Source organism: Schistocerca piceifrons, chromosome 6 (assembly GCF_021461385.2).
Source record: "Schistocerca piceifrons isolate TAMUIC-IGC-003096 chromosome 6, iqSchPice1.1, whole genome shotgun sequence".
In the NCBI taxonomy this organism is placed as follows: domain Eukaryota; kingdom Metazoa; phylum Arthropoda; class Insecta; order Orthoptera; family Acrididae; genus Schistocerca; species Schistocerca piceifrons.
The window spans coordinates 576,121,422-576,193,510 of NC_060143.1; positions in this window are offsets into that span (position 1 = coordinate 576,121,422).

Here is a 72,089-nt window from a genome sequence, read left to right on the forward strand (position 1 = left end):
TCATTAAGGGTTGCTCCAGTAACTACTAGAACATGTGTGGTCCTTTCTTGGTTTGAGGAGAGGTATCAAAGTCGCCTCCCTCCACGAGTGAGGGAAGTTGTCTGCCTGCCTTATAAAATTAAAACATTCGAGGGGGATTCCCTTTGGCTCTCCTAACAAATGTCGAAGCTTGCAGTGCCGGATTCCGTCGTGACTGGGTGTAGCATCACGAGTGTCACACAGTGTCAGTTCCAGCACATGGAGAAAAGGCAGTTGTGTGGCTAAAAGTTGTGGGATCTCGTCCAACTTGCTCCTCTCTAGTCGCACAGTAGTGGCGAAACGCCAGATCGTGGCTGGCATCGGCAGTAATAGCTGCAAAATGCTGTGCCGTCGTCTAAACAATATCTCTGAGCGTTGTTTGAAGAAAATCTCTTCCAGCGCTACTGTTACTGGTAAACGAAAGTGTTTGCTGGAAATTCTCCTGATGGCTTCTCATACTTTTAGGAAGAAGTGGAACGGTTGACAGAGTCCAGGAACGCTTCTCGTGACGTTTTCTTGCTCTCCTTAATTAAGAGTCGATTCTTGGCTCTCGTTACTCGAACGGCTGTGACATTGTCTGCTGTTGGATGGCATTTAGATGTCGAAGAGCTGCGCGCCTGTCCCGGATTGCTGAACGGCACTCATCGGTCCACGAAGCTTCAGGTCACGTCCTAAGTTGAGCTGAGGACTTTGGGATGGATAACTAAGCAGCATGATGTGGTCCACCCATTTGTGGATGCTATTGCGGTGTTCGTACGCAGTCAACTAGGTGAACAGCGTCCAGTTACCCCGGCTGACCAACCATTTTGGTGGCTACTGTTTATGCAATCTTCCATCCAGTACGTTGATCCACATTGGGGAATGGTCACTGGAATGAAGATCGTCAGTTGCTTCCCACTGTGCTGAGTCTATAAGGGATGAACAGCAGAAAAAGAGGTCAGGGGCTCATAATGACCCAGTAGCAGCCGAGAAATGGGTGGTACTGCCTGTGTTGAGGATGCAAGTTCCTGAGACATCAGAAAGTTCCCTAAGACTCGACTCATGCGGCAGGCATAGTTCGATCGCCATAATACATTATGGGCACTGAAATCACACAGTAAGAGAAATGTGTGGAGAAGCTTTGCAATAAGGTCTATGAGAGCATCAGTCACCATGCAGACGGAAATACAGGAAGCATATAATAATCATCTGAGCCATATGAAAAGCAATGGCCATTGTTTGTAGATCAGTATCGAAGGAGAGAGCAGAGGAGTGTTGTGTGTTATTGACAAACACAGCAATCCCTCTCTTGGCTCTTTCTGCAGTCAGGTCATCCTTTCTGTGGAGGGTATAGTCCATAACACATGGGCATTAGCGGCTTTGAAATGTGATTCCTATAAACACAAGCACTGGGGGTGTGCCAATGCCAGTAGTTTCAGCTCCTCCACATGAGCCCTGAACCCAATTATGTTCCACTGTAGTATGGAAGCCATTTATCGCAAGGGTTGCATTTTCACCCTGTCTTTTCGCCGGGGTGGAGAGCCTTTTAACAGGTCGAGGTTCGTCCTTTGGGCAAGATGGTTGCCCTGGGCAGACTTCAATTGGCATCAGCTCTGAAGCAGAAGTAATAGAACAGTCAAGTGAAATGACATCGACATGGTCTGATGGTCTGCCACCTGTTTTCTCCTGCATTGGAAGCCTCCCATTTGCTCTTTTTGTTTGGAATAGAATTTTAGGAGCTACTGCAGCAGCGGTGGAGGTACTGCTGGATTTCTTACCAGGTTCTGCCTTTGAAAGTACTGGGAGTTTTGCAATGGTGGCGACTGTGGCTTTATCTGGGAGGCCTATGGGCTCTGAAGCAGCTGCAGCTTGATAAGTGCGCTGACAAATGCAGATACTAGTGCTGACACTAGAAACCTCCATTTGTGCAGAAGGCTGTCGAAAAAGGCTTTTTAAGGGACAAAGCAAAAGCTGTAGTCAATTTGGGCGGTTGTATGGCCTTATGAATCTTCTTGGCCTCACAACACAGGATGCATTTCGATGTTTTATTCTCCTGTATCTTCATTTCTTCAAGGAAGACACTGAAGTCCCTACTGAAGACAGTGTGATACCAGAGCAGTTTACACACTTTGGAGGAGAGGAGCAACCAACTTCTTTGTAGGCGGCCTTGCCACATTTGTCACAAGTAGCTTCGCCCTTACATCCTAATGCGGTGCCCCCAAAGTGCATTGGGGCATTGGGTTGGGGACATAGAGCCTTATGCTTATGCGAAGAAAATATGCCTTGATATGCTCTGGGATTTTCGTGCTATTGAAGGTAAGAGTGAAGGAGTCAGATTCTACGAGATCCCCATCCATGGATTTCATATATTTGGCACATCAAGGATATCTTCTTGAACGCACTCATATTTCAGTTCTTTCTTGGGAATGTGAACCAGATCTCTAAATGACACAAACCTGTTGTGGAGATCAGATTCTATGGTATATTCCCTGAAGCATTTAGTTTTCTGGAGGCTAGTTGCACGTTGGGAACTAGCACATTCAACCAACAGTGTTGTGTATATAATTTTTTGACTGTTTTCAGTGTACCAGGGATGCCATCTATACTTTTCTGAACACAAGAAAGCAAAACCTTATCAAAGTTGCCCTCTCTTGGTATCACAATCAAAACCACGTTCTGACCAGCAACATGCGTTCCATTACTGTACACTGAAGAACTCTGTATAATTCCTGAGTCAGGAGGATTGACTACACGATCCCGTTTGTTAGACTGGGTATTGGTGCCTACTAGTGGCCTACCCATTCAGCTGGGAGGGAGAAGAGGATATTTCAAGGGTTCCATCTCGGTCCCAAAAGCAGCTAGAAAAATAAAACTCCACAAGACAGAACCTCAAGTGGCTAGGGAAGCCTTACACAGCTGAGGTGTGGCAGCTTCCCCAGAGGTTGCCCGCTGACGCCTGTTACACACCAAAACTCCTCCATCTCATAGGTGCGCAGCACACCTTGAGACTGAGGGATTTTTATAGAGGTTTTTACCATCCTCTCAATCTGGATGGTCAAGTAAACATCCCCGTTCCCTGTGACACATAACATTCCACTGCCGCACTGCACAGTGGACGCTGCAGCATTCCCTTTCTCCAGCAACCGAATGTTGAGCCCCTGAGGTCGACAGGAAGGACCCACAATATCAATATGAATGTAGTCCCACAGCTGATCAGGAGTGGGCCAGGGGGCAAAAGTTCGTGAGGTGCTGTCTGATGTTCAGCATACTAAACCCACACACAAGCTTCTCAATCACTGAATGAATGCTGGGCCAGTAGACAAAATACCTCATAGCATTTTCAAGTGGGTTACGTCCCAGTGGCCATGGTGTAGAAGTGCAAGAATCCGGGACTGCACGCCTTGTAGGATGACAACATGGATTTCATTCCAATCCATCAACCACCGCCAACCAATTCCGTTGCGTTGATTTCTGGGTCAGGACAAATGGGTAAGTGCAGCGGTGCATCTGCATTGGCATGACGAACAGTGGGACAATAATGAATCTCATAGAGATACGCACTCAAAATAAAGCCCACTGCTGAAGGCTTTGTGCGGTTTTGTGAGGAAGCTGAGAACAGAGACCGAAAAGAGTCACAATTGGTTCATGGTCGGTGATGAGATGGAATTTCTTTCCATAAAGGAAAATATGTACCTTGTGTACTGCATAGACAATTGCCAATGCTTCCTTTTCTATTTGAGAATAACTGCATTCAGCAGCTGTAAACGTCTTTGAGATATATGCCAGACGTTGTTCTGATCCATCAGCTCCTCATTGAGACAAAACTGCCCCAAGTGTGTACTCGGAAACGTATACGGCAAGAACCAGCTGTTTCCCCTGAGTAAAGATACCAATTAACAGGGAGCACATTATTAACGACTTGATGTGGGCAAATGCCTTGTCGCAGTCCACCGACCAAGCAAAGAGGGCACCCTTCTTCCTCAAGTTTTTTTAAGAGGTGAATCACATCCGGCGCTTTGGGAATAAATTTTCAATAGTATCGGACTTTTCCCAAATATTCTTGAATCTTTTTTTAAGGTTTCGCGGCTTAGGAAGTTTGGTAACAGCCATTAGATGATGCTGCATAGGACAGAAGCCATCCTTTGAAAGAAAAAGTATCACTCTTCTTAGACCTGAAAAAACTATGACTTCCCAGGTTGCAATTGAGGCCTAGCTCTCGTAATTTAGTGAAAAGAGTCTGAAGGTTGTGGAGATGAGAAAACAGCGGGGGCACTCGTGATACCAAAAGCCAAGTGCGTGTAACGATATAACCCAAACAGGAAGAGGAATCCAGATGAAACTTCAGATACACTTCCGCCAAATCAATTTCTGACAAACATTCGCCACCCGGCAGTTTCGAAAGGATTTTGTCGGTCTGCAGAATCGGATAAGAATCCACAACCAACTGAGTGTTGATGGTGGATCTGAAAGCCCCTGAAGGTAGTCCAATGGCTAGGGGTGACCAGTTCAGTGATACCAAGACATTATAACCTATCAAGTTTCTCCTTCACTGCCTCTCTCAGGGCGAAGGGGTGAGGCCGAGCGTGATAAAATTTAGGTAATTCCATAAATTCGAGGGTGAAAACAGGATACCAAACTCACAGCAGAGGTCGCCCAGTTCCTGGAATGGAATAGATTTGGAAACAAGAAGTCTGCTTCTTGAATTTGAAATCGGAAGACCAAAAAAGTTCACCGACGTTACGCTATCTTGTGCTAATACAGCGCTCGTCCTCGAGACGAGCTGATAATAGACGTCGATTGTGAACTTGAATGAAACGATTTGTGGAGGAGACAGCAGGTCGACATAGATGATTATGTGTTTCCAGGTTCCTAAGGGACACAGAGGACCTGATGTCGACCTGGTAATGGAGTGGTTGTCGCTGAATCAACAGCACAATGTAAATCTGGCTGAGGACATCGACCTCTTAGCTATGGACTCTAATAATATTATGCACTTCCATGAACTACGCAACTGTGTACAAAGCCCGGCTGCATGAGAAGCTACAAAAACCCGCAGTCACATGACCTTGTTTGCGGCAAGTAACATACACAGCGTGCACGCAGAGGCCGTGCAAACGAAACAGTCAGGACGCGACGGGAAACTAGTGGAAGACAGCGTCTGATTGCGGTTGCAATGAATTAGAAGGACATATCTAGTGCGTCAGGGAATGCCGCCGATGTTGTGCCAACGAGCCCACTGATGCAATGTCCATGACATCCTCAAACTATTTAGATGCAGCTTGTGACACTTTGGAAACTTTAAAGACAACTGAAACCTCCATAACAGTTGGATCTTCTAAACGAAAACCTCCAGGTGGACCTTTCTGTGAAGGGCAGAATAAAAAACGATGTCGTGAATCGTAGAATAGGCATAAGGATGTTGGTTGGTTGGTTGGCTTATTGATTAAAGTGACCAAAACAATGAGGTCATCAGTCCCTGCTACCAAGAACCGGGAAGTCAACTAAACTACACACCAAAGAGGTGCCTAGTGTGTGAAACCCAAGGAAAGAAAATCCCAACATCTACCAAAAGTAAACAAAGCCTAGAGAATGGAATAAGAGAGAAGAAAAGGGGGAAAGGAAGAGAAGTGGACGATGTGCCCAATCCAGGGAGCAGTTGAAGGTCCCCAAAGGCAGAAGTTGCTATGTGGGACATACCTCTCACCAGGCACCAGAGGCACCTCACCCAACAATACTCAGAAAGACTAGCAATGCAGACACGACATGAGAATGAAATTTTCACTCTACAGCATAGTGTGCGCTGATATGAAACTTCCTGGCAGATTAAAACTGTGTGCCGGACCGAGACTCGAACTCGGGGCCTTTGCCTTTCGCGGGCAAGTGCTCTACCGACTGAGCTACCCAAGCACGACTCACGCCCCGTCCTCACAGCTTTACTTCTGCCAGTGCCTCGTCTCCTACCTTCCAAACTTTACAGAAGCTCTCCTGCGAACCTTGCAGAACTAGCACTCCTGAAAGAAAGGATATTGCGGAGACATGGCTTAGCCACAGCCTGGGGGATGTTTCTAGAATGAGATTTTCACTCTACAGCGGAGTGTGCGCTGATATGAAACTTCCTGGCAGATTAAAACTGTGTGCCCGACCGAGACTCGAGACGAGTCTGATCATAGCCTCAAACCTAGGCCACCACTGTGGGAAGTGGATTTCTCTAAGTGGAAAGAGGAGAGGGCGGTTCCAGTGCTCTTGGGAGCAACAGATGTGTAACATATAAATGACCAACTTCATTGATGCAGAACCCAAAGTGGTGAAATCTCAGCCTCCACTAGGAGGCCGATCATGGGACTAGCTGAAAGGCAGCTGCTGCCAGTCATATCACGGAATGACATATCGAGTCTAGCATTTGCAACATTGAAGGTGATGCTGAGCTATATGCAAGACTCCCACAATCTAGACGGGACTGGCCAATACTGAGTAGAGATGTATCAGAGCAGAGCAATCTGCACCCCAGTTTGTGTTGTGAGGCTTCAAATAGTACTGAGGTGCGACCAACATATTTGCTTTAGTTACAAAGATGGGGAAGTCACATCAACCTGGCGTCAAGGACCAGTCCCAAAAAATGATGAGACTTCACTGCATTGAGAGATTTTCCATCAAGTTTCATATCCAGATGTGGATGAACTGTATGGTGATGACAGAAATGCATAACGCAGGTCTTAACAGACGAAAAATGGAAGCTGTGAGTGAGAGACCAAGATTGCGGTCTGTGTACTGCTCCCTACAGTGTGCATTCAGCAATGCCCATCGCAGGCAAACAAAAACAAACGCAAAAATCATCATCAGTCACCAGATCATTAACAGCCACTAAAAAGAGAGGAACACTCAAAACAGAATCCTGCATAACCTCATTCTCTTGCAGATGACCGAGCGAGGTGGCGCAGTGGTTAGCACACTGGACTCGCATTCGGGAGGACGACGGTTCAATCCCGTCTCCGGCCATCATGATTTAGGTTTTCCGTGATTTCCCTAAATCGCTTCAGGCAAATGCCGGGATGGTTCCTTTGAAAGGGCACGGCCGACTTCCTTCCCCATCCTTCCCTCATCCGAGCTTGCGCTCCGTCTCTAATGACCTCGTTGTCGACGGGACGTTAAACACTAATCTCCTCCTCCTCTTGCAGATGGGAGGTGCTACAGAAGGCGCCAACCTGTACCTGAAAAGTGCGACCTGAAAGAAAGTTCTGGATACAAAAATGTGGCAAGGATTTGGTACACCATGTGGTATCATGAGCTTGATGCAAATTAACGAAGAGTTGACACTGGCAAAAGCCATTTGGATAGCAGACTCCAGATGGACTAAATTATCTGAAACAGAGCGGTCTTGGCGAAAACCACCCTGTGCTGAAGCCAAGAGGTCCCGCAGTTCAAAGATCCAGTACAACCTTCGACTCACCATACGTTCAAGTGATTCGCAGGGGATATTGGTTAAACCGACTGGACGAGAGCTGTATATCTGAAGAGGCGATTTGCCCTATTTCAAAACTGGAATAACAACACTTCCTCTCCATTGGCGGTTAAAAAGGGCAAAGTATAAGACTTTTGCTGTCCACTGATAAGTGTTGAATCCCTTGGTTATTCACCCCAGTCCAGTCCAGGAGCCATGTCAGGCCAGAGAACAAGGGCGCTGACGAACTCTCGTTTGTTAAATAAGGCTCCAAGAGGCGGGGAACGAAAGATAAACGAAGTCGTTCCAGATGGTGTTTTGGAAGACAGAATATGGGCAGATAGTGGACCAATACTGAAGCGTGGGCGTAATGCTGAGCAAAATGCTCAGCGATTGAGTCTGGGCTGGTGAGGACAGCACCATTCTGAGAATTTCCCAGATCATCTGTAACGGGACAGCGGCCAAAAATCTGCCTGATCTTTTCCAATACCAGCGAAAAGAGATTATGCGGCCCTATTGCAGCGACATATCGTTCCCAACGAATCCGTTTCTGGCGTTTAAGAAGATAATGAGCACAGACACGAAGCCATTTAAAGACCAAGAGGTGATCAAGATAGGATGACGTTTGCAGCGTTGGAGGGCACAATTGCGATTTTTAATACCTGCAGCAACTTTAGGGAGAACCTGAGGAAGAAGGAATGGATGAAGGAGCTGCCAAAAGGATGGTGTCGGCCAAACTCCATACAGACTCGTCAGTGGTGTTGTGTGGTGGAGCGGTTGGGATGGCAGCCGAGGAAAAGGCATCCCAGTCAGCGTTAGTAAAGGCCCAGCTGAGAGGGCATATAGCAAGTGATGCTGGAGAAAAGTTGAGACGATCAGAAAATGATCGCTGTCGCACGAATATTCATGAACTCCCCATTGAACAGAGGGGATGAATCTAAGGCTACAAGTCCTGCCAGCAGGTCTTCAACAATCCTGCCTCAGTCAGTGATCACAGTATGATCCTGCAGAGGGATATGGGCATTAAAATCCCCGAGAGAAGGAACGGTGAAGGAGCTGTCGAAGGAGGACAAGAAGAGCAGGTAGCACAGGAGACTGATCTGGGGGGATATTACCACCGAGTCTAAATGTATCCGAACAGCCATCACTTCCAGTGCAGTATGAAGAGGAACCCATTAACTAACAATGTTCATGCAGATCAACATTAAGACACCACTGGAGAATTACAGAGGGCTGACCTGGTTCCAGCAGAAGGCTTGGAAACCACGAAGAATCAGCGAATGAGTATCCAAAAAACGAGAATCCTGCAAAGCAACATAATCTACTAAGTAAGAGAAGGAAGAGACTACAATTCTGGAAGGTAACAACACTAACTATTATAGTTCCATTTGGAGGAGAGTAGCAGAATAGGCTGGATGGACGTTGAACGCAGCAGAATCGTTCACTGGTAAGGATGGAGTGACATCCATGAATGTAAGACTTCGATTGTGCGAGAGAGATGATGACACCCTCTAGGATGTTTCTGGGGGGGGGGGGGGGGGAGGGGACAACTTGCCCTGAGACTTACACGTCTTCTTCTTATCCTTCAGAGGGTGACAGGAGGTATGGCCATGAAAAGAGCATGACACAGAAACATCAGCATCCAAAAGAGAATGGGCAGCCTTCAAGCCCACCTGGAGACGCGAGGGAAGGAGATTGTTAGAGGGAGTCTCATCCCTGGTGGGTGCCAGAGAAGAGGGTTTGTTCTCTGGCAGAAGAGAAGAAGCTGTTCCATCAGGGTAGGGCACCAGAACCACCAGGGAGCTGTGGCCGAGTGGTTCTAGGCGCTTCAGTCCAGAACCACGCTGCTGCTGTGGTCACAGGTTTGAATCCTGCCTCGGGCATGGATGTGTGTGATGTCCTTAGATTAGTTAGGTTTAAGTAGTTCTAAGTCTAGGGGACTGATGACCACAGAAGTTAAGTCCCATAGTGCTAAGAGCCAGAACATCGATGGAATGGGTACACATCACATCACCACAACGACAGAAGGCCAAGGTCCAGGCTTCAGCAGGAAAGTTGACAGTGACCTTGTTTTCTGATGTGGAGGGTGTGATACACGAGGAATTTATGCCGAAAGACATGACAATCAACTCTGCTTCGTATTGCCGAAAATTACACTGGTTACATAAGACGATTAAAGCAAAGCGGCGGGGAAAATTGTCGCCAGTGTGATTTTGTTGCACGATAAGGCAACAGCGCACTCGAGCAACTGTATCGAGGTGGTGATAACGATGCATCCAGAATAGAAAAGTTTGTTACCAGTTCTGGGAAATGTTTACAGTCTGTTGAGAACTATGTGGTTCAAAATGGTTCAAATGGCTCTGAGCACTATGGGACTTAATATCTATGGTCATCAGTCCCCTAGAACTTAGAACTACTTAAACCTAACTAACCTAATGACATCACACAACACCCAGTCATCACGAACTATGTGGAAAAGTGAATTTCTGTTGTACGTTGTCGTAACCGTGTTCCTATACGTACATGGTGCAATAAATGGCCATAATTTATAACTTACTTTCTACTTGGCCCTCGTATTTTGTTCAGTCAGTTTTTTCACCCGAATGAAACAACCGAATGAAACTAAGCTCTGTGGTCACGTCAGCTGCATGAATGTTTTCATTCACTCCCCAGGTCTGAATGGATTAACCAACTGACACATGTCTCTGACAGATAAGGCAGTTACATGAATCTTTCCACTTAGCCTCCAGGTTTGAATGATTTCATTTACATACTTCATAAACTTTCACAGCTGTGCATAAAGCATGGTTAGGGTTGCCAAATAACGTATCTTATTTCAAGGAGAGGTGAGTCATATGTTTCTAAAAGTAAAGTATTCAAAATTTATGTACTTACTTATTACGCACGAATTTTTCGTACTTCTGGCTTTAAAATGGATTTTTGGTTGCTTTTAAAAGGTTAATAACTGTTGCTACCTTATAAATCCATGTTCACATAAAACAACAATTACTTTTTATTTGATTTATTGGTGCACTATCTCTATCTCTGTCTTACTGCTGGACTGCATCCATCACCAGTAATTCTATTCCGGTAAATGTTGAGGTGACGTGAACAGAAAGCATGCACAATACCTTTTCTCAATTGTCTGGCGATTTATAACTTTTAAACATATACTGTTATTTGTCGTTAATTTCTAGTGAATTTCATTGACTAAAACGACTAATTTAACAGTTACGTAAAGATATAAGAGACTGAATAGGGAGTTTACATTCGGCTGCTCCCGCAGACTGGTTTCGCTCAAAAGAATGAATGACTATTTCAACAGACACGTAAAACTACAATAGAATGGAACTATTGTGTTCCAACAACCGACAGAATCGATTGTTTTGATGCGGTTGTTTGCATACTACAGCTGTTTGTACGGTAAGTGAGCGACTTTTCGGCGGTACCAAGCACTGCTGTTCTGTCCGACTAAGCTACTGTTGTGTTATGTTACGCTGTGGTTTGTTAATCTTCATTTTCCACATCACTGCTGTAGCAACACTTTCGTCATCATGATCTGTTCTTCTCAATTCATAATTTTCTGTAACTTTTTCTTGTCTTCTCTTCAGAGGGCAATCGTGCCATGTAATACAAATGTAATAGAAGTCTTTGGATAAAGTTTCAAAAAATTCTGCACAGATGTGACTATAGTGAATCGGCTTGTCTAACAATGAAATTTGAAATTGTACTTCTACAAATTTGGTTAAATGGCCTTGCGTACCACTAGGCGCTTCCTACACAATGTTATGAAATTTGTGTCGAGGCAGATCAATGTTTTCAGAGTAGTAAACCTCATCCACTTAGCACGATTGGTTAGTAATTTTGTCTACTTTCTTCTGGCTTAAGCAGCTCACCATTTATGACATCAAAGATTTCGTCATATTCTAAGATAGTTCTCATTATGATTCTCCAAGCTTCCCAATTCTCTTCGCCAGTGAGTTTTTCAATTTGCTGTATTTCGTCAGCCACTACACAGCTACAACTTCAAGTTATCGTAGAAATCAGCTACAACTGTCTCACTTTGTGAAAACTTTGTGAACCATGCACGTTTGCTACCATGTTAACAAAACACCAAATGCCATTTTGAAATGAAACATTTACTTAAAAAATCACAAAAAAGTACGACAATGCCACAATGCCATCAGTGAATAACAAAAGCATCCCTTACATCACAGACACCCATTACACACAATTGAGAAACCAAAGAAAAAAACTATGATGATCTACGAGAGACTACTCCCAGATGGTCCATTGATGGTGACTAGGCCAAATATCTCACGAAATAAGCATCAAACGAAAAAACTACGAAGACGAAACTTGTCTGGCTTGAAGGGGAAAACCAGATGGCGCTATGGTTGGCCCGCTAGATGGCGCTGCCATAGGTCAAACGGATATCAACTGCGTTTTTTTAAAATTAGGAACCCCCTTTTTTGTTACATATTCGTGTTGTGCGTAAAGAAATATGAATGTTTTAGTTGGACCACTTTTTTCGCTTTGTGATAGATGGAGCTATAGTAGTCACAAACGTATAAGTACTTGGTATCACGTAACATTCCGCCAGTGCGGACAGTATTTGCTTCGTGATACATTACCCGTGTTTAAATGGACCGTTTACCAATTGCGGAAAGGTCGATATCGTGTTGATGTGTGGTTATTGTGATCAAAATGCCCAACGGGTGTGTGTTATGTATGCTGCTCGGTATCCTGGACGACATCATCCAAGTGTCCGGACCGTTCGCCGGATAGTTACGTTATTTAAGGAAACTGGAAAAGTTCAGCCACATGTGAAACGTCAACGACGACCTGCAACAAATGATGATGCCCAGGTAAGTGCTTTAGCTGCTGTCGGGGATAATCCGCACATCAGTAACAGACAAACTGCGCGAGAATCGGAAATCTCAAAAACGTCTGTGTTGAGAATGCTACATCAACATCGATTGCACCCGTACCATATTTCTATGCACCAGGAATTGCGTTGCGACGACTTTAAACGTCGTCTACAGTTCTGCCACTGGGCACAAGAGAAATTACGGAACGGTGACAGATTTTTTGCACGCGTTCTATTTACTGACGAAGCATCATTCACCATCTGAGGTAACGCAAACCGGCATAATATGCACTATTGGGCAACGGAAAATCCACGATGGCTGCGACAAGTGGAACATCAGCGACCTTGGCGGGTTAATGTATGGTGCGGCATTATGGGAGGAAGGATAATTGTCCCCCATTTTATCGACGACAATCTAAATAGCGCAATGTATGTTCATTTCCTACGTAATGTTTCACTGCATGACAGAATGACGGTGTACTTCCAACATGATGGATGTCCGGCACATAGCTCGCTTGCGGTTGAAGCGGTATTGAATAGCATATTTCATGACAGGTGGATTGGTCGTCGAAGCACCATACCATGGCCCGCACGTTCACCGGATCCGACGTCCCCGGATTTCTCTCTGTGGGGAAAGTTGAAAGTTGCTATCGTGATCCACCGACAACGCCTGACAACATGCGTCAGCGCATTGTCAATGCATGTGCGAACATTTCAGAAGGCGAAATACTCGCTGTTGAGATGAATGTCTTACACGTATGTCCATATGCATTGAGTTTGACGTACATCATTTTGAGCATTTATTGCATTAATGTGGTATTTACAGGTAATCACGCTGTAACAGCATGCGTTCTCAGAAATGATAAGTTCACAAAGGTGCATGTATCACATTGGAACAACCGAAATAAAATGTTCAAACGTACCTACGTTCTGTATTTTAATTTAAAAAGCCTACCTGTTACCAACTGTTCGTCTAAAATTGTGAGCCATATGTTTGTGACTATTACAGCGCCATCTATCACAAAGCGAAAAAAGTGGTCCAACTAAAACATTCATATTTCCTTATGTACTACCCGAATATGTAAAAAAAAGGGGGGGGGGGTTCCTATTTAAAAACAACGCAGTTGATATCCGTTTGACCTATGGCAGCGCCATCTAGCAGGCCAACTATAGCGCCATCTGGCTTCCCCCTTCAAGCCAGACAAGTTTCGTTCTTTGTAGTTTTTTCGTCTGACGCTTATTTCGTGAGATATTTGGCCCGGTCACGATCAATGGACCACCCTGTATATACACTAATACTTTCACAGTGTCCATGTATAGTCTGGCATATTTCCATAAAGCAGGGATGCCAAACATTCACCTTATGCCCACATCCACATCCATTATGGCAGAGCCTGTAAGTTTACTGGTGGGTGTGGCTATGCCAGACAGTGTGGTTGCATTGAGTCTCTGCTTCTAATCTAGATATTCCTTAGGAAAGATCCCCACCCTGTTCGTCACAAGCTGAAACTTTGCGCCATAAGGATGTGCATATCTAGTGATGTGAATGTCTGATGTGAATGTCCTCCTGATGCATTGACTCAGTAAGTTTCTGAAGATGTTTCTATATGAAACGTAGGGAATCCAGGAAGTGGAGTGTTATCTTTGGCGTGACTCGCTTATCAAGGAGAACACTAACCTCATCTCCTCTCAAACGGAAATCGCACAAGTGCTCCACAAGGAAGTGCGTATCCTACCCACTCAAATTTGAAAGAAAATGGATATTTGTCATGCATGCGCCACAGAAGTTCCCCGCCAGATGACAATGGTCGCTCAGCATAAGCATCAAACTCAATGTGCGCATGTGTGGCATCGTCAGCACCGGTTAAAGAGAAAAGAGAAAATCTTACAAGTAAAGCACGCAAGCATAAATTCATATTGAGACAATATCAGTTACGTATGTGTGATAGGAGCTTATGACTGTGTGGAGCTTCTCGTGTCCGTCGACCGTCGTAATTTAATATATTATTATTGTTGTTATTATTTTTTGATTGTTGCCGACTTACGTGGTGGGCCTTAATAAAAATGATATTTCATTTAATTTTGATTTACGATTAAATGCTTTCCTGAAGTTCTCCTTTTTAACACTATTAATCTCAAATTATTTGTTACGTTAATGAATGTTAGACTCGCTGAATCTTAAAACATGAGCATATAAGTTGAACAATCTAATAAACTTTTCATATTAATTTCCTCGGCTAGTCAGTTCACTTTAAAGCGAGAAATCTTTAGTTATTAATTACAATTGCGGCCCACACACGCGCGAGAGTATTTTTCTTACCTCCGTTACCATTGTATTGTAGTCGGAGTCCTGGCTCTGGCTCTCGGTTATGGTACTGAAAATAAGAATCTTAAAGCTAAGTATTTCTGCAACTTCGTGCGGCTGTGGAGAAAAATTAATATTATGCTAATAGCGGGCGAGTTTTCCGCTTCCGCTAATTTTTCATAAGTTAATATCGCCACGTAATGGCGTCGTTGGCTGCATCGGCCGCTGCGATTGTTGCACTGTAAATTACTTGAATGCAGGTTAATTCAAGGAAGGCGGACATGAAATCGGGATCACCTCTTACAAATTAAAAGTGCACAATAATATTAAATGAATATATTATATGCTTAACTCATACAAATATGCTTACATTTTCCAGCACTCGCAAGATATCCGTCTATACGCAATCAAGACAAGAGAAGAAGTGAAGACGACTAAAAATTAACAAAAGAGGGTATCTTGTCACCTCTTTAGATCATTTTGTCATAAATTATTTCTTTGGAATCGAAACTTACGTAGAGAAATTATTATTTTACGGCTACATGATAAAAATATATTATTCAATTTTTAAATGTCTCTTCTTCATAATACTGTTTTTTAAGTCTTTTCGTAATATAGCACTGGGGACGCTATATTGCCCCTCGAAATGTTTATGTCATAAAAAATGTTCGTGTTTTTTGACATAAATATTTCCTCTTTCATGTCCACAGTGTCCACACGCAGATTTTTCTTTCACAGTCTACATATGTCACATCGTATGTTTAAACCGTTGTAATTACTGAGGTGTGTTGCACACAAAATGTAATACAGATGAAGTTATCTACATAGCAATATAATATACAATTGGTTACGCATACAGTCATATACAAAAGGACATAGAATACAATTATTTCATTTTGGCTGCTTCTTTTTAGGGTTGCAACTTTTGCAGTGTTCAAAGGTATGCAAACACGAGTTAGTCCTGAATATTTGAAGTCCCAGGGGCGTCAACTGTTCGCTCCCCATTTGGCGAGGCCGTAGCGAAACCCTGGGGAAAACCTCGGCGGAGCGACAGAGTATCTGCTTTGGTCACTTTCACTTAATTGTTTCTCGGATGTCATTGGAGTACAGGATGTGCATACATAACAAATATTTTTTTTTGCACTATGCAAAGAAATGAGGTCATTATAACAATTGAGTGCGGTGTCGTTGATGATCTACGACGCGACGTTTAGCTCGCGACGGCGTCGGTTGGTGTGTTCGGTGCTTGGCGTTCGCGGCGGCTGCGGAGAGGTCAACGCCCGCTCGACGCCAGCGTGTCTCTCGCCGTCGCGGAACGTCAGAATCAGCTGATCGGCTGCACCGTTGGCGATGCGCTTCTGTCTCGCCCGGGCGTGGCGGAGTGGGATGATATTCGCCCCCCGCGCTTGTTGGCAGGAGTCAGCTCTACTACGCATCTCCGACGTAGTACATGAAACATACACACAACCAACGTAATATTTGTTTCCCGCTGCAGATGGTTACGCTAGTGGGAAAGAAGCATCTATTAGTGCGGCAGTTAAGTTTTCGCCAGTTTCCGAGTGTCACGCTAGCACCGTCTTGCAGAATACATGACATGGATCTTCTCCCGTGAATGAAATTTTGATGCGCCACTGTTTCCATTACACGTCAGTTTTTGTCTTGATAAAATTATTTATGTTTTCGCCGTCCTCGCAGGCACTGGTGAGTGTCCCAGTACGAGCTTAGCACAAACATTCGCCGTTTCTGCGGTCGCTGTTTTGCAACAGTCCACGCATCGCATTCCAATCTCGCATTATTGTGCTCACTGAAATTACAGTCTGTCCCAAAAATATTGACTGTGGGTTCACTTCACGTTAACAGTTCACATTTATAAGCAAATTCACAGTTTTTCGTGCGTAATATTGGCGTTTGGCGTCTTCACCGCTGTTGAACGTTCAATACTAGCACTTCACTGTCCGTATCACAGTTTCACGTTCACAGTTTTTCACACTGTTTAAAGTAACTGTTTCGATTAGTTCACAAACACTAATGTATTTCATTCAACCTGAACTGGATTTTGGCTCGTGCTGGATTTTACCAGTCTCTCGCACTAATTATCTCTTTTCATTTTCCACTTAGAGTCGTACTTGCTTTCAGATTTTTTGACTATACAATTGTATTTCCGTCTCATCTGAGGTCAGTCCCCATGTCATGTCTGCCCACTCATTGCGTACTTGCCCTCCAGAGCCAGGCTCGACTTTACAAAACTTTGCCTCTCGCATTATTGTACACATTGTATAATCTAGGCCTAGCGTGCAAGTTCCTAGACTAGTGTTAGATTTGTGACTTTTGTTTACACTATAAATTCGTGCAGTTCTCTGCCTTAGCAGATGGCAATATATTTTAACAGTGCTTAGCGGTAGTCGCGTTTACTGATTTGCTTTGTACCTTGTCCACAACACATGAGGTACCTTGGGTGATGTACACCCTGCACTCATGTTGTTTAGTAAATTATGGTTGAGCATATTTCAAGATTTCCATATACATGGAACAACATATACTCTATAATATTGAATTTCATAGGTTTCATTACTACTAGAGTTCAAAAATATTCATGACACACTAATGAAAAATTCTTTCATCATTAAATGCTGTTGAATTTTTTTTCTTTTTAATATTTTTTAAAGCATTTTTAAACATGAAATTTGTAAAATATTCTTAAACCTACGTTCATTTTTTTTTCAAAATGCAATTACTTAAAACTACTGTTATTCCTTAACATCTACAAAATTGAATCGCACTAATCTTGTGTGCCTCATTGTCTTTAAATGTTACACTAAAATCTGAACACCGGATTTTTCCGAAAACACATTCTCATAATCTGTAAGTAGCTGAGTCAATTCGTTTTGTTGTGCTTCAGTCATATGTTCTGACTCCCTGACTTTCATGGCTATCAGTTTCCTTTTTTCCTCTCTGTCTTCAGTAATAAACTCTTTAAAACATGCTTGTCTTGCACTTAAGTCAGAATATAAATTCATTACCTGTATTCCTTCGAATCTCGACTGAAAGCTTCGGCAATATTTACCGTGCACTTCCCGTGTCCTCAACAACGGTAAAATTACACGTCTACCCTCATTCATAAGGCTTACTTCCCCGCACAAGAGGTCGATTTTTGCGTCCCTCTGGCTTAAAAATTCCATCCCCATGACACAAGCAACACCAAATCCCTTAACTACTAGGAACGAGCTTTTCGTTGCTTCATTTCCTACCGTAAACTCGACTTGCACCTGGTGCTTTATGATATGAGATTGTGCACCTATTGCACCTGTTACACGACAATTCTTCACTGGCAATACTGGTATTCTATTATTTTGACTCAAGTACTTGTAAAAATTTGCACTCATGACATTGGTTGACGCACCGGTATCGACTATTATCTGTATTGGTGTTCCGTACATGTCTGCTTGCAATATAGCCTGCACAACACTTTTGTCGGTTCGGTTACATTTCTGCGGTATGTTTACAAGTTCCTTTTCTATTTTTATTCCCTCAACATACAAAGTTTATGGCTGTCATCCGTGAATGTGCCCTCACTACACCATCCTGCAGCCAACAACGGAGAGCGTATTGTGGCTGTCTTTAGTTTAACGGATGAGCATTAGTGGGTTGACAGTTGTCTGTCACTTCCACTAACCTCACATTGTGGTTCTGGTTGTTGTTGTTGCTACCGTTGGGTTGGCCGCCCTGCCTCGCCGATGGCGTATTTTGATACTGTGTATGGCCCTGGTTTTGCGGTGGTCGGTTGTAACTTCCTGACATGTTCTGTGACGGACCTGGGTTGGCGTTCCATTGTGGCATTGTGTTTTGTTGCCACTGTGGTGTCGGTTCATTACAACCACGCCACTGGTTTCGGCTGTTCCGCCATTGCGGATTGCCGTTACCATTATATCCATTACTCATGCGTCCATCATGATGTCTCTTTCGATTTCGACGATTATAACCGTTGCCGTTATAACTATTGCCATTGTTTGTGCTTCGATTCTGTTGCCGGTGCTCTTGCCCATTCCCGTTACCATCTGGTACTAAGTTACTACCGTTACTGTGGCTGCTATTGTAATCGGCTTTTTGTTGATTACAGCCTGCATGGTTCCACTTGTTTTCGGTTTTCATATCTTCGATCAATAAGTCAACAGAATCCACTATTTCCATGAATTGTTCTGTATCGTATTCTGGCACATTGATGACATATCTTTTAATTTCACTGGGCAACTTCATTTTTATTAATCTGATTATGTCACGATCGGACATTGGCTCGTCCCAGTGCCTGGTTTTGTTTATATACTTTTCGAAATATTTGCGTAACGTTCCCATCTTAGGATTGTACATTTCTGGACTGTACAACTCCTTTCGTAGTCTTTCTTGGACGCTATCGGACCAGAATTTTTGCAAGAAAGCACCTTCAAACTGTTGCATCTTAGACATATTTCGGACACGTCGGTCGCTCACAGTGCCGCGTCACCTTGAATAAAGGAGACCACGAACTGTATTCTTTGTCTTTCCGTCCATGTCCTGGGAAACACATTCCTGAAGCTCTTAATAAATACCACAGGGTGGACATTTCGTTTTTCGCTATTGAAGGGTAGGAATGTCCTGTGTTTTATTACATTGTCCTCTTTTTTGCACATCTAATTGCTACATTCTGAGACTTTCATTACTTCGTGATGTGCGCTGTACGGTATCGCATGTTGTTTGTGCTCATAATTTGCATTAGGTTGCGGTTGCGCACTCGCACCCTGCCTACCGTCAGCGTTATTATAGTAATCAGTACGCGGAGTCGGATTAATTATCTGTCCGCCACTGTTTACATTGCTTTCCAACACAGACAGTCTCCGCGCGACCTCCTGTTGCCAATTTGGCAACTCCGCTGTCACACGGGATTTGATCTGTGTTAATTCGGCACGTAGTGCGGCAGCGCTAGCGTCAATATTTACACTCGCGGCCGCAGTCGCTTGTTCTACAGCTGTTTTTACGTCGCTTTCAGTCTTTGCAGATATCTCGCGATCCTTTATTTCTAGCCATTCATTTAATTTTTTTTCTACTTTTTGAGCTTGCACTTCCAAATATGCGTCAATACTTTTCCGTGCATCTATCTCCACATTATCCACGCGGTTGGTTAAAGCCTGGACATTGTCTTCAAGCCTAGCCTGCGATATCTGTAATTTTTGCATCTCGCCGGCTAAGCTTTGCACAAGATCGGGGATTTCTTTGCAAGCGTCATGCATCTCGGTAAGTTCGCTTTGGATACTATCTCGCTTCGCTTCACTGCGCTGCTCTTGCTCAATGAGCTTTTGCGTTAATTTTTTCTCCTGCTCATGTAGCATCTGAGCCAGGTTTTCGTCTCTTTGTTTTTCCCTCTGTTCTGACATTCTTTCTTTTTCCCTATCTCTTTCTTCTAACCTGCGCAGAAATTCTGCAAATGGGTCTGCAATCAGTGAGGATACTGGTGTCCCGCTTAATCTAGCACTCGATTGGCCCCCCTGCCCAGGCAGTGGAGTTGTTACTCTATTCCCATCCTGCTGTGGAGTGTCATTCACCGTCCACAGATCCTCGCCCCCCGCTCCGGAAATTATGTTATCCGAAGCGGTGGCTTGGGATTCGTTTGCGTATTGCAAATGACCCTCACTTTCCATATTAACAAAATTTTGTCGTCTGGTACGGATGCTTTAGCTTGTCCTATTTTACCCATAATAAATTCACTTTAAGCCACTGACAAATCTTTAACACTGATACACACACGAATAATTATCCCCCCCCCCAAAAAATTAAACATATAAATACACAAAACGAATAATCATCCCCTCCAAAAATAAACACATAAATACGCAAAACACTGAAGGTATCTCATGTGCACATGGGTTCGATATTCCGCACAGAGCTACACAGGATGCTTGCACAATAAGCCTTACCTTTATTTTTCTTTCTCGTAATCCCTTTTCTTTTCTACACTTTATCTTCTCCAGCTCTCCTCAGGGTGTGGTTTTGTTGTTGTACATGTAAAGGAATTCATATAGGCTTTAATATTTTACAAGAATTATACACATACATAATTTCATTCATTACAATAGAGTCAGATTTAGTAAATTTCGTATTTTCTTTGATCGGGCCCCAAAGGTGCGGCGCCAATCTCGTGTCCGTCGGCCGTCGTAATTTAATATATTATTATTGTTGTTATTATTTTTTGATTGTTGCCGACTTACGTGGTGGGCCTTAATAAAAATGATATTTCATTTAATTTTATTTACGATTAAATGCTTTCATGAAGTTCTCCTTTTTAACAATATTAATCTCAAATTATTTGTTACGTTAATGAATGTTAGACTCGCTGAATCATAAAACATGAGCATATAAGTTGAACAATCTAATAAACTTTTCATATTAATTCCCTCGGCTAGTCAGTTCACTTTAAAGCCAGAAATCTTTAGTTATTAATTACAATTGCGCCCACACACGCGCGAGAGTATTTTTCTTACCTCCGTTAACCATTGTATTGTAGTCGGAGTCCTGGCTCTGGCTCTCGGCTATGGTACTGAAAATAAGAATCTTAAAGCTACGTATTTCTGCAACTTCGTGCGGCTGTGGAGAAAAATTAATATTATGTTAATAGCGGGCGAGTTTTCCGCTCACGCTAATTTTTCATAAGTTAATATCGCCACGTAATGGCGTCGTTGGCTGCATCGGCCGCTGCGATTGTTGAACTGTAAATTACTTGAATGTAGGTTAATTCAAGGAAGGCGGACATGAAATCGGGATCACCTCTTACAAATTAAAAGTGCACAATAATATTAAATGAATATATTATATGCTTAACTCATACAAATATGCTTACACTTTCCAGCACTCGCAAGATGTCCGTCTATACGCAATCAAGACAAGAGAAGAAGTGAAGACGACTAAAAAATTAACAAAAGAGCGTATCTTGTCACCTCTTTAGATCATTTTGTCATAAATTATTTCTTTGGAATCGAAACTTACGTAGAGAAATTATTATTTTACAGCTACATGATAAAAATATATTATTCAATTTTTAAATGTCTCTTCTTTATAAATACTGTTTTTTAAGTCTTTTCGTAATATAGCACTGGGGACGCTATAAGCTTTAGCCATCTACCCCTCTACACATCTCTATAATGATATCCAGATCTTCTAGAATACAGAAACGAACGACATATCTTAGCCATCGAGTGTGTGTGTGTGTGTGTGTGTGTGTGTGTGTGTGTGTGTGTGTAATATTCTTATGTGAAATACTTATATATTCAAGGGTCCAGGGAGCTCATGCTAGGGAACTGTTAAGTCTGTGTAATTATATACATACTAATTATATACATACGAATACTACTTACATATGCAAGGGTCCTGGGAGATCATCACGAGGGACCAAACCGACCCCAGTTATTTATATAAAAAACACGACTTTTAAGTAATGTGCGCACGAAGATATAAGTTATGTTTGTAGTTCTCTTTTTGTACTCACCTTGACTTGTCGCTGCAGGTGGTGTGGCAGGTGCTTTTTCTGGTCCCAGAGCTGCTACCTCGTTGAAAAATTGTGCAAGAAAGGGAAAGCTTTATGTTATATAATAATCTTATTATTTATTCACACGTACAGATAAAGAAAGAGAGAGGGACAGTGAGACATCTACTTACGTTCACACAATTCGCCTTTTGATGGTTCTGGAGAAGTACCAAGCGGCTCCACTAGCTCCTTGAATTCAGTGTCGTTTAGTGAGAGTAACGGTACATCGCCATCTCCTTCTGCACAACAGGCATATCTCCCTGCTGCGTCAAGCTCCTACCCAGTGCTGTGTTTCATCTCTGCACACGTTATCTCGGCGAGGACTGTAAACCAAGTGATATCTCCTAGCAAAGCACCTCTTATATATAGACTGCTGGATCACGCCTATGATATGTGGCAAGACTGAGCCTGAAGAGATAATTTGTGAAGCTACCAGCGGCAGTTACCATATTAAGTTATCTTATCCCCCCATCCCATTGCCATGTAGGCAGCCATGGAAGTGACCAAGGAATACTATAATGATGTGTGGTGCCTCTGCCAGGAAATTATCTTCTCCACCTTCCCACACGCAGGATCTCAAATACAGGTCACTGATATGCAGCAGGTAGTCGTGGATGCCACTATTTTGCCTCTGGTAGCATTGATTAAAAGACTGCTATCATGTGCTGACATATCATTGCAGGTAGCGAATGGATTGGGACCGCTGTTGCACCATTCAAAGGACCATTACATCTTAACTGTCTTCACTATTATATACAGGATTTGGCAAAAATGTACAGCACAAATTGGAGGACACATTCCTCACACGTGGATGAAGAAACTATGTTATATGAACGTTGGTCTGGAAAGCTTTGTTTCCTTGTTGCACTCATTTTCTCTCACTCATTGACCATGGAAAACACACAAGAACAGACCGTTGCAAGCACTAGAGTTACTACATAGAGATAATCACAGACATGGCCCGTGCAGTTCCAGTGTGGAAAAATGCCGAGATGGCAGATGCCCATTTGATGTATAAATTAGCTGAAAGCAGTAGCGCTCACTCTCAGCGTTTGTCCTGGGAGAGATTTCCATGCCAAAGATGTCTCAAAAGGAAAACGTTTGATCGTCGTCTTCGGGAACATGAGGCAGTCAAGCCTGATACTCGCGACAGGGGAGGCCAAGAAGGACGAGGACACTGCAGTGGGAGGCGGCAACTCGTCATGACGGCGCTAGTGTCAGTACAAGACATGTAGCTGCGACACTGAATACTCATTGCATGACTGGTGAGTGTTACGCGAGGGCCAGCTGTATCCATACCGTTTACAGCGTGTGTGGGCATTATCAGCTGCTCACATTCCTGCACTGGCACTCTTCTCTAAATGGTTTATTCAGCAAAGTGTCAACCCTATTTTTGTGCAACGGTGCCGTTCACGGATAAGGCGTCATTTCAACAAGATCAGATTGTAAATTTTCACAATTGGCGTTTATGAGAAGAGGTCAATCCTCACACAACTGTTGAAGCAAGTTATCAACAAAAATTTTCTGTCAATGTTTGGGCCGGCATTGTTGGTGACTATTTGATAGGGCCTCACATTCTTCCACCCAGATGTAGCAGACAAACTTATCATACTTCTGTTGTGAATATTCTACCTGAACTGTTAGCAGATACGCCTTTAACTGTGCAGCAAAGCATGTACTTCATGCCGATGGAGTACCTTCTCATTTTAGTGTTAATGTCTGTCAGCTTCCAACTAATAGATTCGGTGGCAGATGGGTAGGTAGAAATGGACCAATTGCCTGGCCTGAACCCAAATTATCAAAGCCACAGGACTTTTATTTGTGGGGGCATTTCAAAGCTCTTGTATATGGAACCCCAGTACAAGATGTTCAGAGTCTCCGTGCGCATATTACGAGTATGAAAGGCTGCAAAACCAGATGCAATAAGTTACTTTAATTTACGTCTATGGTCACAATCTTTTTTGTTTAACAGATTACCGGTTTCGGTCTTTAATGACCATCATCAGATCTGCAGCAAAAATGGGAAAAATATAAATACACTCGCAAACTGTATACAGCTTAAGAACAATACATGGAGCATATTGAAAAGTAGTACTGACAAAATTCACATTTGTGCACTTTAAATATGAAGAGGCATACCTGTTTCATAAGAACAAAGTCCTAATATACTGCAGCCATAGTGGCATCGTCAAATGTTAAATGCGGAATCAGCACCAGCATCGTCAAATACATACAAATAACATCACATGCAGTGACGATGCCACTATGGCTGCAGTACATTAGGACTTTGTTCTTATGAAACAGGTATGCCTCTTCATATTTAAAGCGCACAAATGTAAATTTTGTCAGTACTACTTTTCAATATGCTCTATGTATTGTTCTTAAACTGTATACAGTTTGCGAGTATATTTATATTTTTCCCATTTTTGCTGCAGATCTGATGTCATTGAAAACCGAAACCGGTAATCTGTTAAACAAAAAATATTGTGACCATAGATGTAAATTAAAGAAACTTATTACATATACGGGTCACCGTGTTCTTTCCGCGGCGATGTCGCAGCTTATGAAACCATATGCAATACTCCAAGGAAACATCAGCGCATCTGAGATTCACGGTGACCCCAGACTGATGAACCCACGGAGCGCATACTGAACTTCTACTGTGAGAAAGAGTTGCACGTGGTATGCTGGTGCGTTCTGTTCGTGTGTGTTTCCCATGAGTATTGACCTGAAGAAAATGAGTTGTAACACGGAAACAAAGCGTTTCCAGACCGATGTTCGCATAACATAATTTCTTCGTCTACATGTGAGGAATGTGTCCTGCAATTTGTGCTGCACATTTTTGTTACATCCTGTATGATGGCACTGCTTGTTATCTCATCATGTCAACGAAGGTGCAACATCTGGCAGCCAGCCACTGCATGCTTCATTATCACAACGGGCAGTATCACATGCTCACTGTTGAGCGATACGAACAGTCAGCTTCCCGCCGGCCCTCTGCTGCCATGGCCACAGACACACCTGCTCCATAGAGCGTACACCTCCATTAGCATGCAAAAAGGCGGTTGTGAAAAAGGTACACTTCACATATGACGTATGTGTCTAGACTCACACAGTACACGATTGCCATTTTTCTACATACTGGACACCTCGGATAAGTCACAGCAATGGGCTCTAATCGATTGCCATTGAACCGTAAAATTACTACTGGTTCACCAAACGTCAATACACAAAATGTAAAGTGAAGTAGGTGCCAAGGAATAACTGGTGAAATTACACACAATTTTCAGTAACACTCTTTATTCAAATTTGGTGCAAGACTTTACGATATTTAAAAAAAAAGACCAACAATTATTTAACAAATAAGTCACAATTTACGACAGGAAAGGACTTTTAAATTACTAAATTATTATAAAAAACTTCACGCCAGTAAAAGGCAAGTACAGGCAAGCAATTTAACGTATACAACGCGAAGCTGTATAATATTTCAAGCTCAGCTAAATTACAGGTGAATTTCACTCCATTCATTAAATGGCGCAGAATCTAACTTGCCTGCAACATATAAAGACAATCCTGTTTACAAAAGTTCTCGAAATAGAAAAACCAAAACGCATGAGTCATACACATGGGGGGAGGGGGGGGGACACTCACAGTTAATAACATTAACATTTCCAAAATATATAAAAAAACAAATTTTACTAATTTTTGCCAGTTAACTTACGGCAAATACACACGCTCGTCAGATAGGACTTGGCAACTTTTACAATATTCTCCTATCAAGGCAACAATTTCTACCCGTAATGAAATGGCAAACTTCTGCATGGCAAGAAAACACACTAATAACCAACTACCTGTATAAAACGCATAAGCACGTTGAGTAAAAACCTTTAAAGGTATTGAATTGGAAAAACACACAACAGTTTTTGCTGACTAGAAACAATATAAAAAAATCCACTACGGCGTACATTAACAACCTCGCTTGATTATAGCCAAATATACATAAGCACAAATTTACGTAAGTTACAGCTTCCAGATGAGCAGGAATTCGTTATGCAATTGACTAGTTCTTACCACGAGGCAAAAGGAATTTTTCTTCTTTCCTAGAGTACATTTTACACGTGAGTCTAGTAATACTAGTTATGGCAGGCGAGAGAATGGATCAGGTCTTAGTGCCCTGCATTTTAAACAGTACAGCCACTGGTGCCTTAGACTTTCACAGACATGGCAGAGGCTAACAGGCGAATAACCCGTAGGTAAGCTGGGAGGGGAAAGAAGCAATCCGAACTACAGATTTACTCCGACTCCCCCCCTTTGGCCGTCAAAAGTGGACAAACGGACCACCCTTTCTAATATTACCACCTTCCTGCGGGTGGGCAGACGAGAATGAATGGCGGGAAACCCCCCAAAATATACGGCTGGTATTAACAAGAATAAGTAAATTGAATTCAATTAAATTTCATAAAATCTGTTAACAATCAATACTCAGCTTCTGGTGCGTTACGACTACCAGGATTGAACCAACACAGCACCTCCAAATGCTCTGCCGAGCCGCCCGCTGCCAGCCGTTTCAACGGACGCTGGAAGACGCGCCGATTTTCAAACCCTCCTCGCCGGTCGACAGCATACGGCCGAACTGCAAATTAGGCCCCATGTGGACCCACGCTCAGGAAGATTCCTTTCGCGACGAGCAGTTAACGCCCCATACCACGGAGTCGCTGCTCGCGTCGCCTACGCTGGTGCCGCGGTCTGCGTGCTGTCCCTCTAGCATCGGCAGAAAAGTCGCTTCTTGATGCCCCGACTGCCAACTCTCCCCAAGAGCCCATACGGCCACTTCTTAAACCCACGCGAACAGCCCACTTTTCCCCTTTCCCGCTAGAGGGACACACCGAAGCCTTCAATGGGAACAACGGCGCCACCGCCAGGAAACGGAGGGCAACTGCTTCACGCTACGCGCTGCGGCGCGCTTTTCAAAGCTAACTTTACTACGGCTCAGTCATTAGTTCCAGCTTCAGATAGAGGAGACATCTAAAATTATATTTCCCATCCTTGAACTTCACAAACTGCATAGGCAGCATGTGAAGAATACTTAACTGGAAACACCTGTAAATGGAATACAATTAAAAAAAAAAAAGGACTTCATCATTTATTAGCATCCCAGCTGAGAAATATTTATGCATTACCCAAATCACACTTAAAATCACTTCATTTTGTCTTCTTCACTATACACTTGTAGAACTGACAGATAGATGAGCTCCTCTAGATTTCTAATCAAAGAATTCTTCAAAATTTCATGCAATCAGAATACTTTTTCACAGTCTTTAACAAAATCTATGCTATCTTTGCGATAAAAGTTAGGAAGCAAAGTCATCATAATTTTGTATGACTTACCAAGATCATCCCACACTTTCCCATGCTGGAAGCGTATTAACTACGCCACCGTTTGTCTTGGGACATGTTACTTTACTGAATGGTTCAGGTGAAGCTACGATTGTGGAAAGTGTCGTCAAAACACGTCCAGCATGGGTCGATGTGATGAATGCGACATCTATAAATATAAATTGTCTGCACTTGCCATAAAAGCCTTGTACATCCGCAATGATGTTCGCTCTTCAAATTACTATCATGGAATGCATTGGGTGTGAAGCAGCACCTCTACATTTATGCTAGTCACTGTATGGTCCCTGAATGGGTTAAGTAACTTTACCACACAATCGTGCAACGATAGTGTAGGTAGTGCATATGCTGCGGTGTGTGAGGGCAAATTATCTGATGAATCAAATTCAACATGAATGTCAATACATACTGATTTAATATTCTCATTTTGCTTCAAGCAATCGATCATGAAACTGGCGCAAATTAATTTAACCCGTGAGAAGGCGTGCTATGAGGATTTCTCTCACACCAAAATTCATTTCGATAATTGTGCATGTTATTAACACGATAGCGCGGCGAGCGTCCCAGTACCTTTCTAAGCATTCATCCCCTCCTCTGCATAATTTACGATCTATCTCCATGTGGATGGGAGTCACAGAGCATTCTCACAGTCTTAGGATAAAATTAAAGATTAAAATGCCTCCCCGCACTGTCTTTGTCCAGCCCGCCCTACAGCACCATTACCAATGTAATCTACAGCTGACTGGAAGTAGACAGCTACATTCCACGTATCATGAGTGAAAGAAGCTATATGAGTCCTCACCCATCCAAGTACACAAGACTTCTCCAGATGCTTCCATGTCGAGAATGTTAGCATCCCTTATCGGTGTATAGTAACAGATTTGAAAGTGTTGTTATGTAATAGCAGATGGTTAAGAAGAACAAGAAACGAGTGATTTTTATGCATGATGGAGCTTCAGATGGATGGAGTTCGAAGCATTTTATGTAAATCAACTACCCTATCAACCCTAAAGTATGGAGAGTCTAGGATCAGTACCTGGAAGGTATTGGTAAGACAGAACATAAACACACACACTCCTAAGGCTATGTTCCGCATTTAAAACAGGCTATAATGTTGGATCGCTTGAGTTTCCGACCTATCAGCCGTGTGGAATGCAGCGCTGTTAATATTCCAATGTAAGAAATATATTTCCAGCGCATGACATACATCCTTCTTGCAGGTTTCTCTACAATAAACTATGGAATCGAACCGTAAAACGAGAAAACTACTTGCTTAAAACAGTGGCTCTCTGTGATACATGCACAATATAGCTTTCCAGAGATTTATAGCATCCACTGTCCACATCCGATGACGCTTCAGAAATTATACTATGCCCACATCAGTCCTATATAAAATGATCGTTAGTAATGGAGAATACCTCTTACAAGGAAACAGATAAATGCATAGCAGCGATGTCCGACATGTGAAATTACAAGTCATGCCGCCACTAATTCTGTAATCAGCGCATCTGTCAACCAGATGTATACACGGAGGATTGCAGTGTCTCACAAGCACCTATCGCTAACTTAGTCATGAAACTGAAGTTTCGATTTTACACTTAACATGCGACAGGGGAGTGGAGTACATCGCATAAATCTTGGTTGGTTTAGAGGAATGAGTCACGTTTCATCATACATGAAATGGAAGTCCTCTGATGACCGAGAGGTTTACTGTTAACAATCGCAAGTAGACACTGCTCTAAGACCCACACAGAACAAGCGGATGTATACAAGTTGAACGCAGGCTATGTCACACAACTGATGCATCCTGAAGGAACATCAGGGGAAAAAAATGGTCAAATGACCTGCAGCAACTTCTCCCTCCCTCTCTCTCTCTCTCTAGAATGCATATGCATCATCAGTCTACCATTAAATCGTACCTCGTTACAACTCCATCTCAACCGACCAATTCATCAACTCTATGTCATCCTTTAACGCAGATGCAAGTAAGTTTAGAGGCAGATGGTCCTCTGTCTTCCTTAAAAACGTCAGATACAGTAGTCAACTCGCATGTGTCACTGTTACCTCAACTGACATGCAGTAGAAAAAAGTGACTGTTTCCTGGTTCCCTTCGCTCCCATGTCGATGTTTTCTCGGATACTTCTTGCTGTCGCATGCTTGTTCCCATGTACAAATTGTTCCGAGCCAAGCAGAAGACACACGGATACTTCCATTAATACCATCAATATACAGGGTGGTCGGAAGTTCCCGTTACCGACTTGTAGAGGGGAGTGAGTACATCGTATTTTGAATAGGAACCCATGTCCGCAAATGTCATCCAACGAGACTACAGAGACTCAAAGTTATACGCGCGGGCGTCTGTAAATGTACGTATACACGGGGTGATTCTGTGATGATGTTACAGACTTTCTAGGATGATGCATAACGATAAATGTACTAATTTGAAATAAGGATCCCTCTACCGGAAACGAACGAGTCGGAAGTTATAAATGAAAACCGTTCTCATACCTCTGACAGTTGAATACATGTACCGGTTCTTGTGTTGCGAAGAGTGTAGGGCTGGTAACTTTCAGTGGTGGTAGTGTGGGCAAAAATAAGAAAAAACGTCCAATAAATGTGGGCTCTAAATTCCATACCTGAGGAGCTATGACCATTGGTTCATCTTCACTGATGTGAAATACATCCCCTCAACTGAGCAAGTGTTCATAGCTGTTAAGGTACACACTTTAGAGCCCACGTTTATTGGACATTTTTTTCTCGTTTCGAGATACGAGAGTGCCAGAAATATGATTCACATGTGGCTGTAATCATTGGAGGACTTCTCCATAGGATCCAACGCAGGTATGTGGTTGAATGGAAAGACTTGATTCCAAATCATAGACATCATTTCTAGCAGACAGCCTAACAACAGAGATCTGAAAAGCTAGTGTACATCCCATACGATCTCAATCAGCACACCATCTACTATTGTTTGTGATCCTTCTCAATTAGTCATCGCCTATAACTCAGTGGATATATTGCAGAACCTCTGACACTGCATCGTGACAGAATACGTTACAAATACTGGAGAAATATCTAGTGGCGGCGGTGTGAGGGGGTTGTAAATAGCGGTTTCATACAACGTTCCTTAGCCGAATCACTTTCAAAATTCAGTGATTTTATGGTGAGGTTTCATCGTGGGCTACACGTAACTGGACTGCTCGTCTGATAATATACACTCCTACAATCACCGTCTCGGTATCTGTCTGGAAAAACCATGGGATTCGTAGGTAATGCCATCCATACATGGATTTATAAAGCTGGTATAGCTTTTAATATGGATGCTTGTGTGCTCATGTAGAATCAAGACCGCTTGTGACAGTAACATACAGTAGTTGCTGGGATCGGGTTTTTTAAACATCTGGCGGCTTATAAGACGATTAAACCTCTCTTTCTAAGACACAGTGGTAGCACTTATGAGACATGTCCACCCATCGTTGATTTTTGGTCAGTGTTATTTCATATCGCCAGCGATCAGTTATTGACAAAGTATTATTCTTAGTAGCAGGGGGTGTGTGACAGGTTCACCTTGAGCATCAGGCTTATAAAGTATGTGTTTGTGTTCCGACATGTGCAAAGGAAATGACTATGTCTATTCATAAGGAAGGTATGGATTTGACATCGAGTACTGAGATAGCAAAGGGAAGAGTATGTCACGTCATAAGAATGGTATTGATACATCTATTTCCAGAGCCACAACTGTTAACAGGGTGTATTTCCGATACCTTGCTCATTGTCGAATGTCATTTAACTGAGACCACGACTGTAACATTTAGTTGTAAGTAAAGGGTAAAATATATTTGTGACCGAATTCTTAGGACAATCATTTTACCTGTACGTGCTTGGCGTGCAGCGCCGGTAACCTGTGCGAGAATGATTCACGTTTCCCGTTAACGATAGGAGCTGTCTGAATGGAGTGGCCTGTTGGAGTGTAGGAATGTAGATGACATAAGGGGACCACACCCTGCCTATCTGACCCATGTTAATTTAGGCAAGTATTTGATGCAGGACCTTAATAGTTTTACTGTATGCTACATGGTGCTAATAGAGTCAAATGTACTAAAATCTACTTTATCCAATTTTAGTTTTTAAGAAATACTTTTTTAAATTTATTAACAAAAAATATTAAGTTTTTCTACAGAAAATATTTTTTGTGAACTTCCTAATGAAGGAATATTAATGAATGTAGTAGCAGAGGTGGCTTTTTATGTTATGCAGAGTCTCTGAGAATTTCATTCACTTATCGTTGATAGTTTCTGATACAATGGGGTATATGTATTGAAAACTTTAGTTTGCAGGAAATTAACTTTAAAGAAAAAACTTTTGAAATTTGTTACTTACAGTTAATTAAAACTGTCCTGCTGCATATGATGGCTCTTCTTTGGCCTCTAGCAGGACTTCCTGCTTCTTTGTCACCTTCCTGGATGTTTGTCTTGCTTTCTTGGCCATATGAGATGCAGACCTGTCTGCATCGGCTATCCTCATTTTATCGCGATGTTGCAGCCCAGTGATCGTATTTTCACCAGGGTTAGTTCCCAGCTTTTTCAGTACCGAACACTTTCCAATATTACCACAACTGAATGTACTAACAGCATCATGAACTCCTAGTTTCATTGTATGCATGTCTACAAATACAGTTTTAGTAAGGCAGTTCCCAATTATGCTGTTGAAACATTCATTTGGGTTCTGTGTCTGCCCATGCAGACATTTCCTTACAGTGTCAGGATGAGCCAAGTCTCTGAAAATAGGTTTAATTGCTGTAATAACAGCAGCAGGACAATAAGATTCTCCAGTTGTCTGAGCCCTATTGTATTTGCACCATGAATTTTCTCCTGATGGACACAATCCATGACATGGCTTATCATCAGTAGAGGACTTATGGAAAAATATGGCCCAAACATCTCTCTTCATTGCCTCCAGATTTTCTTTATTGTCTGCTCGTAGTATACCTGCAAGTTTTCTATTTCAGTTTCAGTTAACCGACCCTGTCTGGTCAACACTTTTCCATCTTCTAATTTTTTTCCTCTCATATCAACAGTTAGTTTTCTCTGCCTTGTTCCCAAACGTATTTGAACATGGCCTACACATTCTATCTTGTTAATAATGGCATCTCCATGTGGCTTAGAGTTGACCACACTAAAAACATAAGTATAACAACTACTCGCAGTCACACTTGAACAAAACCAACCAACCAACCAACCAACAAGCGTGTTGTTTACAAACAGCAGAAACAAAAGAATACTGACCGTTGCATTTCAAGGATAGCCAACACACTCAAGAGTAAAAAAAATCCCTAACGTGCAATGTAGCGGATATAAAGATCTAAAATATATGCAGAAAAGTGGGTGACAGAAAAGTGGGTGTGGCACATAAACACACACGGTAGGAAAATGCTCTTTAAATTTTTTTCACCTAAATCCTTTTCAGAGTACTTAAATAAAACCTTAATCTATCGAAATATCATGAAAACCGAAAATCGATATTTTTTGCAACCTGAACCACGGTGTGGTCCCCTTTTCCATGTTGTCCTCTAAGCGACCGAATGGCGAACTAATACTTAGTATGTGTTGGATAGCTTTCATGGTCGTATGGAAATTTGAGAAGATTGAATATGGAGGTGCGTTTGTGCTCGACCGTTATTCCGTCCCATGTCAATAGTTTGGTTGACTGCTTCTGCACAGTTCGCGCCTTTATTTAGTTATTGTGGTGCATCCAGCTTCTGGAAAACCCGTTTGCCAGTTCTCTAGACATGAGAAACACCATAGATGACCTTGTAAATTATAGGGATGATTTGGAATCTGCTACGACATTGGTATTTGCAAGTGAAAATATCAGTTTTCTCTTTTTTTTCTGGAATCTGTCTTCGCAGACGTGACAAGTTTCTATTTAGTCAGTGGTTTACAGCACGCTCCATCTAGCTAAAGTTTCCGGTTTGTAGAGAATAATTTCCAGGGGGAAACGAGTCCAAATTTGTAGAACAGTTCTAAGAGTAACTTTGGTCCACTGAGGATGCTCTGGTCACCCGCCGGGATTGGGTGACCACTGACCTCGTAGGGAAATATGTAGTGCTGCAAGGAGTGTATATGGTGCTGTCTGCCTTCATGGTATTTCTACGAATGATGTAAAAGGGCTGATTTTGTATAGTACAGTTTACGAATTGTATGTCTATTACATCAGCATGGTATGCAGTGACATATTGCTGGGTTGGAGATCTATTTCGCTCTCTAATATTCAAGCTCCTATCCTCAGTGGGAGAGCAGTGTAATTGAGTAAGAGTCTTTCTGTATTTGACGATCTGTAGGCCACCTTGCAGGGTTTAATAGTCGATGCAGTATGGTGATCTCTACAAAATACAATCATAATGCTCTATTCATTTACAAGACGTCCTTTGTGTTGGGATGTAGGAGTGTCTACAAACTGATTCAAACAGATGGTGGCAAGGTATGTACAGTAAGTTCTGAGAAAGCAAGTGTTCAAAGACAAATTGAAGTAGATCATCCATCTCTAGTGAGAATGACGTCACTCATCCGCCAGATGCCCAGAGGCATCTCGCATATGGGACTGACGTGACCGTGCCTTGGAGTTCTGTGACATCAGTATAACACTTGAAGAATGCTAACTGTATACCCACAAATAGACCCAACTCTCCCCTGCTCGCTGAAGGCGGCAGCGGCATGAGAGCGATGGCTCACACTGGCTTGCATCCAGCGACGGCTCGCAGTGGCGTTATTGCATGTGAGCTGTTGAAGCACCTCAGCTCTGCAAATAGGTCTTCGCTCCCATCTGGTCACATCAGCAATCGTGCCTAGATGATCACGTATTTCAAGAGGAATTTTTCAGGTGTCAAGTATGAAAGGGATGTCACTGTCTCATGCTTGAGGGACGTTAATGGGCACATGTGTGTGGCTTGGCAGCTGATGGCCACGTCCCTTTGCAGGGGCTGCTAGTGCATCTCGACTTCTGGGAGCATGTACGGTCTAGTGGACAGGGGCTGGTGAACGGTGCCTGCGCACATTGTTTGCATGTCTGTTGCATTAATTTGCAAGCAGGTCTGTAGGCTATGCTATGCATTATTTGGACAGTTTACAAGTTGGTTTCGTGTCTGCACAACAGTGTTCTGCATTATTTATGAGGAGTTTCATCGTCTGTGTGCTGCGTACTGAAATTATTACGGGAATTTAAGAGTTCAATGGTTCAAATGGCTCTGAGCACTATGGGACTTAACATCTATGGTCATCAGTCCCCTAGAACTTAGAACTACTTAAACCTAACTAACCTAAGGACAGCACACAACACCCAGCCATCACAAGGCAGAGAAAATCCCTGACCCCACCAGGAATCGAACCCGGGAACCCGGGCGTGGGAAGCGAGAACGCTACGGCACGACCACGAGATGCGGGCATTTAAGAGTTGTTTGCGTGTCTGCAGAGCTTTATTTCAGTAATTTACGAGTAATTTACAGGTCTGTAGGCTGCGTGACATGACACCAAGCATGTCAGAGCGTTTGTTTTGTATCAATATGCTATCTAAAATCCATCCCTAAATAAATTGTTCCAAAATAAATAAAGTACACTCCCTCCTCTCTCCAGCAGCCCAGTGCAGGCTGAGTCGTTTCCCCCTCCAGGCAGTCATCTTGGCTTATGGCATGAAACGGACTACAGCGCCCTTTGGTGGTGGTACTGTGTACTAGGTCAGGTGGACTCTGGACCCCATAACGACCACACTGTTTCCCACCATTTCCCCCCACCCCAGACCACCATCTTGGATTACGTGACAGAATGGATGACAGAGCCCTATGGTGGCAATACTGTGTACTATATCAGTTCAACTCTGGACCCTGTGGCGACTGCACTTGATGGTGGTACTGCCTCTAATTGTTTAAGTAAATAGTGTATGCAAAATAAATACTTATGTCCAGCACAGGTCAAGTTCTCTTCCCACCATTTCCTAGGATGGGGTGGCAGTCGGATAACTTGGGTTAGTGGAGGTTGTAAGAAGGCTGTTTGGGTTTTTTTATTGGTAACGCCACGTAGCATTCTGTATGAAAATCACTGGCTGTGCTGTGTGCAGTCTGTGGCTGGTTTGCATTGTTGTTGGCTATTGTAGTGTTGGGCAGCTGGATGTTAACAGCGCGTAGCGTTGCGCAGTTGGAGGTGAGCCGCTAGCAGTGGTGGATGTGGGTAGTGAGATGGCGGATTTTTGAGAGCGGATGATCTGGACGTGTGTCCATCAGAAACAGTAGATTTGTGAGAATGTATGTCATGAACTGCTATATATTATGACTTTTGGACAATATTAAGGTAAATACATTGTTTGTTCTCTATCAAAATCTTTCATTTGCTAACTATGCCTATCAGTAGTTAGTGCCTTCAGTAGTTAGAATCTTTTATTTAGCTGGCAGTAGTGGCACTCACTGTATTGCAGTAGTTCGAGTAATGAAGATTTTTGTGAGGTAAGTGATTCATGAAAGGTATAGGTTAATGTTAGTCAGGGCCATTCTTTTGTAGGGATTTTTGAAAGATTGCGTTGCGCTAAAAAAAAATATTGTGTGTCAGTTTAAGCACAGTGATTCACTAATTTTTCTAAGGGGACGTTTCAAGGTAGCCCAACTGTCCTTTCTTTCCTGCCATTTTCTTAGGTTAGTAGAGATAGCCCTACTGACCTATCTTCCCTCGAAAATTCAAACTTCCTGCCAGTTCCTAGGAAGAGGTGGCAGTTGATCGATTTAGGTTAGTGGAGGTAGCCCAAGTGACCTATTTTCTCGCCATTTTCTTAGGTTAGTAGAGGTGTGTTGCATTGTCCTAATGGAATTTGAACTTCCCACTTTTTCTAGTGGATGGGTGGTGAGGGGGGGAGGGAGGGGATTTAACAGATGGGAGAGGTTAATTAACTGATCAATTTAATTAAGTACTCAATCAAATTTATACGAATGAGAGAGGTGTATTCCAATAGCTCAGACCTGAAAGTGTACCTGTAGCAGTAGGGGGAAGGGGTTTAGGGGAGTGGGAGGGGGAACAATAGGTTAAGTGCCTGTCAGTCAAAAGATAGGATTCTTTTAGCAGAACAATAGGTTAAGTACCTGTCAGTCAAAGACGAACAATAAGTTAAGTACCTGTCAATCAAAGGAGAACAATAGGTTTGCCTCTGAGTGCATACTTGCCCCTGATGTAGGCAACCCACACTAGCAAAATGCACCTGTAAGAACTTTGTCCCACTGCTTACAGATTGTGGAAGGAAGATAACTTGTATTCCCTGCCCTGGATTTCCATATCATTCAGTGTTCTCTGCAAGGAAAAGATCAGACTCGGCTATAAGTTCAAGAAACATCATAAATTGACCATTATGTAATGAATAGAATCTTTCAACATGTCCACGTAGGGGAAGTCCACGATTTGTTACCTTCTTCACAACTGCAAACACCATTTTCAACATACTGCCCCAGTACATTTTTTCTGTCTCAACATATAATTCGAAATGGTTATCTATTGTTCCAAGTGACTTTCTTATTGCTATGAGTGATAACTCAGAATTTTTATGTTCAAGTGAATTCTCATGATGAGACAAAACATTAGAAATATTTTTCCAATCTGCAATACCATTAGTAGCAACTGTGGCTTTACCTCCAAAAAATTTACATGCTGTACAAAAAACAACACCGATGCTACAGGAGTATACTAGAAAATCACGCAAAGTTTTATCCACCATTTAAAAGTTTACGCAAAAATACGTTTTTATCCGAATATCTGGTTTTATCGCCTACTGATCTTGAATCAGAAAAATCACCGTTACAATTTTGATTAATGCCACTTTGTAAGGGTATGTCGATTGTTGATTCACTGACACAACATTCTGCAGGATCATCACTAACGAGGTGATTTCTTTTTGTAATGTCTGACCCGACACGTAGCTTTTCGTGAAACTCGAAATCATGAATAATTTACTTTTCTTCATTTTTAACTTTTGTTTCGTCGTATTTACTCTTTTTACAACAGCTGCAGTGCCAGAAATACCATCTGTACTACTTAAACTCGAAGTCGGCTCAGCAGCATTTTTTGCGAAAAATTTATCTACTTTCCAAGCGTTTTTAGAACATTGGCTTCTCGTTCTCGCTTTCCTTCAACAACAACCGAAATGCCGTCCCTCTTAATTTTGCACATTTGTTTTTTTCACTGTTATTCATGTTACGGCACTTACAAAATTGTCAACCAACAGTCAAAACAAAACAAAAATTTGTAAAGGGAAAGAAAGAAAGACTATACCCAGTTGCAATCATACAAAACCGCACATGAGCACAAAGATTTTACTTTAAACACGGCACACGAGCACAAATATTTTTCCTTTAAACACGGAGCGATAAACTGACCAACTCGGACTATTCGACGTAACTGTGCTATGAAAGTACAATAATGCAGACTAATTTAATTTCATTGTCACCTGTTCTTCTGTTGTCAGTGAACAGTAGAAGCACACCTGCCGGCTGGAATTCGTCTTGTAAAGAAAACAGGAAAGTCCCTTTTTTGGATTCTGTTTCCCGCGTCGCCGGAATTTTAGTTGGGATGCAGATGTGTTCTGAATATTCCCGACACTGTCTTCCTAATTTAAAAATCAAATAATTTTTGCAATTTCTTGGAGTGAGGTGTGCTGGATCGACTCTTATCACACTTATTACTATAACATTTTAGCGATTTCTGTGAGCATAGAAGACAGACTACGAAGCTTAAGTAGTCTTGTTGGCAGTTGATGTAGTGTGTTGTCATTTATGTGAAGACTGCTGTTATGTCTAGACACAAATGCACCTTTTGTTCCAACACAAAAAATAATCTTTCCTCGAAGAAAAAAGGGTTTGTTAAGAAGTTTAATACAAAATTTGCAATGCCACGTACTATTTGATTGCACAGAGTGGGAACTTTGATATCGTGCAGGCTCCAGCAAATAAAGGAGACAAACGAAAGTTCGTTTCTTCTTCTTTTTTCGCCAAAAAAGCAACCAAAGAAAGAAATAAATAAAATTTTTAAACTGTTGTGAAGTGTATTTCACACATTATTAGATATTCTGCTTATGCTCTTTTCGAATAAACATGTGTTTAAAAATATAAAACATTTCCAGTATCAACACGTTTTGTCAAATGGGTGTCATTAAATCAAAGCTCAGATCACAGAGCTTTCACATTAATTACAGTAATGGAGGATTGACTGATACTTCCCCGTAATTTCTACAAGAAATTTAAGTATAGACAGATTTTACATACTGAGGCCTACACATGTTACAGTATTTAAGAAACTGCTGATTAGTTTATCCCGGTATTTTCATGGGGAAAATATGGTAGGTTTAAGTAGAAGCCGACAACATTCCGGAATAATAATGTTTCAGACATTGTATTGTAGACTGCCGTCCTGACAGCTTACTTCAAAATACACTCCTGGAAATGGAAAAAAGAACACATTGACACCGGTGTGTCAGACCCACCATACTTGCTCCGGACACTGCGAGAGGGCTGTACAAGCAATGATCACATGCACGGCACAGCGGACACACCAGGAACCGCGGTGTTGGCCGTCGAATGGCGCTAGCTGCGCAGCATTTGTGCACCGCCGCCGTCAGTGTCAGCCAGTTTGCCGTGGCATACGGAGCTCCATCGCAGTCTTTAACACTGGTAGCATGCCGCGACAGCGTGGACGTGAACCGTATGTGCAGTTGACGGACTTTGAGCGAGGGCGTATAGTGGGCATGCGGGAGGCCGGGTGGACGTACCGCCGAATTGCTCAACACGTGGGGCGTGAGGTCTCCACAGTACATCGATGTTGTCGCCAGTGGTCGGCGGAAGGTGCACGTGCCCGTCGACCTGGGACCGGACCGCAGCGACGCACGGATGCACGCCAAGACCGTAGGATCCTACGCAGTGCCGTAGGGGACCGCACCGCCACTTCCCAGCAAATTAGGGGCACTGTTGCTCCTGGGGTATCGGCGAGGACCATTCGCAACCGTCTCCATGAAGCTGGGCTACGGTCCCGCACACCGTTAGGCCGTCTTCCGCTCACGCCCCAACATCGTGCAGCCCGCCTCGAGTGGTGTCGCGACAGGCGTGAATGGAGGGACGAATGGAGACGTGTCGTCTTCAGCGATGAGAGTCGCTTCTGCCTTGGTGCCAATGATGGTCGTATGCGTGTTTGGCGCCGTGCAGGTGAGCGCCACAATCAGGACTGCATACGACCGAGGCACACAGGGCCAACACCCGGCATCATGGTGTGGGGAGCGATCTCCTACACTGGCCGTACACCACTGGTGATCGTTGAGGGGACACTGAATAGTGCACGGTACATCCAAACCGTCATCGAACCCATCGTTCTACCATTCCTAGACCGGCAAGGGAACTTGCTGTTCCAACAGGACAATGCACGTCACATGTATCCCGTGCCACCCAACGTGCTCTAGAAGGTGTAAGTCAACTACCCTGGCCAGCAAGATCTCCGGATCTGTCCCCCATTGAGCATGTTTGGGACTGGATGAAGCGTCGTCTCACGCGGTCTGCACGTCCAGCACGAACGTGGTCCAACTGAGGCGCCAGGTGGAAATGGCATGGCAAGCCGTTCCACAGGACTACATCCAGCATCTCTACGATCGTCTCCATGGGAGAATAGCAGCCTGCATTGCTGCAAGTTGTCTAACGATATTAAAAGTTTTTGTCGTTTGTAATCGCAGTTATTTTAAAACGTAAAAGGTTAAAACGAGTACAGAGCAAAAAATGCTGCCCCTAAGGTGCTGCCCCTAGGCTCGAGCCTAGTGGGCCTATATGTAAATCCGCCACTGCGTGTATTGTGATCACGAAATGGACTCAGTTTTCGCGTACAGTATCTTTGATGAGTATTTAGTTTGGGGATCGTACTATTATTTTCGTATTGCTTTCAACTTTAATTTACTGCATTTGGTAAGGTCATTTTTTGTCTGTCTGCAGTTACAGACATAAGAATAGAACCCTTTTATCAAGTTATTCTTTTATCTATTCTTTTATCTATTATTTTATGTCTCTGTGTATGTTATTAACTCGCAGTTTTGACCAATGCGTAGACTATTTGATTGCAGGATCACAGCTACAGTTTATTATTTGCAGCGAACTAGCTGCAGGACATGAAACCACATGTATGCAGCTCGACCCTATGACTACATCAAGCTATTCTTTTTAAACAGAACTGTGCATAATCCAAATAATAATAATAATAATAATAATAATAATAATAATAATAATTTTATTGTCTTTAAGCCATTACAACAATAGACAAAGTCATACATATAATACAATACAGTACAGTACATGCTATAGAAGGACAGAATTGTTAAAAACTTTACAGTTTAATACCACAGGTCATGAAATCCTTTACATTGTAGAATGGGTTTATAACTAACCAGTCATAAAGTGTTTGTTTGTATTGTTGCTCTGGTAAATTTTGTATACCTTGTGGAAGTTTGTTAAATAATTTGTGGCCCATAAGTTCATAACTGTTGACTGATTTTGACAGTCTGTGGTAGGGCAAATAGATAGAGCTGTTTGTCCTAGTGCTGTAACAATGTATATTTGCCCTGCGTTTTACTTTAGGTAAGTTCTTTTTTGTGTAGATTAAAACATAATAAATATATAGGTTTATTACTGTCATGATTTTTTGTTGAGTAAACAAAGGTTTACAATGAGCCTTGTATGGTGAGCCTGTAATTATCCTAATAGCTTTCTTTTGCAGCAGTAGTATATCATGCACACAAGTGGAGTTTCCCCATAAAATAATGCCATAGGATATGATGCTTTGGAAAAATGTGTAGTAAGATACTCTAACATAATTTTTAGGTACACAGTGCATTAATCGCCTTAACAAATAGATTACCCTAGACAATTTACAGCTAATATACTTAATATGTGGATTCCAAGAAAGTTTATCATCCAAATATACCCCCAAAAATTTAACACAACTAGGATAATCCGATGGAAACTTGTCTTTTAAACTAAATACCATCTGCTGGGTTTTGCTTTCATTAAGCAAGAACCCATTTGCTTTAAACCAGAGTGAAGCTTGCTCAATTGTCTCTGTAACACATGTTTTAAGGCTATTAAGATCATTACTGCTGCTCAGAAATGTTGTATCATCAGCATAGAGTACTGTTCTGGATTTGATAAATGATGGCAGGTCATTTATCATTATTAGGAAAAGGAAAGGGCCCAGCACGGATCCCTGCAGAACACCTACCTCAACTTGTTCTATACTGGACATTTCTTTCCCAACACAGACGGCTTGCTTACGGTTTTGTAAATATGATCTTAATAGCTTAAGGCTGTTACCTTTAACACCGTAAAAGTCCATTTTTTCGAGTAGCAGTGTATGTTCTACACAGTCAAAGGCTTTGCTTAGGTCACAAAAAGTCACCTGGGCAAAGCATTTATCTTCAAATACTTGATGGATGTATTTAACAACATTGTCTATGGCATCAATGGTTGACAGGTTTTTCCTAAAGCCATACTGTGATCCACTTATTAATCCTATGTTATCAAAGTAAACAGATAATTGTTGGTAAATTATGCATTCTAGAACTTTTGAGAAAACTGGGACTATGGATATTGGCCTGTAACTAGAGACACAATTTTTATCTCCTTTTTTATGTACTGGAACTACCCTAGACAGTTTAAGCTCATCAGGGAAAAAACCCTCCAGTATACACTTGTTTATACAATACGTTAGGGGGTACACTATACAGTCTATTACTTTCTTAAGCATGTTACAAGACAGGTCGTATATGTCTACACTGTCTGATGATTTTAACTGCTTCACTATTCTTAACACAAAACCAGGTGAGATCTCAGAAAAATTGAAAGTACTTGTGTTTGTTGATGACCTAGCAACATTTTTTGACAGTAACTGTGATGAGCTGATTTCAGGTTTAATTATAGCACTTCCTACTTCCTCAACTGATTTAATAAAAAAGTCATTAAATTCCTGGGGAGAGATACTAATTTTATCACTTCTTTTATCTTTGGCGACACTATTTATTAGAGTCCATGCTGCTTTGCACTTATTGGTGGATTTCTCAATACTTCTGAGATTGTGTGCTTGTTTGGCTTCCACAATTGCTTTTTTGTACTCATTCCTAGATCTAACATAGGCTAGTTTAGCATGGTTGGTTTTCAGATTTTTATAAATATTGTACAACAACATAACTTGGTTTTTCATAGTAGACAGCTGTTTTGTGTACCATGTATTTTGTCTATTTGGAACTTTTGCTTTTAGGACTCTGTCAGTTACTTTGCATTTCTTTATTGGTATGCAGTCATTAAAGTGTCCAAAAAATGCTTTGAGAAACCTATCAAATAGTACCTTTGCTGGCAGATAATTGCTTAGAGTATAATGTGTCTCATCATAACACAGGCCAAACCAATCTCTGTTAGAAAGGGACGTACGAAACCTGTCAATTTTCTCATCTGTGACTGGTCTACTGACCACAACATCTGGGACAAACTTATTTACATAACTCTTATCAAGAGGGAACCTACTTGTATAATTTAAAGATACTGAATCATGATCAGAATACGGAAATACTGTCACAAAACATGATTCTTCTGTTGTTTTAAAATTTACAAAAATATTGTCAAGACATGCATGTTCTCTTGTAGGTTTGTTATTGACTGAATGTAAGTTGCACTGTCTTAGTAGGTTTTGGAGTTCAGTGACAGTACGTTTTTGTGTTGTGACATCGAATTCAGCATTCACATCTCCACCTATCACAATATCATAATGTATCCATCTAGTATCTGTAAGTACATGTAACAGCAGGTCCAGTTTTTCTAAAAATACATTGGTTATACCCTTAGGTGACCTGTACAGGGAAATTACAACTAACTTAAAACTGTCTATTACTATACCAGCAGCTTCAAAGTTCTGTTCATCACACAGAAAATCTAGATCTAATCTATTGAATGTACCGCTAAATGACTTGTTAACATATATTACCACACCACCTCTTAAATGCAATTTTCTGCAGTAGCTACTGGCTAGAATATAATCATCAAATTTAATAAATGTAAGTTCACTCTCACTAGCCCAGTGTTCACTTAAACAAAAGATATCAAACCTATTTTCTAATCCAAAGTCATTGACAATAAATTCTTTATCCCTTACTCCTTCAATGTTAAGATAACAGATTATAAAATCAAACCTGTCTTTCTTTACAGATGAACTATTTTGCTGAGAGGCTATTATATCTCTGGCACTATTTATCTTATGGGCTTCTTCCCCTTGCTGCCTTCTACTAAAAAATCATTTAGACGTAATGGAGGTACAGTTTTCCGTTTGCCCGCAACACTTGATACTGCTTCTACTCTTGGAGGTCTCTTCGCGTCTTCTTGTTCATGGCATGATCTAAGTGGCTGGGTTCCCACTGTAGGTAGTTCAAATGTTGCTGCAGAATGGACAGCTGGATCACCTGTTGGTACACTTGTTGCTGAATATGCTGCCACTTTTGCTGTTTCTGTTATCTTAGTTCCTGAACGAGGTGTTCTACCTGTTGTAACTGTAGTTACAGCTTCCTCTCTCCCAGCACATTCTTTTGTAATCAGTGATACCTGATGCTGTGTTACTGCTGCAACTGGAGTACATGGTAGGGAAGATACTCTGCAGGTGTCCTTTACCAGTGGTAGTGGAATAGGATCACTTTTCTTACATATAGGAGAAACAATATCCACTACCATTTTGATCTTTTGACTGAGCAGCGATTTGCCCCATTTATTTAAATGCATACCATGTGTTGTGAAGTGCTGTCTTTCAAGATCGTCAATACTGAGGAAAAAAGCGTTTGGAGTGGTCTTGCAGATCCTTTCATACATCCTGTTTGCTTTTTGGATTTCTCTGTTCACACAAGAAGATTCAGTAAGGTCATGTCTGTGTGGAATGCCTACAACAATAACTTTTTGATCCTCTGTTGTACGAAGCACATCTCTTAGCACTCTGTTTGCCTAAGTTACACGCAATATCTGACAAGGTCGCAACTGATTTGTTCACATGGGCTGCTGTATAGAAGAGCAACTAGTCAGCAGTAACTGTTAAGTACAGACACTAGATCAGGATACGAAAGACATAGAAAACTGCAACAGAGTGAAGAAAGGAGTAGTAACTGTGAATAGATTCTGAGACGGAAGAAATTAACGAAAGTAAGGCCAAGTGGATGGCAAGAACCAAGGACATGTTGTAGATCTAGTTCCCATCTGCAACGTTCTGAAAAACTGGTGTCCTGGGGAAGAATCCAGATGGCGCGTGTAGTGACACAGTCACCGAGGTTACGACTGCCATGTTGTAGAGCATGCTCTGCAGCAGAATATTGTGTGTTGCTGGTATACAAGCTCTGAATTTGCCCATTCATCCTTACTGACAATGTGGTAGTCATGCCAATGTAAAAGACCGAACAGAATTTACATAACAGCTGGTATATGACATGTATCATTCCACAGGTAGCTCTCATTTTGATAGCATATGTTTTGCCAGTTACATGGTTGGTATAGGTGATGGTACAAGGGTGCATAGGGTAAGCCATGCAATGGGGATGGTCGCAGGGTAGAAGCCATAGGGTAGGGAGATGGGTGCAGAAGGAGCATAGAGCCTGACAAGGATATTGCGGAGACTGGGAAGGTGATGAAAAGCTATTCTATGTGTGGTGTGCAAAATCTCAGACATAATGGGTCTCATTTCAGGGCACGATTTTTGGAAGTCATGGTCTTGTCGAAGTATCTGACTAATACATTTAAGAGAAGGATAATACTGAGTGACAAGTGATGTGCTCCAAAGTTGTTTTTTGGAGGGATCAGCAGTACCAGGATTGGATTTGACAGACTGGGAAACCTGCTTTTGAACCTTACAAAAGTATTTAGTTTTGCTGTCCTTGCGTTTGTAGCATCTTCTCCTTTTTCCTGGTTGTGGATCTTCATCTATTCTTTGGTGCCGGAGAGGTTAGAGACAAATTTCGCACAGGAGGTTTGGCTCGACTATAGCACCTTCCTTTCAAACATTATGACATAAATAGGAGAAAGTGACAGGTCATACTAGGTAACCATCTTCCTCTCAATGTATTCTATCAAACCACATAGACAGTCCCATACCCATATACCTTCTCTAGTACCAAGCTATTAGACAACCTCCACTTTAGTTAATACATCATAGTAACTTCAAGGCTCCAAGCCTACAGTCACACATTTAGACCTGCTCTAGCAGTCAGATTGTAGGTATTGATGAATAGCAGTGTCCTGGAACCACTTAAATGAGGTAGTTCCAGCGGCTGTCGCTGTGGCTGTGATAGTGCAAAATGGTCCAATAAACACAGAAGACCTCCTCCGGGTTATTGTGGCGGGGCACACAGTAGTTTTTTGAAACCTGCATGTTCTGCTCCAGCATTTCCACTAGTACTGTATCAGAGACACATTGCTCTATTGGGACAAAAACAATAGGTAAGTTTGGCACATATGTACAATATAATAATAATTTCTAACAATTCTGATAACAAATGGGCAATTATTTATTCTTCTTGTTATCGGCGACGTCTGCTCCTGTTTTATGATTATCATGTTTTGTGGTTATCCTTTCATGGTACAGACCTCAAATGAATGATGAAACTCAGACTATTTGGATAGTAAAAAAAGGTGAGATGAGGGGGACCTTGATTTCTATTGGCCCAGGGGGTCACCACATGTCTGGTGGATGGGGTCCAGTGACCTCAGCATACTAGGACAATGGATCCTTTGTTCCAGAAAGGGCACTGTGGTTTGGTGACCTCAGTACATGTCTGGGAGGAAGGGAGGGAAGGGGGAAAGGGGTATTTTGAGGTAAGGAAACCAATGGATCCTTTCTTCCACTACCAGTCGTGCCTAATGGGGCAGCAATTTTCAACCTAGTTCATCATGGGATGTGGCAATGGTTCAGATCCATGGAAAATGCTCCCTTCTGATTGTGAGAGCAATGCTGAGAGCACCAACCCCCCACCCCAAGATTATGGGTGGGCAATTCATTGAAAGGTTGCTTCAGCACAACACAGGTGTATAGCAAAAATACTACCCACACAGTCTTGTAGGCAGGCTTTTGTACAGCATAATATTATGACACTATTGTTACTATATGTATCACAGTATACTGAGAGATACTAATAAACAACTCTTTAACAAAGACATATATGATCATGCAACAAAAGGAAAGGAAAATAATTGCACAACATAGTGAAATCTCAAACTGACAATGAGTGTACCAGAACAAGCAAGCAAACAAATATTTTAACAAGCTACCATACTTAATTAACAAAATAGATGCAATTAAAATGTTTAAAAAAACACTTAAAATGTATCTCACAGATAAGTGTATATATGATGAAGCAGAATTCCACCAGGAAACCTTCTAAGGTTGTTCAGGAATACATTGCAAGAATTTTGGTAAGTATGAGTGAAGGGCTGGCGCTGGGACATTGTTCTTCTTATTTAAACAAGCAGGCCACTTGCCCTAGCATACCTTAACGGTCCTTATGTGAACAAACCATTCACTTGGGTTCTTAGTTTTGCTGATACAGGCTCTAATTAATTGCACATAGCTGTCATTTCAGTTAACATAATTTATAATCCACAATGGTAGCTGAGCAGTGAACCTGCATTTACGTTTACCCAGGCGTTCGAATGTTTTTGGCCTATTCTTAGTTACTATAATTTATGACCCAAAAATGTCAGCCTCCCGTCCCCCCACTCATGTAGTGCATTCCTATCGGTGCCCTCCCCCCCCCCCCTCCACCATCCTCTCTGCCACAACCACTCACAATAGGCCTATAGGTTTTATTGTCCTTTTTTTGTCTACGTTTAGTTACTGTTATGGCATCATAGATGCCCAGGTGTACAACCTAAGCTGCACACGCTAGGCTGTATTTCTGACCATATAACATGTTTTGGCTTGTATTTAATACTTAATATACAAAACTTCTATGCAATGAAAGCTTGTAAACACATTAAACTTACAATAGTTAAGAGTAATTAATAAAAAATAAAAGAAATAAATAAATCTTACCTGCAGCACTGGATCTGATGTAAATGTTCATCTTTGGATCCATTACCTGTCAAAATACTTGGCTCACTAACACTCTCTTCATCACTGGAGTCCATGGTAGACCACACTAGACTTGAACTAACCATATAAACAAATAAAATTCTGTGTTTTGAACAAAAAACACCAACAATTGTACTCAGTATATAAACAAAACTATTAACATCTCTAGTGGTGTAACTTCCAAATCCACCACTTGTGCTGTCTGCTAACAGATGGATAGATGGATCTGTTGACTGTAAAAACTTGTGCTGCTATCTTTGTGGTTGGTGGCTAAACTACAATTTACAGAATGACTTTTTCTGAACAAATCCTATGGAGATACACCATTTGTTAATGTGTTAAGTATCTGACCTTTCGCATATATGTGAGAAAAAGTTAGGAAAGGTTGGAAATTATCCTTAAATTTGTTAAAAGTCACTAAGTGCTCCTGTTATGAAACATTGGCTGAATATACTCTAGGTTATTTGTGCTCTATCTTAAGTAAAAGCCAGTTTTTCACGCATCTCAATGTTAATGTTGCCATATCTCTAGAATTGTGTGTTGTACAATGATATAATTTTACAGGGTGAATTCAGTAGTCTATATGGATACAGTCTGAAAACTGTGCTGTGAATAGAATAGGTGGTAAAGAAGTAATAAATTAAAACATCATGTCTAATAGTGAAGTTTTATTACATGAAAAGCAAAAATGTAGTAAGCAATAAACCTTTTCCTCTCATCATTTTGTGTGTGTGTGTGTGTGGGGGGGGGGGGGGGGGGGGGGGGGGGGGGGGTCAGTGAGAACAGTGAGAAAAAGTTTTTTTAAAGTCTGAAATTAAGAGTAAAGTTTGTTAGAAGTCTCTTAAGTGTTCTTGTTCTCAAACACTGGGTGATTGTAGTCCAGGTTCTGTGTGCTGTCAGTTATGTTGCCTTGCCTCTACACAAACACACTGTGTCTGGCTGAAATATTTGCCTCAGTGTGGTACATTTTTCACATGAAATTATACCTCTTAATGAATAGATTATGAATACATTTTAAATTTTTAAATTCTGCCAATAATTATGTGAAATTTTGAAAATTAAATTTTTGTTGTGCTGGAAACCATTAGTTATGTAACCTGCAAATGGTGCTGGTTCCAGGACAACAGTTTAGTAATATAAGTATTCCATCAAGAATTTTTCATTACCACATAAGAAAAGGGTATCAAAATCAATAACCAAACCAATAACAGTGTAAACTTTTCAATAAAGCATGTCAATAGATATCTTTACCACGTATACAAGAATATGATGAGTGTATATCACTCTCATTCATAGTGCTGTATATGAGACTATGATGAGGGTATATCAGTCTCATTTACAGCACAGAACAAACAAAATATAACACATTATTAATAGGTTGGCTCATACTTTTTTTAGTAGTGTTTTTGTTTTTCATTTTGCTATTATTTATCAATTGTCAGTTTTGATTTGTTGCACCCCATAAAAAGAGGTGTTGGACAGAGTCACTGCATGGGTGGGGATTGAATTTGGCAGTTTGTAGGGCATGTTCTGTCATGGGCATGAATGCTAGTGAATATTTTGACATGGAGGAAGAGAGTATGTGTGTCTGGGGTTTATGACCATATCTGCAGAAAAACTGCACCCTGAGGACATCTGCAATGACAATAGAAGCAATGTAGTGGACAATCTGATGGATAATAGTAACTGAATATGGATAATTGCTTGCATCTTGCATCCTGACACAATGGCAGAATTTTAAAGAAAGGTTACCAATATTCTAAATAATAAACAAGTTCACCAGCTTATAAAGAATGCAGAATCAAAATTACTAGTGATAATGACTTCTTGGTACAAAAACTGTGTTGAAAGATATTTGCATGAAAGACGGGAAAGTGCACTGGTAGTTGTAAAATTGATAACGTGAAAAAAGATAAGTACCAAATTTCAACAATCAAGTTATCACTGGATAGTAGGTAGTAAAAATCTAGCAATTCAGCTACTTAGAATACCAATACTGTAAACCAGACTGGCACAAAAAGCATGAAATATTGTAATTACGCAATTAATTGTTTGTAATCAAGTAGTAGGAAGAAACACATTGACACACTACAGTATGTCAAGCTACAGGGTGTTTCAAAAATGACTGGTATATTTGAAACGGCAATAAAAACTAAATGAGCAGCGATAGAAATACACCGTTTGTTGCAATATGCTTGGGACTACAGTACATTTTCAGGCAGACAAACTCTCGAAATTACAGTAGTTACAATTTTCAACAACAGATGGCGCTGCAGTCTGGGAAACTCTATAGTACGATATTTTCCACATATCCACCATGCGTAGCAATAATATGGCGTAGTCTCTGAATGAAATTACCCGAAACCTTTGACAACGTGTCTGGCGGAATGGCTTCACATGCAGATGAGATGTACTGCTTCAGCTGTTCAATTGTTTCTGGATTCTGGCGGTACAGCTGGTCTTTCAAGTGTCCCCACAGAAAGAAGTCACAGGGGTTCATTTCTGGCGAATAGGGAGGCCAATCCACGCCGCCTCCTGTATGTTTCGGATAGCCCAAAAGGAAAATAAAGACGTCGGCCATGCGATGTGGCCAGGCACCATCTTGCGTAAACCACGAGGTGTTCGCAGTGTCGTCTAAGGCAGTTTGTACCGCCACAAATTCACGAAGAATGTCCAGATAGCGTGATGCAGTAATCATTTCGGATCTGAAAAATGGGCCAATGATTCCTTTGGAAGAAATGGCGGCCCAGACCAGTACTTTTTGAGGATGCAGGGACGATGGGACTGCAACATGGGGCTTTTTGGTTCCCCATATGCGCCAGTTCTGTTTATTGATGAAGCCGTCCAGGTAAAAATAAGCTTCGTCAGTAAACCAAATGCTGTAAACCACATGCATATCGCCGTCATCAATCCTGTGCACTATATCGTTAGCGAATGTCTCTCGTGCAGCAATGGTAGCGGCGCTGAGGGGTTGCCGTGTTTGAATTTTGTATGGATAGAGGTGTAAACTCTGGCGCATGAGACAATACGTGGACGTTGGCGTCATTTGGACCGCAGCTGCAACACGGCGAACGGAAATCTGAGGCCACTGTTGGATCACCTGCTGCACTAGCTGTGCGTTGCCCTCTGTGGTTGCCGTACGCGGTCACCCTACCTTTCCAGCACGTTCATCCGTCACGTTCCCAGTCCATTGAAATTTTTCAAACAGATCCTTTATTGTATCGCTTTTCGGCCCTTTGGTTACATTAAACCTCCATTGAAAACTTCGTCTTGTTGCAACAACACTGTGTTCTAGGTGGTGGAATTCCAACACCAGAAAAATCCTCTGTTCTAAGGAATAAACCATGTTGTCTACAGCACACTTGCACGTTGTGAACAGCACACACTTACAGCAGAAAGACGACGTACAGAATGGCGCACCCACAGACTGCGTTGTCTTCTATATCTTTCACATCACTTGCAGCGCCATCTGTTGTTGAAAATTGTAACTACTGTAATTTCGAAAGTTTGTCCGCCTGAAAATGTACTGTTGTCCCAAGCATATTGCAACAAACGGTGTATTTCTATTGATGCTCGTTTAGTTTTTATTGCCATTTCAAATATACCGGTCATTTTTGAAACACCCTGTAGAAGCACTATAGTATCATGATACACTTTAGAAAGGAAGTTAGAACACAGATACATTCATTTAGAAAAATTGATAAACAATAAGATTAGAATTAAATTTGTAAAAGGAGAGGGAATGGTGAGAGATAACACTACTCTGAATGCTCAAAAAGACAGAGGAAATATTTCCTGTAAGGGAAACATTACACATACATAGTTATCAAACAATTTACATATGTTTCCGTTTATATTATAAATTTGCGTAGTTATGAGTAACTTTAAAAAAACAGTTAATCTCATCTACCAATTAACACAAAATCTATCAATTAGTCTTGCTTTTCTTGTTTTCATGAAGTGAATGCTGTGCCACAATTACTTTGGTCAAAAGATACTTCATTTGAGTTAATTTGTATTGTATTGGTAACGTGTTCTGATGTAGACTTGGGACATTGGACATCAGGGGGGACAGCCTGTAGGCAGAAGGCTGTGAGGGAAAACGGCAGTTGATGGGTATTTTAGCAGAAATGCAAGCAGCAAATCAGAGTGTCATAGTGATTCGGGTGGCAACTCAGCTGCATTCACAATTACAGAATCATCAGTATTCTTAAGTCCTTCAGTATTTGTAAACTTTTCAGAGTTAATCTCCCAAGGGACTTGGCAACAAAATTATAAGTTATGCTTAGCAGTGAATAGCTCCAGCGAGCAATAATGTTAGTTTCATGACAAGACTGGGGCAGGCCTACTCATACAGATACTGCAGTGACTATTACCCAAGTTCTAAAATGGATTTAGCAGGTGCCATTATCATGACTAAAGTGAGTTCAGGACTATGAATTCCATTTCTGTTTGAGAAAACAAATGAGCTTAAACGGGGTCAATTTGGAACATTTTTCCACACAAGCAACACATTAGCTTGTGCCCCACCCCTTTCCCTCCTTCCGTAACACAATAGTTGCCATTCCATGTGCTTTGGTTAGATCTTTAAAAATAAACATTGAATTTAATTGAATTTTATTTGATCCTGTAAGATTTCATTGTGTACAGTAAATGTATGTGTAATATAGGACATGTCAAAGTATTAACATTCATTATCACTTATTTTTCTACACCTTTAGCTTACATTTTTACATCATTGCTAATGAATAACAATATATACAAATTTAATTGCATAAGTATTCTGCAACACTGTAAAACTCGTTTTCAATGAGATAGTCTTTAAGTTTCTTTGGAAAGCCATTGTGAAGTACACTATCTTGCAGGTTTTTAGGCAGACTTCTTAGTAGCCTGATACCAGAGTACTGGGGTCCTTTTTCTAGCATTGCCAGTCAGTGGGGTATGCTCTGTACTTCATTCTTCCTTCTTGTGTTGTGGGTGTGTACACTAGCATTTGTAATCCAGTCCTCACTACCTTTTGTGATGTACATTATTGTTTTGTATATATACAATGATGAAAAAGTTAAAATACCTAAATTCTTGAAACAGTTTCTGCACGTTTCAGAGGTCTTTCTTCTTAAAATGGTCCTAATTGCTTTTTTTTTTTTTTTTTTTTTAAAAAATGTGAACACTCGTTTTGTCTCTTGTTTGTTTGAGTTTCCCCACACAGTCACTCTATACTGTAAGTATGGTTCGAAAAGTCCATGATACACTGTACACAGAAGGTTCTTGTCTGAATACTGTGATAGCTGCATCATCAAGAATATGACAGAGCTCAGTTTCTTACAGACATTATTAATATGTTTTTTTTTCCATTTCAGTTCATTGTCCACAAAAATGCCTAAATCTAGCCGATTCTACTTCTTCCAGCCTTGTACCATCAACCTCTAAATCCATGTCTACAGCCTTTTCCTTGTTTTTAAACACTGCATACATAGTTTTTTTAGATTTATAACCAGTTCATTTTCCAACAGCCATTGAGCTGTGACATTTGCAGATATGTATGCTCTTCTCTCAAGTGTTCTATATTTTGGTCACTATTTAATATTGTCATGTCATCAGCATACCATATTTTCTTTTCTTCCTCCTCAACACCTATATCATTAACAAACACATTAAATAACAATGGCCCCATTACAGAACCCTGCGGCACTCCATATTTGATGGATTTGGTTTCTGATTGGTACGAGTTTCCTAATGATACATGCTGCTTGCGGTTGCACAAGTATGATTTTATCCATTCACCTGGTTGCCCTCGAATGCCATAGTTGCTTAATTTTTGTATCAGCATTTCATGGTCAATGGTGTCAAATGCCTTTGAAAGATCCAGAAACATTGCAGAGACAACCTTTTTCTCGTCTAAGGACTGTAAAATGTATTCTGTTAGACTGGCAATTGCTGATTCTGTAGATTTACCCTTTCTGAAACCATGTTGTGAAGGTATGAGAATATTATGTTTGTCCAAATAGTTAACTAATCGGTATACATAAGCATTTCTAGGATTTTTGAGAAACCTGATATCAGTGAAACTGGTCTGTAGTTGTTGGGATCATCCTTATACCCTTTCTTGTACACTGGCACTACCTTCGTTATCTTCAGTTATTCTGGAAAAACTGCATTTCTGAAAGAACAGTTTGCTATGTTCAGCAGTGGTGTTATTATCTCCTCACTTACCAGCTTTATTACATGATTTGATATTTCATCACCACCAGCTGATTTCTTGGACTTCAGTTTCTGTATAGTTTTCCGCAGTTCATCTTCTGTGACTGGTCTTAAGAACATAGTACTGCATGATCTTTTTGGTACCTTAATGCCCTTCTGTTTTTGACTATTTCTTTCCAGTTTTAAGTTTTCTACTACACTGATATAGTTATTATTCAGTATGTTTGCTATATCCATACCATCTGTGACCACTGTGTTGTCTATTTTAATTGACCTAATACCTTCTTCTGTGTTTGACCCATCTTTTTCCTTTCTTTCAGCATTGATTGCATTCCAAGTTGCCTTTGCCTTGTTTTTTTGAGTTCGTTATAGTGGTGTCAATTGCTCTTGCTTTGGCTTCCCTTATTGTTTTTCTATACTTCTCTTTTAACATTTTATAGTTTTCAGCTTCGTCCTTCCGTCTCACACCCTGAAGCTTCCTTCGTTGTTCTAGTATTTCACTGGTAATCCACTGTTTTTGATCTTGCTGCCTTTCTTGTCTATTTACTTTGGGAAATGCTACATTAAAATGGTACTTAATTGTTGAAATAAATGCATCATATTTTTCATTTACACTAAATCTAGTAACTGTCAAAATTGCTTGTTTTGCTGTTAATTATGATACACCATGTGTACAAATTTTTCACTAGGAATGCCTCTGGTGCCCACATCATTTTGATGAACCGAGTGACCTCTTGTGTTGCTTGGGCATTACTCCAGCCGTGATCACAAAACATTTAGCTTTGTTGTTGAAGATGTCGTTGAAATCAAAAATTGTGTGGTTAATTATACTGGCAAATAAAAACTCTGCACTAGAACAGCATCGGAATACAGAACTCTGAATTCAGTACCTGATGCTCTTACTGACTGACCTACCCAAGCACAATTCATGACCCACCATTACCGCTTCATTTCTGCCAGCACCTCTCTCTTATAATCCAGACTTCACAGAAATTCTGCTGCATCCCTTGTAAGATTAGCACTGTTGGAAGAAAGTACACTGTAGAGAAATGGGTAAGCCACAGAGTAGGGGATTGTTTCTCAAATGAATCTTCGGCCTGTAGCGTTGTGTGTGTTGCTATGAAATTTCCTGGAAAATTAAAACTCTGTGTTGGATCTGGACTCAAACACAGAACCCCACCTTTCATAGGCAATGCTCTTGTCTAGTGATTCTTGCTGGCACAAATCACAACTTGCCCTCACGGCTTTAGGAGCACTGTCCATGGAAGAGAAGGTTCTGGGTTTGTATCTTCCATGAAGTTGAATAAAGTTTATGTGAAAATTATTTATATTCTTTCGTTCGTTTTGTGTAAATCACAATGCAACTAATACAAGTTTTTATTGCTAGGGACAAATGCAATTAATAATAAATATGCTGAGAAATGAGTGTAAGAATTTCAATGTGTTTGTTGCACTGTTATCAACCTTGTACAGTATTTTAGCTTCTCACTTTGCTAAATAAATACTTTAGTTATTTCAGTTGCATTAACTTATTGATAAAATAATCATACAAGGCAACAGGAACCTTAAAGTAGGCAAAATTGGCTAACACAGTGTCTTCATGTCAGCAGTTTTTTGGTGACTATGTGGAAGCCTAATGGTAATGCACTCCAGAAGCCGAAGGCATGCAGCAGGCACAGTATGTTGGCATGCTGCTTGCAGCAACAAGGACCTTTATTCATTGTGGGATGGACCAGGCTGGGCACTGCATTGCCTCAGCAGGCTGACCAGACAAGTACTACAGCTTCAGTTCATGAAATAGTTGTCATGTATGTGGCCCGAAGCAGTACATCACAGCAACTGAATTTCTGACTTGTATATAAACTTGGCGATTTCAATAAGGGATCAGAAGTCCAACAACACCTGTTGGATAACAGAGCCATGCTAGGCACAAGGAGATGTAGACTAGCCAGCAGCTGCTGCCATTTCAGACTTTCACCATGATGGGATCATCTCCTTGTACTGACCCCTGCCCTGAGACTTAGTACTGTACCACTGAGTTGGTCCTTCTTTCCTGCACCAGCAGCAGCAGCAACCTCTTGCCTAAGGAGATAGAGGTTTGAGTTCAGCGCACTGAAAATACCCAATGTCTCCACTGGTATGGATGCTGTGGCACCTCTCGCTGCCGATTGTTGAGATGCAACTTCTCCCCCAGAGGATGACTTCCCCTGCAAACATTCCAGCCAAACACAGTGCTGTTGATGCTGCCAGTTTGTTGCATGGCCTGCTGTGCTGGGTTGTGTGTTGCTGAGCTAGGCATTTGTGTCAGATGCACATCGTAGCTGCAGATCAGGCAGCCACTGTCAGCAAACTACACACAGTGACCGATCACGTGCCAAGACAGTGCATGACCAGTGCACTGCAGCATTGATATGTAGAGACATGAGCCAAACTGAAGAACATGTTTTGTTAGTACTGCTTCGAGGAAGACTTAACTAGACAGCACTCTCACCTCGACCCCCCACCACTATCCAATCTGGCACACAAACTAACCTGAACTCTTGCTCTACTACAACTGGTGTCAGGAGTGCTGGAGTCATCTCCAGTGTATTTCAGGTTATCTGACCTGCGCACAGCACAACATCACAAATGCAGCAAGCGGTAACATCACAGTGCAGTGGGTGATAAAATTGTTGTTCTACTTGTATATGTGAAAGAGATTGGGATCTAGACGATAAGTACCTCGTAATCAGAAGGTTGCTTTCTTCAGGCCACTGGAACCATCTGATATATCATGGTTTCTCAGTAACTGTAAGGATGATTATTTACATACAGCCTGTTAGACTGCTAGGGCATAATGCAACATGTGCAGGATCTGTATCAGTAATCTGCTGGACTTACCACAGCCAGGCAGTGTACAGAGTCTAGGTGGCTGATGATAAGGTGTAAGTTACAAGTTGTTGTTGTTGTGGTCTTCAGTCCTGAGACTGGTTTGATGCAGCTCTCCATGCTACTCTATCCCGTGCAAGCTTCTTCATCTCCCAATACCTACTGCAGCCTGCATCCTTCTGTATCTGTTTAGTGTATTCATCTCTTGGTCTCCCTCTACGATTTTTACCCTCCACGCTGCCCTCCAATACTAAATTGGTGATCCCTTGATGCCTCAGAACATGTCCTACCAACCTATCCCTTCTTCTAGTCAATTTGTGCCACAAGCTTCTCTTCTCCCCAATCCTATTCAATACCTCCTCATTAGTTATATGATCTACCCATCTAATCTTCAGCATTCTTCTGTAGCACCACATTTCGAAAGCTTCTATTCTCTTCTTGTCCAAACTAGTTATCGTCCGTGTTTCACATCCATACATGGCTACTCTCCATACAAATACTTTCAGAAACGGTTCCTGACACTTAAATCTATACTCGATGTTAACAAATTTCTCTTCTTCAGAAACGCTAACCTTGCCATTGCCAGCCTACATTTTATATCCTCTCTAATTCGACCATCTTCAGTTATTTTGCTCTCCAAATAGCAAAACTCCTTTACTACTTTAAGTGTCTCATTTCCTAATTTAATTCCCTCAGCATCACCCAACTTAATGTGATTACATTCCATTATCCTCATTTTTCTTTTGTTGATGTTCATCTTATATCCTCCTTTCAAGACACTGTCCATTCCGTTCAACTGCTCTTCTAAGTCCTTTGCTGTCTCTGACAGAATTACTATGTCATCGGCGAACCTCAAAGTTTTTATTTCTTCTCCATGGATTTTAATACCTACTCCGAATTTTTCTTTTGTTTCCTTCACTGTTTGCTCAATATACAGATTGAATAACATCGGGGAGAGGGTACAACCCTGTCTCACTCCTTTCCCAACCACTACTTCCCTTTCATGTCCATTGACTCTTATAACTGCCATCTGGTTTCTGTACAAATTGTAAATAGCCTTTTGCTCCCTGTATTTTACCCCTGCCACCTTCAGAATTCGAAAGACAGTATTCCAGTCAACATTGTCAAAAGCTTTCTCTACATCTACAAATGCTAGAAACGTAGGTTTGCCTTTCCATAATCTATCTTCTAAGATAAGTCGTAGGGTCAGTATTGCCTCACGTGTTCCAATATTTCAATGGAATCCAAACTGATCTTTCCCAAGGTCAGCTTCTACCAGTTTTTCCATTCGTCTGTAAAGAATTCGTGTTAGTATTTTGTATCCGTGACTTATTAAACTGATTGTTCGGTAATTTTCACATCTGTCAGCATCTGCTTTCTTTGGGATTGGAGTTATTATATTCTTCTTGAAGTCTGAGGGTATTTTGCCTGTCTCATACATCTTGCTCACCAGATGGTAGAGTTTTGTTAGGCCTGGCTCTCCCAAGGCTGTCAGTAGTTCTAATGGAATGTTGTCTACATACAAGTGGTTCTCTTTTCTCCAAAGGTCTCTTTAATTTTCCTGTAGGCAGTATCTATCTTACCCCTACTGAGATAAGCCTCTACATCCTTACATTTGTCCTCTAGCCATCCCTGCTTAGCCATTTTGCACTTCCTGTCGATCTCATTTTTGAAACGTTTGTATTTCTTTTTGCCTGCTTCATTTATATTTTCTCCTTTCATCAATTAAATTCATATTTCTCCTGTTACCCAAGGATTTCTACTAGCCCTCACCTTTTACCTACTTGCTCCTCTGCTGCCTTCACTACTTGATCTCTCAAAGCTACCCATTCTTCTTCTACTGTATTTCTTTCCCCCATTCCTGTCAGCTGTTCCCTTATGCTCTCCCTGAAACTCTGTACAACCTCTGGTTTAGTCAGTTTATCCAGGTCCCATCTCCTTAAATTCCCAACTTTTTGCAGTTTCTTCAGTTTTAATCTACAGTTCATAACCAATAGATTGTGGTCAGAGTCCACATCTGCCCCTGGAAATGTCTTACAATTTAAAACCTGGTTCCTAAGTCTCTGTCTTACCATTATGTAATCTATCTGAAACCTGTCAATATCTTCAGGCTTCTTCCATGTATACAACCATCTTTTACGATTCTTGAACCGAGTGTTAGCTATGATTAAGTTGTGCTCTGTGCAAAATTCTACCAGGCGGCTTCCTCTTTCATTTCTTAGCCCCAATCCATATTCACCTACTACATTTCCTTCTATCCCTTTTCCTACTACCGAATTCCAGTCACCCATGACTATGAAATTTTCATCTCCCTTCACTATCTGAATAATTTGTTTTATTTCATCATACGTTTCTTCAATTTCTTCACCATCTGCAGAGCTAGTTGGCATATAAACTTGTACTACTGTAGTAGACGTGGGCATCGTGTCTATATTGGCCACAATAAGGCGTTCACTATGCTGTTTGTAGTAGCTTACCTGCACTCCTATTTTTTTATTCATTATTAAACCAACTCCTGCATTACCCCTATTTGATTTTGTATTTATAACCCTGTATTCGCCTGACCAAAAGTCTTGTTCCTCCTGCCACCGAACTTCACTAATTCCTACTATATCTAACTTTAACCTATCCATTTCCCTTTTTAAATTTTCTAACCTACCTGCTCGATTAAGGGATCTGACATTCCACGCTTCGAGCTGTAGAACGCCAGTTTTCTTTCTCCTGATGACGACGTCCTCCTGAGCAGTCCCCGCCAGGAGATCCGAATGGGGGACTATTTTACCTCTGGAATATTTTACCCAAGAGGACGCCATCATCATTTAACCATACAGTAAAGCTGCATGCCCTCGGGAAAAATTACGGCTGTAGTTTCCCCCTTGCTTTCAGCCATTGTCAGTACCAGCACAGCAAGGCCGTTTTGGTTAGTGTTACAAGGCCAGATCAGTCAATCATCCAGACTGTTGCCCCTGCAACTACTGAAAAGGCTGCTGCCCCTCGTCAGGAACCACACGTTTGTCTGGCCTCTCAACAGATACTCCTCCATTGTGGTTGCACCTACGGTACGGCTATCTGTATCGCTGAGGCACGCGAGCCTCCCCACCAATGGCAAGGTCCATGGTTCTTACAAGTATGCAAGTTTTTAAGTAAGTATGGTTCTTACAAGTATGTAATAATTTTTGGTGTGTAAATGGTTGTGGACAGCTAGGAATGAACAATTAGCATCTGTCTGGCTGTGTGTATCTGAAGTGCACCCAGCCACCACTGAGTTGATCACTGCTTTTCTGGTAGGGAAACTGATGATGTAGTGTCTTTTTTGGTTTATCTGAAAACATCAGCAGAGATCAGTAGCTGGTCAGATAGTCAGTCCTTAAGGGTGACAACATTTCAATTGGCAGGTAGGGCGAAAATGTTTTGTAGATGTAAAGAGGTGTTAAAAGACACAAAAATGTTTTAGCAATTGAGGGAGGGCATCCTGAAATGGTACAGGGGCAGTGCAAAGATCCTTCAGGAGCAATTAAATATGTTAACAAACAGACGTAGGGAAATGGTACAATAGGTTGCAGATATAATATGTGGACAGGTGCCCCAGAGATCTATATTCTGCTGTTAGGTTAGCAACAGAATTTGAAAAAACTGACATGGCAACTGGTGTATGTGAGAAATGTGGGGTAAGCACTCCGTCTTCAGGCCACAAGTGGCCCATCAGGACCATCTGACCGCCGTGTCATCCTCAGTTGAGGATGTGGATAGGAGGGGCGTGTGGTCAGCACACCGCTCTCCCGGTCGTTATGACGGTTTTCTTTGACCATAGCTGCTACTATTCAGTCGAATAGCTCCTCAATGAGCATCACGAGGCTGAGTGCACCCCGAATAATTGGAAACAGCGCATGGCGACTGGATGGTCACCCATCCAAGCGCTGGCCACGCCCAACAGCACTTAACTTCGGTGATCTCACGGGAACCGGTGTATCCGCTGCGGCAAGGCCATTGCCCAAGAAGTGTGGGGTTGTCTCCAATAATGTGAAATGCTATAGGTGTGGTCAAACAGAACACACACAGAGGCAGTGTCAGCATCCTCAGTAGGGTGGGTAGGATGATTATTAGCAGTGAAAAAATGTAAATAGCAGTATGGGTAAACTAGACGGTAACAGACAAATGTTTAACACCAAAGGGAACCCTAAGTCAACTAAGTGGCATTTCCAGTAAATTCTGATGCAGTGAATACATATGCAGAGGTGGAGGATGCTATAATGGTGAGTGTGAAGGGAATAAAACATAGTGTTTTCTTAGATACAGAGGTGCATATGTCAGTAGCAACTAGAGATCTAGCAGGTCGAAAAAGACAGAAACCACCATGCTATAGAGTGGCAATGATTTGAGAGCAACTGGATCAGTTGAATTAAGTTTTCAAGTTGACCATCAGAACAATAAGTGGAAATGGTGCCTTATGCCAGTTACAGTTATGGTATGACCCTGCAGTTGGACTTTTTGAATGAACATTATGCCAAAATTGACTTTCAATGATGTGTAGTGGAATTTGGTGGGGTAACATTCCACCTAGGGGAAACTGTCATCAGAGGAATACTGTCCCTCTTAAGGGTCATACTATCTAACAAGCACACAAGATTTCCAAGGCTTGATTTGCATGATATAGAGACTGAGGGTCCCAAAAAATTTGCTTTGGGTGCAAGTGGAACTGGACTTATCAGTTGGTTAATTGAATGTGGTAGAACCACTGAAAGAGAGAAATCTATTCAATACTTCATAGTGTTCTGTTAGAAGGAGCAATATAAATGCACAAGAGGTAGATGGCAGGAGAGTGGCACCCTTGAATCTCAATAACTTTAGTGCAGAGAAAATAAAGCAAATGAAGAGAATGATTACAGTGAATGTGGATCCACTGGAAGACAATTTAGATGCATGGAATATAAGTCATGGACAGCCACACGCTGCTGCTAGAACTGCATTATGTAAGAAAATAGAACATCTTCAAGGGACAGAGAGTGATAAAACAGAGGAGTATTTACTTGAGTTTGAGGACTTGTTTTTTCCTCAAGGACTGTTGCCAGTAACACCTGTGATGCCACATTGAATACAGATGGGAAATGAAGCACCAGTATACCACAAACCATATCAATTGCCTCATTTTTGCAGCTGATTGTGGAAGAATTTATTGACCAACAGTGAGTCAATGGGATAATAGAGGAAAGTGTTAGCCCACAGGGTGGCATTATAGTAGTTGTGCAGATTGGTCCCAAAAAATATAAGTTTTTGATGTGATTATAGATTCCTTAATAGTAAGATGGTGACCGAAGCATACCCTATTCCTAACAGTTGCTGAAAATTTTGGAAAGTGCCAATAGTTCTCCACGATGAACTCTGTCTGGATTCCACCAGACAGAAGTAGCTCTGGAGGCCCAACCAAAGATAGCCTTTTCAGTTCTCAGGTGTCATTATCTGTGTAGAAGGATGCTTTTGAACTGAGGGATACTCCAGAAACATTTCAACATTTATTAGATGGAGTTTTGGGGGAACTAAAAAGCAGGCAGTGTTTGATATATCTGGATGATGTAAATGTGTTTCGAAAGTTATGGATGAAGATAGACAGAAATTAAGAGCCATTTTTGAGAGACTGCAGGCATTACATTTAGCATTGAACCCAGAGAAGTGTCATTTCATCAGGCAGAATGTGAATTACTTTGATCATGTACTTAGCAGGGAAGGAGCCAAGACAGATCTGAGGCTGGTACATGTGGTACAAGGCTTCTCAATTCCTAAATCAGGTAAAGAGTTGCAGTCATTTTTAGGACTCAAAAATTACTATACAAAATTTGTGAGGGGCTTTGCAGATACAGCACAACCACTTACACAGTTGTTTAAGAAAGAGGTAAAATTTGACAGGATGGAGGAGTGCAAAAGTGTGTTAGAGTAGAGCCCAGTTTTGATATTCCCAAACTATCAGCAACAATTTACATTATCATGCAACGTATATAATCACATGTTGGGGTGCATGTTGAGTCAAGAGGTAATGGTGATGAACATTCGACAGTTTATGCTTCACATCAATTCAACAAAGCAGAAAAGAAAGCAAAATGGGTGATGCTTCTCAGGGAATCTGATTATGAAGTAACACATAGGCCAGGGAAGAAACACAGGAATGCAGATGGGTTAAGTAGGAAAGTGGCCATAGTACAAACACAGGGGCTTGGCCTTTCTGAAAGGTGAGCAACACGAAATGCTGACACTGACTGCAAGCTATATAGGAAACAGCAAACAGGTCAGCATGTATGATGATCTGTTGTGTAAGGTAACAAGGTTGCTGACCAAACTCAAGGAGGATGTACTAAAGAAAGCTCACGACCACATACTATCCAGACATGAAGATCGTATGGCAACAAATCAGAGGTTAGCTGAGAAGTGCTGGTGGAGAGGAAGAAAGGAAGTTGTACACCAATATGTGAGTAACTGTGTGCAGAAATGAGCCATAAACAAGTCTTATGGCAGAAACTACTGGAGGCTATGTAACAATTTGAAATGATTGTCATGGATGTTTTGGGCCCATTTAACCAGACTCCTGCAGAGAACCATTTTGAGTTGACAATTATTTATCATTTTTCTAGATATGTGGAAAATATTGCAATTCTAAATCAGGTAATGTGGTGTGAGCCATGATCAATAGTTGGCTACTGAAGTTTGGTGTGCTAGGGACACGATGTAATCTTACAGGATCAAATAAAATTCAATTCAATTCAATTCAATTCAAAACCATAATCACAGGCCAGGGGACAAATTTCATGTCCAACTTAATGAAACAGTTATGCAAATTGTTATGGATTGGGAAATTAAGTCACTTGCACCCACAAACAAATAATAGAATAGAGAGGGTACATCATACTATTAGGAAGAGATTGAGTCACTATTTGACCTCACACCATAATTACTGGGAAAGGTATTTTCATTTTTAGAGCCAGCTTGCAAGTCAGAGGTTCACACCAATAAATGGCTATCCCCATACGAGGTAAAATATGAGACAAAAAAAATCATTGCCATCTGAAATGACTAAAAACAAAGGATGGTAGAGACAAGGAGTCAGTGCGAAATTTTGTAAGAACACTGAAAGAGGTGTGGAGGCAAGTGCAGAGGGCAAATACAAGGATCTGAAGAGAGAGGAATCAGCAGTGGAGTACGAGGAAAAGTTACCATGTTGTAGGGTATGGCAATGGGTACTGTTGTCCAGCCTGTACACCCTGAAGGGCAAGGCAAGAAACTTCATTCCAAGATACCAAAGGTCATATCAGACGATGAAGACTATGTCTTCCATTAATGTAAAGTTACAGTTGCCTACACAAACAACAATAGCAGGTGTTGGATGTCTTCAACAGTTCCAAGGTGCTATGGATACATTAGCACAAGTATCAAGAACTACTTCTGGGAAGCGGGTGAAGAAGAAGAAGAAGAAGAAGAAACAAAGGAGTGAACACAGGGATGTTGAACAACCAATGCAGGAGGTACCAGACACATTGGGTCAAGGGAATGATAGAAAGTGTTTGATGTATTTTCAGTGCTATAATAATTCCCAAATTCTTGTGATTACAGACAATGAGGCTTTGTTGACAATCTTTACAATATAATGCAGAAATTCACTCCATACTCAAGGCAAAGTTTACAGTGGAGGATACATAATTTGAAACTTCCTGACTGATCAGAACTCTGCGCCAGTACAGCATTGGGATAGAGAACCTTGACTTTAATGGCCAATGCTCTTACTGACTGACCTACCCAGGCATGACTCGTGACTCACTGACACAATGTTATTTTTTTTAGTAACTCTCTCTTATAGTCCCGACTTCACAGAAATTCTTCTGCATTCATTGCATGACTAGTACTGTTGGAAGAAAGTATACTGCAGAGAAATGGGTGAGGCACAGACAAGGGGACCATTCCTTAAATGAATCTTTCACTTTGCAGCTTAGTGCGCGTTCTTTTGAATTTTCCTGGAAATTAAAACTCTATGTTGGATCTGGACTCAAGCACAGGACCCCACGTTTCACAGGCAATGCTCTAGTCTAGTGATACTTGCTGGCACAAATCACAACTTGTCCTCGTGGCTTTAAGAGCACTGTCCATAAAAGAGAAGTTTCTGGATTTGTATCTTCCATGAAGTTGAGTAAAGTTTATGTGGAAATTATTTGCATTCTTTTATTCATGTTGTGTAAATCACAAAGAAACTAATACAAGTTTTCATTGCTAGGGACAAATGCAATTAATTAATAAATGTACTGAGAAATGTATGTAAAAATTTCATCATGTATGTTTCACCTGGTACTGATCCTTCTCCTGGGACTTAGTACCACACCAATGAGGGGACTGTTCCCTCATGGTGCTGCAGCCCAAGGGGACAAAGGTTCAACTCTAATGTGGTGCCCCACCCAACTGTTTTCTATTGTGCAATGGCTGTAGCACTTTGAACTGATAACTGTTGAGGCAGAACTTCTCCCTGAGAAGCTGGCTTCCCTGCCAGTGTTCCAGCTAACCACAGTGCCAAAGAGGCCGCAAGTTTGCTGCACTGCCCTCCATATTGGGTCACAGTTGCTATGCTGAGCATAGATGTCAGCGATCCCGGGCACACGTCAGAGCTGCAGGCTGAGCAGCTGCTGTCGAAATACCACACACAGTGACCAATAGTGTGCCAAGGGAGGGTGTGGCGGCTGCACGACAGCATCCATCTGTAGCAGCTTGAGGCATAATGAAGAATTTGTCTTGTTACTACTGTTTCACTGACGCTTCGTCCAGAAAAAATGCTCACTGTGACATTGGCTGCACTCATTCCAGCACAAAAAGTAGCCTGACACCCACAGGTCTGCTTCAGCATGTTGAACTGAGTTTCTAAATTAATTAACATTTGATTTAATTTTTACTTGTGACTGAGTTGGACTTTAATGAATTTTGTACATAGTGAATGACTACTGACATGTTTCTAGTGTGCATGGCATGTTTTGCATATGACAAACTGTATGATGCGGGTCTTTGTGAGATTGAGAACTACACTGTTTGCTGTGAACCAGATGCTAGCCCATTCATCTATCTCATGGGCTGTGTTTGAGATGGTTCAGTTTGTGTCCTTGTTTACTATGTGTGTCTCATTAGCTGTTTTGGACAGTCCTTTAAAGTCACGGGAGAGTGCACAGTGGAGGTCAAGAACAGAAGCTTATCTTGATAGCCACACTTTCCAGAGACTGGACAGGTATATGGAGCCAGCAGTGTGTGTGTGTCTACATATTTTCCACGAAAATGCAGCTCTCACACACATGACCATAACATAGGATATATTGCAGGAGAAGTTCCCACCTACACAGCTCAGAAAAGCTGGTGTTGGTAGGAAGGATCCAGGTGGCACAGGCTGTGAAGCAGTCATTAAAATGAAGAATACTGTGTTGGAAATTGTGCTCAGCAACTGGGTGGTCCAGCTGTTTCTTAGTGACTGTTTGTTGGTGGCCATTGATGCAGACAGATAGCTTAGCTTGTGGATCACATGACTGGTTTCACAGATAGCGCTGCCTTTGATGGGATAGATGATGCTTGGGGCCAGATGGGAGTAGGTGTTGGTGGGATGGTGAATGGGAAGGCCTTGCATCTAGGTCTATTACAGGGACATGAGCATTGAGGCAAGGTGTTGGGAGCAGGGGTTGTCTAGAAATGAATGAGGATATTGTGTAGATTCAGAGGGTGATGGAATACCACTGTGGGAGGGGTGGAGACAATAGCGGGTAGGACATTCCTCATTTCAGGACATGATCAGAGATAGTCAAAATCCTGGCAGAGAATGTGATTCAGTTGCTCCAAATCTGGGTGGTACTGAGTCACAAGGGGAATGCCCCTTTGTGGCTGGAGAATGGGTCTTTGGGAGATGGTGGGTGACTGGAGAGACAAGGCACAGGAGATCTGTTTCTGTATGAAGTTAGGAGGATAATTACAGGCTGTGAAGACCTCAGTGAGATCCTGGTATATTTTGAGGGGAACTGTTCAGCACTGCAGACACGGTGGCCATAGGTGGCTAGGCTGTGTGGAAGTCCCTTGTGTGGAAGTTCTTGGTGTGGAATGGGTGTCAGCTGTCAAAGTGGAGGTATTGCTAGTGGTTGGTAGGTTTGATGTAGACTGAGGTAGCCATCTTTCAGGTGGAGGTCAACATCTTGGAAAATGGCTTGTTGGGTTGAGAAGGATCAGGTGAAGTGAATGGGGGAGAAGGTGTTGAGGTTCTGGAGGAACACTGATAGGGTGTCCTCACCCTCAATTCAGATCACAAAAATGGCATCAGTGAATCTGAACCAGGTGAGGGGTTTGGGATTCTGGATGGTTAGGAAGGATTCCTCTAGATGGCCCATGAATGGGTTCCCATAGGGTGGTACCATGCAGGTGCTCATAGCCATACCCCAGATTTGTTTGTAGGTGATGTCTTCACAGGAGAAGTATTTTCAGTGAGGATGTAGTTGGTCATGGTGATCAGGAAGATCGTTAAAGGTTTGGAATCAATTGCTCTTTGGGAAAAGTTGTGTTCAACAGCAGCAAGGCCATGGGCATTAGGGATGCTAGTGTAAAGGAAGATGGCATCAATAGCAATGAGCAGGGAAATGCGTGGTAAAGGAACAGGAACTGTGCAGAGTTGGTGGAGGAAATGATTTGTGTCTTTTATAAAGAAGGGTAGGTTGTAGGTAATAGTTTTGGTCTGTGAGAACAGAGATTGGTTGGGTTTATGGACTTTAGAAAACATGCAGAAGGAAGGAGTGTAGGGAGTGGTAGGGATGAGCAGAGAGATAGACTCTGGGGAGAGGTTCTCGGATGGGTCTAAGGATTTGAGGAAAGATCGGAGATATTGCTGGATTTCTGGAATAGGGTCACTATGGCAGGTTTTGTAGGTGGACAATTCTGACAGCTGGTGGAGTCCTTCTGCCAGGTAATGCTAGCGGTTCAAAACAACAGTGGTGGAATCTTTGTCAGCAGGTAGGATAATAAGATCGGGGTCAGATTTCAGGTGGTGGATAGTGGTTCTGTCTGCGGATGTGAGGTTAACTTGCATGTTCAGGGATTTAGGGAATGATGGTGAGGCAAGGTTTGAGATTAAGAAATTCTGGAAAGTTAACAGCGGGTGTTTTGGGGACAGTGGGGGTGGATCACACAGTTGTAAGGAGGAGTGAACTGAGTCAGACAGGGTTCAACATTAGTCTTAAAGTTAAGTCTGATTGGTGGTGTTCATGGCTAAAAGTGTTTCCACTGTAGGGACTGAGAGGAGAGAAGGCCTTCATCAAGTCTACCATGACTGAATTTGGGAGTGGGGCAAAAGGTAAGGCCTTTGGAAAGGACCGATACTTCTGTGGGGCTAAGGCTTTTGGAGGAAATGTTGATGGCTGCCTTTCACATCTGTTTAGGTTCTGGATTCTGTTTGATGGTGGGAGGGAGTTTTTGAGGGTGAGTTAAATACACTATGTGATCAAAAGTATCAGAACGCCCAACCGAAAATGACTTCCAAGTTTGTGGCAGCCTCCATTGGTAATGCTGGAATTCAGTATGGTGTTGGCCCACCCTTAGCATTGATGACAGCTTCCACTCTTGCAGGAATATATTCAGTGAGGTGCTGGAAGGTTTCCTAGGGAATGGCAGCCCATTCTTCATGGAGAGCTGAACTTAGAAGAGGTATCAATGTCTGTCGGTGAGGCCTGACACGAAGTCAGTATTCCAAAACATACCAAAGATGTTCTATAGGATTCAGGTCAGGACTCTGTGCAGGTCAGCCCATTACAGGGATGTTGTTGTCACGTAACCACTCTGCCACAGGCCGTGCATTATTAACAGATGCTCGATCGTGTTGAAAGATGCAATTGCCATCCCCGAATTGCTCTTCAACAGTGGGAAGCAAGAAGGTGCTTAAAACATCAGTGTAGGCCTGTCCTGTGATACTGCCACACAAAAAAACAAGGAGACCAAGTCCCCTCCATGAAAAACATGAGCACTCTGTAACATCACTGCCTCCAAATTTTACTGTTGGCATTACACACACTGGCAGATGACGTTCTCCGGGCATTTGCCGTGCCCACACCCTGCCTTTGGATTAACACATTGTGTACCATGATTTGTCACTCCACACAACATTTTTACACCATTCAATTGTCCAGCGTTTATGCTCCTTACACCAAGTGAAATGTCATTTGGCGTGTACCAGCATGATGTGTGGCTTATGAGCAGCTGCTCAACCATGAAATCCAAGTTTTCTCACCTCCCCCCTAACAGTCGTAGTACTTACTGTGGATCCTGATGCAGTCTGGAATTCCTGTGTGATGATCTGAATAGATGTCTGCCTATTACACATTATAACCCTCTTCAACTGTCGACGGTCTCTGTCAGTCAACAGGTGAGGTCGGCCAGTACGCTTTTGTGCTGTATGTGTCCCTCCATGTTTCCACTTCACTATCACATTGGAAACAGTGGACCTAGGGACGTTTAGGACTGTCAGAATCTCACTTACAGATGTTTGACACAAGTGACACCCAATCCCCTGACCATGTTTGAAGTCCGCGAGTTATGTGGAGTGCCCCATCCTGCTCTCTCTGATGTCTAATGACTACTGAGGTCACTGACATGGAGTACCTGGCAGTAGGTGGCAGCACAATGCACCTAATACAAAAAATGTATGTTTTTGTGGGTGTCCGGATACTTTTGATCACATAGTAGGTCTGCAAGACAGGTTTTATCAGCTATTAGGGGATGCAGGGGAGGTTTGGACATTGTTCTGGAGCTGGTGGATAATGGTAGTCCACGGCAGCTATAGGTGATAAACAGGCTGGAGGTTTTTGAGGTGGAGTTGTTTAAAATATAATTGCCATTGTCAGAAGTCATTCACTGCAACTTCAGATGATGATTCACATCCTTCTGGATCTTCTTGCTGTAGTAGCTTTTTGTAAAATGGTTAGTGCTCCAATTCTAGTTTGGGAAGCACTTAGCTGAGTAGAAACATCAAATCAGTGTACTTTTTCTTTGTTATAAGCAGAATGGACAAGTACAAAGTTGGTGTCTTTCACTAAGATCTTGTTCACTTTCTCGTGCTTTCTTTCTAAAACCTAGAGCTACTCATATAAACTCTTCATAAAAGTATTCTTTAACTCGAATAACAAATAAACACTGTTTTGTGAATCCTTGGCCATCTGACTGGCTTCCTGTTCATAACTTCTTCCCTAATAATCATGTGGTGATTCAGATGACGCTTCCAATTGATAATCTTGTCATCGGTTATTTTGTGAACAACATATCGTTTGTCATCATTTCTTCTTGTGTTTCTGGCAGTAGTCTCCCAGCCAGAAGACCGGATCACTTTCCCAAGTCTTAGGTTCTGTGTGACTGCTGAATGCATTGAGTCAAATACCACTTTGTTATGACCGACAACCATGAATTTTAAAACAATTGTTCACAGGTTAGGTATCTCATGAACTGTGATAAAGCATATTGCAGCAACAAATTTGTCCTCTAGAGTGATCAGCGATCAGTAAAACAGAAAACAGCACTCATATCATTGCAGGGAGAGATTTGATATATTGGTACAACAGCTTGTTATCTCATGGCTTCATTGCTTTTCCCTCCATTTCTGATCACATGAAACAATCTTGTTTTGATTTTGTGACATACACTGCAAAATTAAGAAAAATTGTAATGTTCTTCACTTGTGTGGCCATACTGTCCGTAGTTGCTTTACAATTTCTGACAGTATTTTTGTTCTGTTGTTACAACTGCAGGAACTTGTAGCTGTAATGAGAGAATGAAAATACCCCAGGATTTTCCATTGTTCCTCATAAAACAAAGCATTGTTGGTGGGATCATTTGAGGCCAACAAAACTTGTTGGAGGTTGAAGTTGCCGCTAACAAAAGTCATATCTGAGTTTTGTCTTGTTTCTTCTCCTCTTGAGGCATGTCTTGCTAAAAGGGAACAGTGTATACTGATAAGCCAAAAAATTATGACCACTGTCCACCACAATGACAGATGCTGCCTGGTGATGTATCAGGCACACGGCACAGTAACAAAAGCATGTAAGCAGAGCAGATACAGACAAGGTATCACCCTAGTGAAGATATGGGCCGCAAATGGGGAAATCCGTTGAGAAAAACAACTTTGACAAAGGGAAAATTATTATTACGCAAACCCTGTGAACAAGTGTCTCGAAGATGTCAGAGCTGTTTGAATATTCACGTGATATTGCCGTGAGCATCTGCTGAAAGAGGTAGGAGGACAGTTAAACTACCACTAGGCGCTTAGTGATTGGATGTACATGATTCTTCACAGAACATGGCGTTTGGAGGATTGTCTGTTCTGTAAAGTAGGATAGATGGTGATCTGTGACATCTCTGTCAAAAGAGCATATTGCTGGCGCATGCACAAGTATTTCAGAGCACACCGTTCATGGTATGTTGTTGAATATGGAGCTCCGCAGCAGATCAAAACTGTGTGTTCATATTTATACTCAACAATATCACCAATTATGATGGTAGTCAGCTTGGGAACATCGGGATTCAACCGTCAATCACTGGAAATGTGTTGGCTTTTCAGCTGAATTACATTTTTTTTTACACTAGGCCGATGCTCGTTTCCACAGACAGCATCACTGAGGTGAATGGCGGTCTGACGTGCAGTGCGCCACAGACGCAAGCTGGTGAGAGCAGTCTTATGCAGTGGGAAACATTCTCCTGCACTTGCATGGGACCTGTGGTAGTAATCAAAGACACACTGATAGCTGCAAACCACCTGCATCCCTTCATGCTTGTGTCTTCCCCAACAGTGATGTCATCTTTCTGCAGTATACTTTTCCATATCTCGGAGCCAGAAATGTGCTATATGGTCAGAGCAGAATTATAGTGAAGTCATGTTGATGTCTCAGCAACCAAATTCACCTGACGTAAATCCTATGGAACCCATCTGGGGCCTGCCAGCCGCACTTTAGTCTGGAACCCATCTGGATCACTATCAGGTGCTACCACTGCATACACAAATCAGCAGCCTGTTATTTACGTAAATTGCGTGACCTGTGCATAGACATCTAATGCCACATACCTCCACACAAACCTGCCAACAAACTGTCGGATCCCTGATATGCGGAAACAGTAATGTATTTTCTTCCAAAGATGTATAAACAAGCTATTAAGCAGGTGGTCATAATGTTTTGGCTCATCAATCTAATTAGGTGTATGTTCACCTTTATTGACCCCAGCAGCACAGTAGGTTATGCACAGATGACACTAGTATTTTTTGGTATGATGAGATTGTACTCCTCTGAAAAAATTGCCCTGGTTAC